Consider the following 67,086-nt stretch of genomic DNA (forward strand, 5'->3'; position numbering starts at 1 on the left):
AAAAAAAAAAAAAAAAAAAGAAGAAGGAAAATGCAAAATCTTAAGAACAAAAAATGATCAAATAACATTAAGGTATTATAACTTCTTACAATACATAACAATTTACCATAATGAAAAGAATCTGTGACAACAGGAGTGCCTTATTGATTACAAGTCAAAACTGTGCGAGTGTTTATGGCTTTCAAGCTAAAATAGATAAATTAAAATGTAATGTATTGTGAAGAGATGATGACTTCAGGTAAAGCAGAAATCACAAGAAAGTGTTAATTTTGCCTAATGTACGTGGTATTTACAAAAGCAACTACAGTCCTGCTCTGAGAACTTAGGACCTAATACTCTTTTCATGAATTCTTGTGCCACACTAAAGAAACAGTGCTACTTTCAGGTAAAGTGTTCTCAGTACTTGCTTTTGCAGATGGCAATAAGAATCACTACTGCTTAAGGTAAGCAGGTCCAAGGTCCACAAGTTTCCTTTAAGCTAAAAATATCTTTGGCAACCCTGAATTTGAACARTTTAGCTGTTAGAGCCTCATGACTAGAAAAACAGATTTAAAAGATAGCTCTTTTCTCCCCCCTCCTTTTTTTTTGTATGTACGTATTTCCTACAGTGGAGTTTCTTCTATAACTGTGTTTTATTCCAATCTATTGAGGTTATTCTGAAGAGGTTAACTGATTAGTTTAAATTATTAGTTTAAATTTTAGCCATGTCTTTAGTCACAAAGAAATGCAGTGYTATGTTACATAAATCATGACAAAATTATCTCTACAATACATTAAAAAATATATTAATACATATAACTGGATTTTTTTAGTTAACATGAATTTTACGGTTTGGCTAGTATGTATCCTATTTAATATGAAAGTAAAATTAGATAAAAACTGAGGTTTGTTGAGACACCAAATGAAACTGGCCACCAGCTGAGTTTTCATCAGGTTTAAACCTCCTAGTTTATTAATAATTACACTAGGGATGCAYCTGGCTCATTACATTGATTCTGTTGCTGCCAATACATAGTATTTTTCATTGCCATTCCTTAGGGTTATGTATGTGAACAAATGGAGGAYGAGTAAAACAGAAATAAATTAAATCAATCAAAAAGATTCATAATCATGACTGTTGCAGGAAACACTAATGTACTTTCATACTCAAAAAGCACTCATGAAATGGGACAAACACCTCATCTTTGACRTGAACTTTTTCTCCCTTAATTGATTTTCTTGATTATTTCCATATGCTCAGCAGCCAGTTGTCTCTGACACACACAATGCCTTTACCAAATGGTAAGTCCTAAGAGGAGACATGTCACAGGTGATTTAAAATCAACTACATGCTTTTGGCTTTAATCTGCTTCTTGACATGCACCCAGATCTGACATCTGGCTAGTAAACCATGATTTCTGCTCTGTAAATTTGTATTATAAATTTAAATGCAATTATAATTTTATATATCAATCCTTGGTTATTAATCTTYCCAGTTTCAACATCAGATATGGTTGGAGTTCACATCCTCCACATGCATGGGTGGCTTATACCCTGCAAGGCCAAGTTAAACATTTTCTGTACTAAAGTTATAAGGTGCCTCTTTCAGAGCAATTTTTCTCCTCTTACTTTATCTTATCTACCTTCCAAAGCTTATAGTTCTGAGGAATATGTGGAACTGGCTGCATAGGATTTAATTAGCAAACAGAAAGTTGGGGAAAGGGAAAAAAAATGCCTTTAGTAGATTATACCCTACAGACCTCTGATTTTCATGTATGATGTTGCTCAGTGGTTGATAACACCTGCAGTGTTATTAGCTTTTATTGCATTTCCCTCTGCGGTTGTCACTGCACAGCTGTGGGGAGATATAGCCAATTGTAGATACTTTCTGACAGGAGGATGCCAAATCTACCAAAGATGTCTGGGATGAGTGCCTAGCACCTGATTTTTCCAGTGACAGAAAACATTCCAATCCTCTCTCTTTCACCTAATACTCTTAGCTTACTCTTGCCCAGAAAAAAAAAAAAAAATCCACAACATATTACAAATCAAATTGAGGAGATACTTGTCAGAATTTCCTATTCCTAAGATTAATTCCACAGTTTCTTAATATAAGGCTGAGCACATGGTTAGTTTATGCTTCTATTGTTTACTACAGTATTTTTGCCAATATTACACTAGAGGTATAAATAAAACCTTTTCTTTGTTAGAAGATGACTCAGTTTGACTGAAACCAGAAGGAATATTTATAAGATCCTTTTAACTTCTAAGTGAGGCTAAAAAGTAGAAAGGATGTGAGTAAAAAATGTCATCATAACCATAAAGGAATCAGTCACCCAGTGCCAGCAGCTGAAATTGAAAAACTAAGATCGCTTTCTAGTTTGTCAAGATGACAAACTCCTCTACACTTGAGGAAAGTGGATAATGTATAGAATCAAAAAAAGTGGTGATAGTTTGCTCCTGCCTTTCCTAAGTGTAATAATTTTAAAGTTCTGAGACATTGACCAATTTTGCCAGTGAGATTTCCTGTTCAAGTTCTCCTCAAAGCCTCATTAGACACATGATGACCTAAAGATAATAACAAGTCTTTTGTGAGACATATCTTAGAAAAACTTGCCCAAATTATTTTTTCTGTGCAAAATCTTTTCTTTTTTTGTAAAAGTTTCTAGTAGAAGACTTGACTTGTTCATATATTGTCTTTTTTATTCAATATTTGTGTGTTTTATGTATTTTTTTAAATATCCATGAGTATCCATTGCCATACTGACATAACCAAGTACATGAAGAAATTAAGGTTCGCAGAAGTCAACAGAATACAACTAAGAAGGAAAATATGTGATCTAATAGGCTTAAGGTTATAACCAAGCTCACAGAATGTATTTCCTGAAGYAACAAAGTTAGAAGTTATTTTTATATCTTCCCCTCCCACCTCTACCCCAGCCTATAACAATGTTTAAGCCCAGATATTTTCATGCTTAAAAAAAAAATCTAGACTAGAGGAAATTGAAAGTTTTAAGAGAACATACAATGAAACAGTTTAAAGAGTATTTGTTATCTACATGCAAATATATTGARATCAAGAAAATCTTTGCTTAAGTAAAATCTTCTGAATACACTACAATAAAAATAATTTCCAAGTCTGCATAGCTGAACTGTAATGATTTATGAAAAACATACAGAATATTCTGAGAATATTTTTGTAAATTAAACTCTTTTCTTGTCTATACTTCTTTATTTTGTTTCTTYTGAAGGTGACCAAACAACCTCTAGGAAACACTGGTCCTTGCACCTGGAACAATAATTATATTGCAGAAGTTATCRTCTATAAGTCTAATAAACTTTAAAACTATATATTCAGATTCTGATAAAGAAATTGGCTCTAGTTACATGAGCCAAATCATGGCTTCTGCCACTGTGGCAAAAAAAAGAKGAGAGATGTTGCAAATGGAAAAATTCCTAGCTTCCAAGTAAAACTGACTTCAAATAATTTCCTCAAAAACTATTCTTAAAGGCATATGCCATTTATATTCATTTACTTTGGGGTTTTATAATTTTTATCAGCAGTAAAAATGTTCTGGGATAATTCTCAGCGTATGTGATATCATTGCAAACATACGAGAAACATCAATTCTGCCAGCTTTTTGAAGACTGGACACACAAGCATTAGTGTTTTCAGATGCTTTTTTGCTCATTTATATGTCTATATTCTGGGAGGGATTTATGTTTCTAGGCAGTTAGGAACATATTCGATGTTAACTTTGCTCCATGTGGCTTCTGGGTTGTAAAAGATTAGATCAGCTCCTATATCAGTTTTACTAAGACTTTGTATAGTTTAGATAAGAGTCTTCAACAGTAGGTTATTCTGATCAGACCTGATTACTGAAACAGTGGATACTGCAGGCACTTGTGCTTATGAATAACTTGTCTGAAATAAGGGRTACCCATGAAATACTGGTAAACAGTTAAATAACTTCATAAATTACTTATCCATAATAGTGTTGGCAAGATTTGACTTAAATTATTAACAAATAGTATTTTGCTGTTCTGTGGGACACAATGTATCTTACATATTGCAAGTCAGGCGATAGCATCCCCATTCAGCTCTACAGTATGATCATATAAGCTTTTTCTTTCGTCAGAAAAAGCTTAAAATCAAATAACACGTAGAAAATATAGCAGGAGTCTTACCTCATTAATTTCCAGAAACAAATGCTGTGGCCAGACACACAAACAGCCTTATTCACTGAATTCCACCCAGCCTGGAGCTGCCATGAGATCTGCATAATAATTTAACCTGTACTTAAAGACTCTTACAAGGTCTATTGTAAAGCACAATACTTATTGGAACAACTTTGCTAGATTTTTGGCTGAAGCTTATCATACCTACATATAAAAGCAGTTCTGAGTTCTTACATTTCCTTCTACAGATCTCACAAAGAAAAAAAAAAGAAAGTTCTATAGAGCAGATCCCTAAAAAAGCAAAAGTATCATTACTGCTATCTTTCTATAGAGAAACTGAATAGAGATTTATTTGACTATATAACACCTATCAGCATTTCAGTGGCAGAACTATGAAAAAAAAAAAGTTAAACTAAATTAAAAAACAGTGGCTCAACTCCCATCAGTAGGGAAGTGCCCCAAGTCTACATTACCTTCTTCATGGTTAATCTAGTCTTTGAATTGAGCCGTACTAACATARTTATTATGGAATTGCAACCTTTCTTTGGGACATGCTATGTCTTCAAGAAGAGCTCTACATTTCACTGTTAATACTCGCTTAACACAGTTTCTTGCCAGATGTCAGGACACCACAGGATCCAGGAGCCCGTGTGGGCAGCAGCTCCTGGTGCARTAGAGCTGGTCCCTCTGTCCCAAGTGAGTGGGACAGCTGGAGGTGGAYTGAGGCTGGGCAGGGGCAGAGCTGGAGCTGGGCTGAGCAGGGGAGGGGGGAGGCTGCAGGTGGGGCTCCCCTATCTGTGCCCCTGGGGGCCTCACACAAGGCCTAACTAACTGGTGCCTTGTGTTTTTTTCTCTTCAGTCAATATTGGATATTTAAAAACAAATCAATATAAAGCACAGATGTACAACAGAAACCAATATCTGACTGTTTCCCATATCTGATCTTGCTTTTGYTGTTTTCTTGGTTTATCTACCAATAATTTTCTCTCAGTAACTGTTCCTAAATATTTGTTTTGTAACCTTCTGCTAAGTGGTTCAGCTGTCTGTGATACAAGCCTAGTTCAGTACAGTGCCTCTGTGTGACCTTGGCTCAACTGTACCGAGAAAATTCTTAAGTGTCAGAAAACATGTGAACTGAAATCATGTAGGATAAGAAAAATAAAAACAGATGGAGACATGACTGTTGAAACAGCAACAGTAAACAGTCTTAGAATTTAAAGAAGAAAAGTACTGATAAAAAAAGATATAAAACTTTACCTTCTCACCAGCCCTGGGCAAATGGAAGACAGTAATTCAGCACCATCAAGGACCAGCCCACTTCAAGAAGCAGCAGAGGCTGGCCTTTCCACAACTTACACTTTGACTGGTGAGCAAAGATTTATCTGGCCTTGAGGGGTGGTGAACAYATTAAAACTTGGCCTAGGAGCTTGCTAGTCTGAGCTGTTCATCACAAGTATTATCTAARAAGTACTCCTTTCTGATGCTTCAGTAGTGCATACCCTGTTACAGGATCTCTGCACACAGTGAAAACTGCCTAAATGAAGTTCAATGAAGAGGAGGGTTCACAGCTTCTGAAAGAAGATGACATGTCCATGGTACAGTTAGTGAAATGTTTTCTTGTCCTAAGACAGCTTAGACTTAAAACATTAGTTACYCCAAAAGAGACTTTTAACAACCAGTAGGCTATTAAACACACAAGAACATACAGAAAAATATACAGGAAACATTTAGAAAGGAAGAAATAAATGCACTTAATATTGCTTTATGCAGTCATCTCAAAATTCAAAATTAAAGTGATTAGAAAAGCAAAGATTCTTTTTCAAAATAGTCCTTTTTAGCACTTAACTCCTCCCCACCCTTTTCTTTCCACCTACGGAATGTTAATTGAAAACAACACTTTCGCATCAACAGTTTTGTGGCAGATATTGCCAATGAAAAAAGTTTTGCTGAAAATTGCTGCYTGATTCTGTATATTTGGATTTAGTGTAGGTCTTCCATTAAAATGGAAGGAATGCATGATAACTCTAGAAAATGGAAGCTTCCAGAAACCAAGTATTCACCTAAAACATCATGGAAGAATGCAGAGAAACTAATTTTCAATTACTGGCAGGAATGCTTTCTATGTTAGCAGTCAATAAAGCTCATAGAAATCATCAAGCAYTGACAGAAACAATCCTAATGAACTCTAGTTAAGAAACTTCTGAAAACATTCTGGAAGTGTAAAGATTCTCAGAATATTTTAATCCTTGCAAATTTATGTGAACAAACTATCTTCCTCCACTGGAACAGAGAAGTTGCAATGACTGTGACTTTTCAGAAAGAAAGTTTCTGATGTAGTAGGATATTAAATTAAATATGACTGGTAATGCTGGAATGACCTGGAATGCTGTCATGGATGGCTATGTGCTTTTTAGGAAAGACAGGCCAGGAAGGTGAGGTGCTGGAGTTACTCTATGTGAGAGAGYAACTGGAATKTRTGGAGCTCTGCCTAGAGGTCGATGAAAAACAAGTCGAGAGCTGATGGGTAAGGATTAAAGGGCAGTCTAACATAGATGATGCTGTCGTGGGTGTCTACTACAGGCCACCTGATCAGGAAGAGGAAATCGATGAGGCCTTCCGCAGACAGGATCAAAAGCCCTAGTTGTCATCGGAGACTTCAGCCACTGTGATATCTGCTGGAAACAAACGCAGCTAGGCCTACTTGGAGGAATCCCACGGGTTAGGGACCTATAAGGAAGGGAGGCCCAAGAGAGCTGGTTAATATTCAAACATCACTTCCTCCAAGCTGAAGAGCGGTGCATCATTATGAGTTAGAAGTCAAGCAAAAAAGGCAGGAGACCTGCACTGATGAGCAAAGAGCTCCTGGCAAAACTCAGACAGAAGAAGAAAGTACACAGAATGTGGAAGAGGGGACAGGCCACTTGGGAGGAATATAGGAATGTTGCCAGAGTATGCAGAGATGCTACCAGGAAGGCTAAGGCCCATTTGAAATTAAATCTGGCAAGAGACATCAAGAACAACAAGAAGGGCTTCTTCGAATRCATCAGTAGCAAGASGAAGACTAGTAGCAAGAGGAAAAYGTGGCCCTGCTGCTGARCARGRTGGGTGCCCTGGTGACAAAGGATACAGAGAAAGCATTTTTACTGAATGCCTTCTTTGCTGTAGTCTTTATGCCAGCAAATGTCATGCCTCAGGAATCCCAGAATCTGGAGGCAAGAGAGAAAGTCTGGAGAAAGGAAAACTTTCCCTTGCTCAAGGAGGATTGAGTTAGAGATCATTTGGGCAAGCCTGATAGCCACAAATCCATGGGCCCTGATGGGATGCACCTATGAGTGCTGAGAGAACTGACAGATGTCATTGCCAGATCACTCCYCATCATCTTGGAAAGGTCATGGAGAACTGGAGAGRTGCCCGAGAGCTGGAAGAAAGTCAGTGTTACTCCAGGCTTCAAAAAGAGCAAGGAGGAGGACCCAGGCAACTACAGCCCAGTCTGCCTCACCTCCATCCCTGGAAAGSTGATGGAACARCTCATCCTCGATGTCATCTCTAAGCATGTGGAGGGAAAGAAGGYRATCAGGAGTAGTCMRCATGGATTCATTCACCAAGGGGAAATCATGCTTAACCAACYTGATAGCCCTCTATGATGGAATGACTGGCTGGGGAGATGAGGGGAGAGCAGTGAATGTTCTCTACCTTGACTTCAGCAAGGCTTTCAACACTGTCTCCCATAACATTCTCCTAGAGAAGCTCAGGAAGTGTGGGCTAGATGAGTGGACAGTGAGGTAGATTGAGAACTGGCTGAAAGGCAGAGCTCAGAGGGTCATCATCAGAGGCATGGAGTCTAGTTGGAGATGTCTGTAGCTAATGGTGTCTGCCCGGGGTCAGTACMGAGTCCAGTCTTGTTCAAATTTTTCATCAGTGACCTGGATGAAGGGACAGAGCATCTCCAGCAAGTTTGCTGATGATACTAAACTGAGAGGAGTGGCTGATACACCWGAGGGCTGTGCTGCCATTCAGAGAGACCTGGACTGGCTGGAGAGTTGGGCAGAGAGGAACCTCCTGAGGTTCAACAAGGGCAAGTGCAGGGTCCTGCACCTAGGGAGGAATAACTCCATGCACCAGTACAGGCTGGGGGCTGACCTGCTGSAGAGCAGCTCTGCAGAGAAGGTCCTGGGAGTGCTGGTGGATGACAAGCTGACCATGAGCCATCAGTGTGCCCTTGAGGCCAAGAAGGTCAATGGCATCCAGGGGTGCATTAGGAAGAGTGTTGCCAGCAGGTYGAGGGAGGTCATCCTGTCCCTCTTCTCAGTCCTGATGAGGCCACATCTGGAGCACTGTGTCCAGTTCTGGGCTCCCCAGTACAAGAGAGACATGGTGCTACCAGAGAGATGCCAGTGTAGGGCTACAAAGATGCTTAGGGGACTGGAGTGTCTCTCTTATGAGGAAAAACTGAGGAAGCTGGGCCTCTTTAGCCTGGAAAAGAGAAGACTGTCAGGGGATCTTATTAATGTCTATAAATACCTTACTGGAGGGTGTCAAGAGAATCGGGCCYGACTCTTTTCATTGGTGCCAGGTGACAGGACAAGAGCAAAGGGCACAAACTGAAACACAGCAAATTCCACCTGAATATGAGGAAAAACTTCCGTACTGTGAGGGTAAGAAAGCACTGGACCAGGTTGCCCAGGGAGGTTGTGGAGTCTCCTTCTCTGGAGAGATTCAAAACCTGCCTGGACATGATCCTGTGCAATATTCTCTAGGCGACCCTGCTTGAGCAGAGGGGTTAGACTAGATGATCTCCAGAGGTCACTTCCAACCTCAACCATTCTGTGATTCTGTGACTCCAGACTTTATGTGGAACATCCCTGTCATATTTTACTTTGTATTCATAGATATTTCAAATTTACCCATATTGTAATATGAAGTATAATGTTGAAACTATTTTTTATAAAGACAGATATTATTACAAATACAAAGTAATGGTGTTAAATTGTACTTTATACAATAATATCTGGAGGAATTTAATAGCTTGGATATGGGATTGACAGAAATTACTATAACCACTTCATGTAATGTATCAACTTCTTGCAGGTACCCTTTTTACTGTAGCAGAGATTAAACTCTTTAATTTTCTTTTTCTTATTGATATTAGTATAATATCAATGTCTATGAATCATACATAATATTAGCTTATTTAACTTTTATGGTAATATCTTGAACAATACAAATGTTCATTTGTGGGACTTCTGAATGAAGGGGAACATTAATTAGATCTCACAACACCCATGCGATAATGACATATATTAGGTGTCTTTTCAGACCAAGTTAAYACATACAATGCTAAGTCATTAAATTAATGTTACATAGGAATTAAATGACAGATAGCAAGATTTCAGAATGCTAGTTTCTTTCAGATTAGGATTTTTGAAAAGAATGTACAGAAATTCAATTTTTACATATAGGAGAAAAAGAAAGTGCCAAAACAAGCAAGTAATTCTGGGAATTATTTTATATGTATATTTTTAAATTTAGACAATATTGTAWGCCTGCTTACTAGAACATAACGTTTGCAAATGAATACAAGCAAAATACTTTCTCACGCGTATGACCGAGTGAAGCACACAAGAAGACTCCTCAAAAATATTTTTACTAGGTATCTCATGAAATCCCTTATTATGTTAGCTCCTACAGTTACTCCTGCTAACAATACTCACAGGATACTGACATGTCTACACTAGTTTGTGCCAACCCAAGCAAACTGTAACTTGCTGCAATTCACAGTCTCAAGATGTTGACAGACTGGTTTACAAGCCAAYAAAACACTACTTTCTTTTGCAGCTTCAGAGTCCCAAAGGAGGACACAGAGTTCTGTGAAAATCAGTGAGATGTTGGAAAGCCTGCRTTAAGCTGTTAGTTACAAAGATGCTGGCCATCATTCAGGAGGGATATCACAGACCTAACTTTAACAAAACATCTGGCAACAAGGCTGGGTTTTTACAAAGACTGAAAAAAAGCGGAGAAAGAAAGTTTTTATTAGAATTTCAGCCTCACATCCAGCTGTATGTCATTTTTGTGCAGTACTAGTTATGTGAAACAATAATATTTGGTTTGTATATATTGTATTATTTATCTAATTTYTATATTTTGTGCAGATATTTTACTGCCAAAAGGAATGTCTCCTTTTGAAATTCTGGTGCTTTGGGCAGCATTTACAACATTATTTTGTAATTATACTCCTTTAAATTATCTGAGGTTCTAATCGTAAAACAAACAAATCCTGAAGTTGCTATTAAAACCGCTGTCTGGGAAATGCTGAATGTATACATGTGCAAYTGTGTCTCATATGACAAAAAAGGTAGATATTTTGTCATTTTTAGTTGTTATTCCAGAAAAATAAATTGTATTTTTGAACCATGGGAGAACAAGCCTCTGACCGTGGGGAGACTACAAACTCAGGAAGGAGCACTGGTGCATTGTGCAGCACTCGCTGTCTACTACAGAAAAAGGCTGACTCTTAAACTCACAATAGTCTTAAGTGCACTTAGATGTTTAAAATATCAAGAAAGATCTCTGTAGATTCTGTTACATTCTTCAATTCAAACAGAACAACTACATTTGCACTCTGCCGCCTAATCTATACCAGCAAGCTGCTCCAGTTTAAGCCCTTTTTAAAAGTACCATCACTCGAAGAAAGAAAAATGCTATTATCCTTAAAATAAATATACTTACTTTTAAAAGTAAGTATTTAAAATGATAAATCATTGATCCTTGTTATTATTATAATTACTACTATTATCAATACTTTTTAAGCCTGAAGGATAACTGGAAAAAATCCAGAAATGAAAAAGAAGAAAAATCATCATGACATGACATAAACCCTTGAGTTAACCTTCCTAGCCCAGGAAATTTACCCTAAACCAAAAGAGGAAAATTTTGTGAAGGGGCAGGATAGTTTTTTGCTTGAGGCTGGCTACTTCTAGAATTCTCCCTTAACTTTTCTTCTGTCAGAAAAATTCCATAAGTAAATTCAGGAACTAACTTCACATTAAGCTTAAACTACTTTACTTCTTCCTTCCTTTAAAGTTCCTTTCCTAGCTCCCAGGTCTAGACAAGCTTTCAAATTAGTAATCTTTCATACTACTACAAAGCAAGGAAAAAACCACCAAACTCTCCAAGACAAAAGAATACAGGGTGTATAAAGCTAGCGTGTGTGTATTTTTATTTCTGCAGTACATGGGATGGTTTGTTTTTCTTCCTCTCTGCTCCCCACAAAGAAAATAATGTCGCGATGAATAGCAAAGGCTTCATAAATTTCCCCAGAATTTCACATTGTCCAGAAGCCACAGCAGAGCAGATGCTTTCGATGCAGTGGAGACACATTCCGAAGTCTTGGGCATGATCACGGCTCGATTTCCGGACACGCTTCGACTTGGTCAAAACTACTGCACATACGCGGGTGAATATTGAGTCCAAATCTTCTGGGAACTATCTAAATTTCTGTCAGYCCCTGCACACCCACCAGCCATGCCRGTTCCTGCCCCCCGGCTCCCCCCGCCCAGCCCCGGCCCCACCGCGGCCAAGCCCGGGGTTGCAGTCACTGCCCCGTGACGCCGTGGTGGTGCCGGCTTTGGCTCCAGCTCCRGCTCCGGCTCCAGGACCCCCAGCCCCACGGCGGTGCCCGATGCCCCCGGGGCTATTCTCTATGTCCTGTGTGCAAATGTAACATTGTCCGAGTCCTATATAACAGAGCATAGTAACTATCTTTCAGAAGAAGGCAACTTTTCTTATGTTGAAAGTAGACAGATATACACTATAGAAATCATAATAGTTACTAGCTAAAGATTTCTTTTTTCCCTTTTTTAATACAGTGTCTGCTTTTTATCACAGCAGGGCAGCAATTACATTAGCACCCCCACAATCTATGTGCATCCTGCAGGCTCTACAAATAGCAATTTCTGCAGATGTTTGCTATTATCCATAATTTAGAAACTATTTCACCAAAGAAAAAAAAAATCCTGGGAAATAATCATCCTCTTTGTCAAAGGGCCCTTGAAGAAGCAAGAATGTCAGCATCATTGCAACAAATTAAAATCTGCTTACATCTTCATCTAAAACAATATAAGATTGTTCTTATTAACCACAAGAAAGGCTTAAAAAAAAAAGAAAAAAAACTATGGAAGCAATTTAGAGCCCGTGCTACAATTTGATTTTAAAATCCTCTTTGGACTCTTACTTATTCAAAAGGAGGAAAAAGAAAATAGTTAAGTACCCAGTGACATGTGGATGTGTACAACTTCAAAGTAACAAACCAATCCATTCAAATTCAAGAAAGGCAGGTGGTCAGCRTTTATATAGTGATGCACAACTTGCATAAATTAAATGAGATTATTCTTGTGTGGCTAATGAGATCTACAAATATTATAATTGCAATAGTCATAATTAAGAAATTATTTTACCTTTATTTACTCTGAAACTGCAAAATAATTTTCCATCTTAAATCATAGAAAATTCTAACCTTACAGTTGCCATAGAAAGAATAAACATGTTACATAACAGCTGTAATCACAATTTAACCTAATTTCTTCTGCAGCTATTTCACAGTGATTAGTTGCAAATGTATTTTCCATATATATGAAATACATGGACTAGCAGGAGAAAAGATCAGATTTTTCACAGAATCAGGATAATAATTTATAGTAAATTATTTAAATAAATTAAGTTTAAAAACTTCTTATTTACAGTTGTTTCCAGCAAAATATTTCTGTCCATTTATCCTTTTTATTACTGGCAAATTATCTCTATGCAATTTCTAGTCTCTACATTCCATAGATTCCATATTCCATAATTAACCAGACAGTTAATTATGAATAGTAATTGACTGCTTTGCCAAGTAGGATCAAGTAATGTGAAAACTTGAGTTCTAAAATGAACACTTCTTTGTTAAATTTTAATTTTATTTTATGTCAATAGCTGTGATATGCATTTAATTTCATTTTCTGATGACTAATTTTGAAAATTAGTCAGATAAAATAATTGAAAATTGTAAATATTTTTAAGCAAATTGATTAAAAATGAAAAGCACTAATATTGCATTATTCACCCTATTATAGTCTTTAATATTCGGATAATTAAAAATACTAAAGCTAACTGCTCAATTTTAGATACATACCTAATTTTTTCAGAAATAAATTTTATAAAAGATTATTATTAACTTGACTCCTCTTATGCAATGAAAATTAAGTGATAAATAGTAAAATAGAATATTTCATGCAAACCCCCATTCATGGAGTTAGTCAAGGTAACCCTGTCCAGCTACCTGACTCATCCCTAGGCAATGACTAGACTCTTTCTGAGTACTCTGCACTGGGCCAAATTTGTTTCTATTCAGACTCACAGCACTGTGATTTGTGAGGGACACACACAAGGTACAATTAACAGAGGCAGTCGACAGATCCAGCAGTTTTGCAAACTGGGTCACTTCAAGCGTATGTACTCAAGAAAGGAAGTGCCGTGAGGACAGCATTACAGGGGAAGCTCTCATACCTTTTCTGGGAACTCAGCATGCTGGATGCCCACATGAAGTGCCCGAGCACTGACACATGCAGCATGGGGAACAGACAGGAKGAATTAGAGCTCTGAGTACAGTGGCATGGCTGAGGTGTCATTGGGATCACAGAGTCCTAGTGGGATAACTCACATGACTCATGTGCTGAAATGGATGATACAGGCTCTTCAGAAAGGACAGGCTGGGGTGGCATGGAAAGAGAGTTGCCCATCATATGAGAGAGCAGCAGGGATGCATGAAGCTCTGTCTGGGGATGGATGAGAGCTTATGGGTCAGGATTAGAGGGCAGATCAACATGGGTAATGTTGTGGTGGTGTTCTGATACTGACCACGTATCAGAAAAAAGAAGTTGTTGAGGTCTTCTTCAGACAACTGGAAGAAGCCTCATGTTTGTGAGCCCTGGTCCTCCTGGGAGACTTTAACTATACTGATATCTGTGAATGGACAACAGAGTGGGGCATAAGCAAGCCAGGAGGTTTGGAAAAGTATTTCTGAAAGAGTAACGACAGCTTTCTGAAACTGATAGTCAAGTAGCTGATGAGCATAGAGGGTCTCTCCCGGACGTCACTCTTAGAAACACAGAAGATATAGTCAGGGATATGAAGTTTGGAGGCAACCTTGGCTGCTGTGACCATGACATGGATGACGCCCCTAGCCTTGGGCCTTCAGTCCCTGCCTGAGCTTTGTCATAGGTGTACTTGTCTCTAGCTCTGCAATAGCTGTGCCTCTGCCCAGCCATGGGATCCACTGATCCAGACCCAATCCATGAGCTGACTGCCTGGCATAGCCTTGCCCCAGGCCTATCACCACAGAGGTGCCCAGTGCCTGGGAATTGCTCCCTTTCTGGGGGCGGTGGGATGGGCTCTGGCTGGTGAGGCCTGCTCTGGCACCACGGGAAGCCCCTGCCCATACAGGGCATTCCCTGACAGTTAGCTCAGGCCTTCTTAAATCCTGAGCTGAGCACCATGGAGCCTGGCCCACAGCTGRGCAGGGCCTTTCCCCTACAATCCCTGAGGGATTATCTTGGCCTTGAGCTCCAATCTCCCCACACAGCCTACCTTCTCTCCAGGCCCAGGCTCCTGATTGAAGCCCTGGTCTCCAGGGCTCTCCCAGGGTGGCTTGGACCCTTCTCTCCAAGCCTGCTTAACCTCCAGAGATGATTAGGAGGTGACTTGAACATCCCCATCTTTACCCCAAGCCCACCCAGCTTCTAGAGCTCTCCCTAGGCAAACAGAACCCCCTGACCCAAGTTCCTCCTAGACATGTCTCTTTTTAAGGTCCTTGCCTCAGCTCTCTATCCCCCAGATACAGCCCATGGACAAACCACAACGATTAAACCACTCCACCAGTCCTATTAGAGTCCAGATCTTTGCGAGGGGCGAGGAMAACACCTTGCTGCAGGGTGAGGCCTTTGGCAGGGCCTCAGAGGACTTAGAGGCCTTGACCAGCCTCATCTGGGGTGTCCTTCCACAAACCCTGTGCATGGGCCCAAATCAACAGGCTGAAGGCCCAAGGACCAACATTCAAACAGCATAGCTCAGACCAAACATGAAGGCCCAGGTCTGAGCTATGCTGTTTGAATGCTGGGCCTTGGGCCTTCAGCTTGCTGGTCCAGACCCTGATCTATGAGCCAGCTTCGCAGCTGGATCTCAGACCTGACTCATCACCACAAGTTTGTCTGGTCACCTGGATTCGTAGTTGACTCCAGCTGCCATCCCCAGGCCTGCCTTTCCTGGGTGTGGTAGGATAGGGCCCCGACTGGTGAGGTCCTTGCTCTGCTGGCTGTACTATTGTGCTTGGCTCCTGGCTACCTGTCTTAGGGAGCATATGACCCTTGCTACTCTGAGACATTCATCTCCTTTTCCAGGAAAGTGATGGAATAACTAACCTTGGAAACAATTTCCAAACATAYGAAGCACAAGAAGGTGTTTGGGAGTAATCAGCATGGATTTATGAAGGAGAAATTATCCCTGACCAACCAGATAGCCTTCATGAAGAAATGACTGGCCCAATGGACAAAGGAAGAGCAGTAGATGTTGTTTACCTTGACTTTAGTAAGGATTTTGATGCTGTCTCCTAAAGCTTCCTCATTGCCAAACTGATGAAGTATGGKCCAGATGAGCAGATGATGAGGAGGACTGAGAATGGCTAAACTACTAGGCTTGAAGAGTTGTGATCAGCAGCATAATGTCTAGCCTGGAACAAGTCAGTAGTGGTGTCCCCAGGGAGTCTATAGCAGGTCCAATACTGTTCAATCTCCTCATTAATGACCTGGGTCATGGGATAGAGAGCACCCTCAGCAAGTWTGCAGATGATWCAAAACTGGGGGAAGTGGTTAATAGACCAGGTGGCAAGTATTGCCATTCAGAGTGACTTGTACAGGAGAAATWKGCAGAGAGGAACYTCACAAAATTCAGTAAAAGGGAATGCCAGGTCTTATGCCTCAGAATAAACAACCCCATGAGCCAGTAAAGGCTGKAAAGGAGCTCTGCAGAGAAAGATGTGGTCGTCTGGTGGACAAGTTGGCCATGAGTTAAGAATGTGCTCTTGTGGCAAGGAAGGCCAATAGCATTACGAAGAGTGATGCCAGCAGATCAAGGGAGGTGGTTGGCCCTGGTGAGGCCACATCTAGAACACTAGGTCCAGTTCTGGGCTCCCCMGGACAAGGAAGGAATGGATTTGCTGGAGTAAGCCCAGAAAAAGGTCACAAATGAGGTTAAAGGACTGGAACATTTGTCATACAAGCAGAGCCTGAGAAAGCTGGGACTGTTCTGCCTCTAGCTGAAAATGCTGATGTGGGGAGGGTGAGGGGGAACTTAYCAATTTGTATAAATGCCTGATGGGAGGGAGCAAAGAAAAGAGAGCCAGACTTTTCCCAGTGGTACCAGTGACGGGACAAGAAGAAATGGGCACTATCTGAAATACAGGAAATTTAATTTAAACAGAAGAAACTCTTTGACTGTGAGGGTGACCAAACATTGGAATGGGTTGCCCAAGAGGTTGTGGAGTCTCCTTCCTTGGAGATATTCAAAACCCGCCTGGACACAGCCCYGAGCCAYCTGCTGTTCCTGCTCTTAGCAGAGGGGCTAGACTAGATGATTTCCAGAGGTCCCTTCCAACCTGAATGACTCTGTGATACTATGATCAGCAACACTMACAATTATCAGAAATAAGTTTTCCCCCAAAAAGGCTGATTGGCAAAAAGATTTTGGTGTTTTTAAGTTTGAGGAAGAAATTGAATGACGGATGTTGCCTCAAATATARCATCAAGAGGGATAATATATTCTGCATATTCTCTGAATAAAATATATATATATATATATTTGAAAACAAATGGATCAATGTTGGTGACCCTTGAAGGTCAGCTTGAAACTTTAGCAGGTGGTATTAGGATAGTATCTCTTTTTCCTGGATTAAAGGTTTAAAGACTAGAGATCCCAATATACCTATAGGCTCTGCTTTCTCTCCTGAGCTAGCAYTGTCTTTAAAAGAAACTTACCAAGAAATTTTCAGTTCAGAGAAAGTCATCTCCAACCTCATGCTACTTTGTAAGAGAAATATGCCTATTCAGTAGATGCAATTTATCCTTGAAAATACATTCATATACATAAAACTTACAGAATGCTATTCTGTTCCAGTTGTTTCAKGATCTGTCATAATTATATTTGTGTATTAAAGCTTGTAATATTGTTCTTTAACAAGTAATCACAGCTTTCATAACTCCATTATGTCAGCTACTGACATAACTGAAAATCCTGAAATGAAAGATCATACCTCAACTTACTGAAGCTAAGAACAATGACCCTTTTTGTGTGTGAGCTACAACCTAATGGGAAAGTGTATCTTAGTTTAACTCAGTTATCTGGTGTGGGTTTAGAGGGAATAGAGTTTGTAAGTCATTGATTCCATACTACTTRGAGTCATTCCTAAATGGCAATAATGTAAGCTTACTCTCTGATCATGGAACATGCACAGTTCTGTCAAGTTAAAGAAATTTCTTGCCAAATGAGTACATGTAAATTCCCAAAACATTATCTTTTTGGCTGCAGCTGCCTTAGTCTGCTAAAGAACACCAAAATCTACAAATATGCATATTCAGTTTTCTAGAGCAGTTCTAAAACTCATCAAAAAAGTATTGGGAATCTTTGTGCTAGTTACTCTGAATCAAGTCTTTAAGGTTTCACTAATAATTTGGTCTGCATATTATTTCAAGCTTTTGCCTGTCTGCTGCCCCAAACTACAAGGTTTCTATTTGGCAGGCAGCATCTGCTGCACTCTTAAGAATAGCTCTAAATTCTTCTGACCACACTATTATTAGTATGTTTTTACTTAAATTACACCATCAACTGTGTGAATTACCATTAATTCAGAGCATATTTTCTTTTGTTTTCTTGTTCTTTCCTCTTATTTTTGCTAAAAAATGTGGCTAAGTTGGGGAAAAATAGTGTTGAATAATTCTTCCCATTTGCTGTATATCCCTCAAAATACCATGAGTTTGTTCTTGCTCCTAAGTCAGTGACTGACAAGTTTCCTGGATGCCAGAAGAAGAGTGAAAATTAACTTTAAACACAAATCTTGCATGAAATAGCTCCCTGGAGTTTCAGAAGTGCAAACCGTATACATTTCTTTTGCATGAAATATTCCCTTGGAGTTTCAAACTGTATCAAATTAATGTTGCAACACTCAGAAAAATCACTGCATTAAGCAAAACAACTTCAGATGTGATAACCACTCTTCAGCTGAAGCATAGCAATTGTTAGTATTGCATGAGTCATTTCAGAGCATCTGTAAACTTTTTTTTTTTTTAAATGCATCAATTAACTCTTAAAGACTGTAAAATGACACCATGGACATGGGTCTGAAAGTTGCCAAATTTAAAAAAATCAGAAACATACTTAAAAAAAAAAACCCTGCAATGCAAATTTTGCTTTGTTAAGCTAAAACTGTAAAACATTTTAAAATTAAATTTGAACAATTCTATTTTTTCCTATTTTTTGAAGAGAAAAATGCTAATTTTAGCTGAGAAAAATCACTCTGGAGTAAAGTATAAATAGCATTTAAAACGGAAGCATTTTAAGTATCCRTCCATATTATAAGAGTTGGTAAGAATTTTCTGCCTTTTACCTAAAAAAATGAAGATGATTGTGGTTGGGCGATACTGCCAGTCCATCCGTGAGTAGTTGCTGGCCGCTCTGTCCACTTGCATTGTGAGGAGGTCATGAACCTGCTGGAGCTGCACAAATATGTCCCTAGCTGGGGGTTCGTGTCAAGCAGCAAGTGTGGCAGGGTTACTATCGAACAGAAACTATAGGCAGTGAAGAAAGGAATCCGCAGTCTTGTTTTTGTAGGCAAACTCTGCCGCTAGAGGAGGGTGACCCAGTGATCCTGGAAGAAGCTGCTGTAATGCCAGAGACACTGCTATAGGATCTGATTCATGCTTTCTTTCTGCCTGTAGATCTGGGTGTGGTGTGAAAAGGTATCCAACATTAGTATGCTGTGTAATTACAGTGTGATTACCTAATATTTATAATAATCTTGTATGTATATATATATATATATATATATATACACACATTTCTATATAGAGAGAAGTTCTTCTATGGTAGCAGAACTTTTTGTTCTGTAGTGATTTTTTCTGTCTTTCTAGTGTAAAAATCATTTCCTCTTTTTTTTTACTTATGTACTCCTGTGTAGCTATAGACTAAACTGGTTTTAGTGTAACTTTCTGGTCATGATTTTAGACTCTTAGAATAGAGAAGATGGAAACAAAATATGAAAACAGAATACTAATTATTTAGCATGAAATTTTGCAGCAAATATATTTTTACTTCATTAGCCTTTAATGTGTCCAAATCTCTCCTTCATATATATATGGAAGGGATAGAGAAGACTCAAGAGAAATATCAACGAGAATCAATATCCAGTATATAYTGGTTATTATACTGGATAAAACAGTAGCAGAGTCTAGGAGGGACTTAATATAAGCTATATATTATAAATGATAAAGTAAACTTTAAGGTAAACCCAGACAAAAAATAAAAATGCTATTTCTGTAAATATACTCAAATACCACCAGATGTCTCTCGAATAAAAGGAATATAAAAACGTTTTTTAATTCCCTTCACTCCCACAAAAAATGCCCTCAGACACAATTCAAACTGTTRCAAAAACTAAAGTTACGTATAAAGGTGGTATGTTAATACAAAATCAGCCAAATTCTGCTGCCTGTGTCAATAGCATTAATGCTAYCAAAATCAAGATTTTAAGTTAGATTCTACTTCATGTTGTACTGCACAAAATTTGCACAATGTTCTCATGGAAAGCAGGCCAAAAACACAACGTTCAAAAGATGTGTAACTGTCTATTCTTCCTTATTCAACAGGAAACATTTGATAACAAGGTTATCACTACAAATTAAACTCAGATTAGTAACAATCAGATTAGTGAATTAGTTTATTTTATGAAACACACCCATAGGTATATGGGAAAGTATTGATACAGTTAGAGTGGTACAAGCCATAACAGATGTAATTAAAAAAAAAAAAGATATTTTGTATCTGTACAGCTGATTCCTGTAATAGAATAGAAATATACAATGGTAATATAAACTTTTTATAGCACCATAATTTTGCATATTATTTATGATAAAATTCAATACTGAATTATAAAATTATTGCAATCGTTTTGTTATAGTAGTACTTTCATTACACATGAAGACAAACACTTTCTGTAGCTATGAGAACATACTTAGGGGAACATATGTGTTTTCTAAATTGTGAAAWTAYGAAGCATGAACGTAATATCCTCCTKTTTGTTCATACATCTGCACTTATCACTTCCAAATTACAGTACATAGCCTACCTTCTGCTTTGTTGCTATGGYCAATTAGGTTTATGTCAAAAGACACCTGAGCAGTATTTAGATTTTTGTTTTACATACCATGTCTTTTTGACAGCAGTTCTTAACTGTGAGGAATGTAATCTTAACTATTTGATAAAAAGTAAATAACAACTAGGTGAATATTCTCAAAATACAAAACATCTGTACATTACTGAGGAAAAAAATGATTTTTTTAATACTTTCATGAAGAGTAACTTTTTGCTTTAAAACTAATTATGGGACTATTCCTATTAAAATTAAAATATTTATTTTTCTAAACATTTTGATTTAATGTAACTGTTGTGAAAACATGAATAGCTGGAAAATATTTTGTTTAAAAGCTTTGTATAAATGCTCAGAAATGGCATACAGTAAACTGATTTTACACAAATTTCATGTGCAAGTATAATTGTAATACATACATACTAATAATAGTAATATAATGCTATTATAATTGTAATATAGTAAATATATTTAGTAAACAAAGTCAAAATACAGTAAAATGTATATAAGTAACAAAAATATACACAAATATATTATCTAAAGACTCTAATGGTAGCAATAGAAGAAACATGAACTTCTTGATTTGCCTTCTAATATCTAATGTAGCTCAAAAACTTAACCATCTCAAAATGCTTTGATATTTTATGCCTCTTTTCTTGTTTAAACTCTCTTCATTTTGCTCTCTTTTTCCATCTCTATACACTTCTAGTCTGATCCTCTGCTATGACCTTTCATGACTAGCTGAGCAGATCTAGAAAGCCTTCTTTAGCATTATRCCACTGCTCTACCGTTATCTCAAAATGTGCGTTCATAGTATACTAATAAGGATGTGCCGAAAGAACTTTAGTATCCTAAGTACTTTACTTATGCCTGGATGTATTCAAAGAAATGCTGATATTCTGTTTACAACTTTAACGAAATCCACACATGCCAGTAAAAATAAGTTCATGCTGCACTATTTAATTAAATACTTAATGTCCAAGATAGTTACCGACAAGTCCCTTTACCTGCACATGACACACGGCAACTAGAGCAGACAACCTGCACAGATTGAAACAATCTGCAGCAAAAGAGTACTGTAAAGCAGCCTTCAGCAGGCTAAAAGGCAAAGGTTGCCTTTGATGATCCTTCCTATCCACCAGATTCAAAAAAGAAACATCTAGGGCAGCAGGATCATTGAATCTTACACTTCCATATTTCAGGGAGCCTTTTCCCATGACACTTTGTTGCTTGTCTTCAGGATAAGGACTGTCTTCCTTTTATTTGTATATCACATTTTGGGCAGTAAACCTGAACTATAAATTGTGTAGAAAATATATATAGTGTAGTGTTTTGTATGTGTGTGTACATAACTATTTATATAACTGTTTACACAGAAACAAATCTACGATTCCTTTAATTTCAAAATAATCTAGTTCAATAGYGTACATACTTCCAGAAGAATTTGGCTCTCAAAATGCAAGTTAGAAAAATCATATTCCACCATTTGCAGTCAGAACAAAAAAAGGTGACAAACAGGAGTTAAAGGATGTTCAAGTATCTTTCATCAAATCTATAGTAAAACACCACCATGTTCATCTTAAAAATTACTTAMAGCAAACTGCATTATCTGTATAAAAGACCAGGATTACATTAATTTATCAGTTATTTCACTATTCGCATTTTCTTCTGCATGGATTTTGCACTAAAWGATTGATGGGGTAAATTCTTTCCATTGTCTCAGTCTAGACAGCAGCTAGATTAGGATCAAAACAAATGCCAGTTTTCATTTGGCCAGGCATGCACTAACATTGCTTAGCTAACAATGATATACAGAAAATGAAATATAATGGCACAGGAATTCTACATATTCAGAGAGTAATTTTCATAGTTTATTCAATACAGATGCTTGTGATTTTTTTTTTCATGAGTGTCTTATTAAAATGTATGATGCAGCATAGTGCTTCAAACAAACTTGTTAAGATATGTCTGACATAGGTCAGCCAGAAACTTTGGAATTCTAATGTGAGCTATGATGTGCCCTCTCAGGTCAAGACCTACTTCTCAGGCAGTAAACCCATTATTACATGGTAATTGGCCTTTCAAAAGGGCTGGACAATCCTGTGGATGGTTCAGTAAGTCCTTACTGAAGCCAATGTAAACATCTACTGCTCTCTCCTCATCTACTCACACTGTCATCTCATCAAAGGCTATCAGGCTGGTTAAGTAAAATCTTCCTTTTATAAATCCATGCTTACTACTYCCAATCACCTTCCTGTCCTTCAMGTGTCTGGAAATGCTTTCCAGAATTAGTTGCTCTACCAGGTTCCCAGCAATCGAGCTGATGCTGACCAGCCTGCAATTCCCTTGAGCTTCCTTYTTGCCCTTCTTGAAGACAGGGGTGACGTTTGCTCTCTTCCAGTCCTCTGGAACCTCTCCTGATYGCCCTGAGCTTTCAAAGATAATCAGCAGTGGCCCTGCAATGACACTGGCTGGCTCCCTCAGCACTGATGGGTGCCTCCCATCACRGCCTATGGACTTGTGCATGTCCAGTTTGTTTAAGCGCTTCCTAACCTGATCCCTCTCCACCAAGGGTAAGTCTTCATTGCTCTAGRCTTCCCCTCTGCTCTCAGGGGCTTGGGATTCCTGCGGGCTCATCTTCAGTAAAGACCCACACTGTGAAGTAGTTCAGTACCTCTGTCTTTTATATATCTTCTGTCACAAAGACCTGAAAGATTTGCATATACAGCTCAGAAAAGTAACTCCTGCATGGGAGAGAATGCCACATGTAAGAARTTACACAGAACAAGGCAAAACTGTGAAGAAACAGATGAAAAATTAGCTCTAATGCCTGCTCAAAAGATTTTCTTAGCAGAATTACTCACTCTTCCAGAATACGTAAATCTCTACTGAAAGAAAGACAAGCTAGTTGAAGATAGGAAAAACTAAGACACGAAAAGTTTCACAGAAAGAGAAAATAAGCAAGAATGTTACTGGCACTGAGGAGAAAGTGAACTTGTGTTTTTTCCATGAATGTGCGTGAACATTTGCTGACCCCAAAATAAGCCGTAGGTGATGAGACTGTACCGATCACAGACAGCTGGCAACAAGCTATATGGCACAGATTTTTCAGTTGAGACGGCATCAAATGACCCACTTATCAAGGGATCAGAAAATTAATGTTAGTTAGGCTTCCAGCTCTGGAAACTCCAGGGCCAACCGCACGAGGAGACTGCAGTCCCGCATTTCTTCAGACGGCTCTGCGGAGAYGCACCCTGCGGACCAGGCAGAGGCCTCTCTCCTACTCTGCACCCTACTGCTACTGAAGTCAGAAACCCGGGAGAGTCTTGAAATACTTGAAAGCCAGCACTCAGGCGCCCCAGRCCTTTGCACTCCCCCAAATGCACCTGCTCCAGGCTCAGAGGCTCCCTTCGGAGAGGCAGGAACCGACCGCCCTCCCTAGGCAGCGGGCCAGCGCGCGCCTGCGGGCTCACGCCACGTCCAGGCGCTCCCGCCGCCTTCTTCCGCCTCCCGCCAGCCCCGGTCGGCGCACGCACCCGCCGGCGAGGAAACCGGCCCTGGCGCTGCGCCTCGAGGCCGGACGCCAAGGGCGCGGGAGCCCGCGGGACCCGCCGCGCCTGCGCAGTGCGGAGTGGCCGGCGCCGCGGCGCCGCTTCGCCTTCCCCTTCCGGCCGCGCCGCGCTCCTGTCAACATGGCAGCGGCGGGCGGGCAGCGGCAGCAGATGCTCCTCGGGGTGGCAGGTAGCGGCTGCGCGGCGGCCGCGGGAGCCGTGCGGAGCGCCGGGGAGGGGGAAGCGCTGTGTGGGGCGGGGGGAGGCGGCGCGGCGCGGCGGCCCCCGGGGCGGGAGCGCAGCGAGCCTGTGAGGGGAAAGCGGGGGCGGCTGAGAGCGGCGGGGCGGGCGCGGTTGCCCGCAGGCGGGCAGCTCGTTTGGGGGAGCACCCGGCCTCACTGCGGCCTTTTCCTCCGCTTAGCAGTGGTTGCGCTGGTTCTGGCGTCGGATGCGGTTTTTGTGGAGGATCTAGATGAATCGTAAGTACTGGAGGGTGCCCTCCTTTGCTACTTTCGTACTGTTTTTCTTTAGGGGAGGGGGAAAGCTGAAACCCAAAGCTTTGTGCAGTGTCTAGAAAACCAGGCTGAAAAAGTTTTTTTTTTTTTTTTTTTTTTTTTTTTTTTTTTTTTTTTTTTTTTTTTTCTTTTGTCTTAGCAGAAGTTGTGGAAAGATTGTGGTGTGTTAAGTAGCTGTCTTTTTTTTTTTTTTTTCTTAGCAGAAGTTGTGGAAAGATTGTGGTGTGTTAAGTAGCTGTCATGAATTAAGCTAAGAAACAGCTTAATTTTGCAGTTGTTTAAAGCTATTGTCACTGACTGTTACCAAAATTTTGTTGTACTTTAAATATATTTGTGGGTTGATCCTGATCCAAAATAAAGGTGACTGTGTTTAACCCAGATCTTTATTTGTGTTTGCTGTGAAGCTGCTGCAGGGCTGTAGGGTAGAAGTCTATTCACATGTGGCCAGGAACAGAAGAGAAAAGAAGTGACTTTCTGTTTTCAGTGGCAGGACTAGTGCATGGCTGCTTGGAGCCATAAACATGCATGACTGCATAGAAAAAAAATCTGACAAATTTAAGCTTAAAACTATTGAGCTGTTGAAATTGGTAGTTCTGCCCTGAACCTGATTGTGCTCTGTACTTGTTGTAGCAATTGCATGGAGATGTACTTGCTGTTCTCACAAAATGTAACTTTCCAAAAATGAAAATAACTTTTTCAGGCAAAGCAACAAGCTGATCTAAAGCAAACTGCCTCCACAAAGCAGCATGATTATTAGAATTGAAGTGGAARTGTAGAAAATATTTGCATGAGAGGTGACCAGAAGGCATTCAATTGCTATTTCATGATAAATTTAAGCCAGTTTAAGTCTGTGTTTTTATAAGGATTCAGTCCATGATAAAATGCTTCATAGAGCTGAACAGTCAGAAAGCAKTTGTTTTTTCTTTAACATTCTACTTACTCAGCAAGAGCAGATAATTCTAGGATCAATTTGAGGGGCAGTGAAAGTACAAGGGAGGGAACATATTATCAGGTATATTGAAAGGAGAAACCTCAGCATCTCTAATTTGTGTTGGCTTTGCAAAGGTTGTTTTTGATCCATGCCCAATATTTTCCAAGACTGAAGATGAAAAGACCAAGTGAATAAAATAAAACACATTTGTGCTCCTACATCATTTTTCCACAGTTGTAAGTCTAAATGTAATTATTGCTTGGAATGAAAAAAATTAATTCTGTAGTCATGGAACTTCTGCTAGAAGGAAATTCTGTTGTAGAATGCTTTACTCTTTAAACTACCAGACTATACAGKTGTCTTCATTTGCATTTGGGAATATAAAGTAAGTAGTGAATTGTTCCTAATAATCTTTAGTTTTATCTAATTGGCAGRTACCATAATTTTATGGATTTTTTACTGTTACACGAAGCTTTGAGTYTTATTTGAATTAGGTTAGTTGCAAACTATCCTACTAGGACAAATTGAAGGTTCCTCTACCAAGTTTACAGAATACGAGAAAACAAGTAGCTGAGAAGAAGTAACAAAGATGAGGGTTACCCAACATCGCCCAGTTCAGCCACAGAAGAGAGGCAAAACGAGAGCTGTGGTTTTTGTTGGCGTAGGTTGATATAACTGCTTGCTGCCTGAAATCTATATTTGTACTGCCGTCTTTACTGAGCTGTGGCAATTTGCTAAGCAAACATAAGAGTAATCTGAAAAAAAAATGTAAATATTTCTCTGTCTGGTGAAGTAGTGGCTCAACACAGGGTCAGAGAAGCATCGTAGCTGGTGGAAAGGGGATGAGCAGAGGGATTGGAAGCAGTGCTTGGGTTGGCTTCGGTTTCCTTGGAATTGTGACTAAGGTCTTTTGTTCTGCTTCATGCTGGTTTCTTTTAACAGTTAAGTGGAGTGCATRGATTAAATGGAGGTTGGGTCAACATTTGATCACATAATGCTGCRTGTTGAGAGGTGTATGTTTTTGACACAAATGGTTTTGATTCAAGGATATATAACTACAGATAAACAACTGCAGATGTTGGAGTTGTGGAAGTGCTGATAGAAATCAGTAAGGCTTTCAKGAGAAATTTAATTGACAGATTGTAACTTCATAATAGCTATATAGTACTCTGTTTTCTAGATTGAGCTGAGATAGTTATGCTTTTGTCAAACTTCATATTTTAGTCTCTGTGGAAGTTGATCTTTTAGCAAAATAGGTGCTCTTAAGTCTGTTATACAGCTTATGTGGTATCTTTATGAAAATATTTGGTCCAATGAATGTGTTGACAAAGTTACTGAATTCCATTAGAATGCATTGTCTTCAAACATTTCCTTTCCTTCCCTGTTTTTTCTTGCTGTCTGCTAGTTCTCTAAACAAGACTTTAGTCTGCCCTTCAGTGCTTTAATGTTCTTTACAATCTTCTAGTAATACTGGGGCAGGTGTGATAGAGCATTTCCTTGTAAATCCTTATTGTATGAACCAAATAYGATATTCTAAATTCAAATACAGCCAAGATCTGATGATTCAATAGCTGTTTTTACTTCTTGCATCATAATCAATTATTTGTCTTTATAATTGGAAATGAGCTAGAGCTTTATTAGAATTCACAAGAGAYGATGGACTAACTAGTTCTTTCGTTAGCTCTGTAATGCTAGAGTGGTAAATCTATTTTTAGTGAGGTTGTAGAACAAGAAGTTGTTTGCCTTAAAAATACTAMTTTTTAGTAGCTGTTTTGTATTAGTCATTGCATTTTTTTTTTTTTTTTACAAGTATTACAACTTCAGTGTGGTATCAAAAAGACAAAGGTAAGGGAAGAAGGGAGTTGAATTTACAAGTGAAATGCAGCAATTTTAAGTTTCAAACACTCATCTTTGTGATTAGATTATTAGTGATTTTTTTCTTCTAGGCAGATATATAAATAAAATATAACGTTCTGTGATTCTGCTGTCTATGAGCCACTTGTAGTCATGCTACATCTTGGGAAATGTTGAGTCAGGTTATCCCTTCTATTATTTTGATCTTAGCTCTATAATGTAGGCCACATACTTACTTAATTACATGTAAGCCTCTCTTTCCATTAAAGACTTGGCAAACTCTCTGCAGAAGTATTGCAATAACAACTTTGTACAATGTATTATATAGTATTTGACATTGCTTCAAGTTCTAGCCATTTTTATTAYGGTTTATCTTTTTCGGAAAGAAATGAACCTTGCATGAAAATTCTGATTTATTTAATTCACAACTTAGGACTAGTTAAGTAATGAAATAATATGTATAATCTTGTGGTACTTAATTGAATGTGTAACCAACATTCCAAGAGGTACCAAGGAACTTTCATATTTCACTCTGTTTTTATTTTAGAATATAGCAGTTTTAGCATCTACTGACAGACTTGCAGTTCGTAAAGCTAGCCATTTTTTAAGTTGCCATTGCTGTAGTATTAAGAGTAGTCAATAGTACTAGTGTATTTGTTCAACATTTACTTTCCAGTAGTATTCTGTGTTATTTTTATAAAAAGCATAAACTAAAACACCTATAGTAGTCGAATCTGAAGTAAATTGAACTAAAATTAATTTTAACATTAAAAATAATTCACACTTAGCGTACATTCACTRAAGTGCTAAGCTTAACAGTGGTATAAATCCGTGCTCTAGGAGAACGTATTAGTTGGTCTATAAAAATGCTAGGTTTTCTGAATGGTCCTCAGCATACAGTATTAATGTAACTAAAATAACTAAAAATAAATACTTTTCCCCTTAGATTATTTATCTTGATCAAACAGTTCTATGAATTTGTAGTGGGTCATTTRTATTGGTAGCTGGCTGTAGAAACCTAATATGGTACAACTGCACATGTAGTATGATGAGCAGGTTCAATCTTAGTAACTAAAATTAGTATCTTTTCTTCTCTCTTCTCCTTCCCCACTCCTCCAAAAAACAAAACAGAGAAATCTAATAGCTATAGTTTTATACCAACTTAATTGAARAAACACTTTTACTTTTTCACAATCAAAATTCATGTATGTATTTTCAGATATATCATGTATATTTTTTTTCCCCTTCTTAGGTTTAAAGAAAACCGTAAAGATGATATTTGGCTTGTAGATGTGAGTATGTGAGAAAAATGTGAAGATTTTCAGCTGATTTCAAACCAAGCTAGTAGAAATCAAAACACAAAATGTACTATATGCTGCACTGTAGTAAGGCTGCTTAATCATTTGGAAAATCGTTTGTGCATAGTGCAAAAAAATGACATGATGTTAGTTTTGTTGACAATATGGATAAACAATCTGTTTGTATTGTTCATGATGAAACAGGAATCAGGTTTAGTACTGAGTGTAAGATTCACCTTAWGTTTTAAAGAGAAGCAGATTATCTCTAACAATTAAGTTGAGGGGGTGGTAGCTTTCATTCATTTTTTTTTTAATTCTCTAGTTATATCTACTGACTTGTGTGCATAKAAAAACATATAAAAATATGTTATTTGATTTTGAAGTGCTAAATATCTAGGCCTCTTTTACTTTTCTAACACAATTGGAGAGATTCAGTGCTCTTTAGTTCAGAGGCAAAGCATTACTAAAATAATTGAACTTGTTTAGAAATGAAAAAATTCTCAGCTCACCCAAATCTGAACCATAGCTCCAAAGTAGTATAATTAAGATTTGTGGTTATTCAGTAGAGAAATTGACATATACTGTTTTAGAATTAATCAGTAGTGTATAGGAAGACAGAATCCAATTTTGCCAGGTTATGACCTGATCTTGATATACCAAAATACTGATACCTTCCTTATTAATGTCACTGATGTGTTGCAACAAGACCATTGATAGGCAGAAAGATGGAGAGGATTGGAGGCTCCCACCTGTTTAGTTTCTGAGAAAATGGGATTGGTGAGATTTCACAGTATGCCTGTAGAAGAATAATGTTTGAAAAACTGAATTCTAGAGGGCATCTTGGAGAAAAAAATATATATATTTCACTTACTTTCAAATAATAGTGTTCTCCTAATAGGAAAAAAATCCATATTCAGGAATATGAACTTCTTTGCTAAGACTGATTGTCATCTCTTCTCATAATAAAGGGAAGTGTTCTGTATTTTTTTTTATGTTGATACACAACTATTTAAATAAGAAATGGCGTATTAGTACAGCAATTGATTGAATTAATTTTAGACTTCTGTTTTCATTATTAAAAATAGCATCAAATCATAAAAGCTCAGTTTGCCACTCCAGCTTTCTAAGTAATTTGGATTTTTATTAAGTCTTGTGAATAAAGAAAAGCACACTTGGAAAATAACTCTTGTTTACATGTTTGAGAGTTCAAATTAACATTTGTCTTTCCCTCTCTTTTTCTTTATTTAAATCCAATCTACCTACTGATCAGTTTTATGCTCCTTGGTGTGGCCACTGCAAAAAATTGGAACCTGTGTGGAATGAAGTTGGTATAGAAATGAAAAACATGGGCTCTCCAGTAAAAGTTGGGAAGATGGATGCAACTTCCTTTTCTAGTAAGTGTGGTTTGATTGGGGAAAATTTCATGTCCTGAGCTTTAAAACTTGTTTTATAGTTACTCTTCTGTTCTTTATCATATAAACAAATATATTAAAGTAGTCACTAGGGAAGCATCTCTTCAGGGTTATGTTCCCTTTAAAARTAATAGCAGGCTATAGTGTGAATTTTTTTTCTTGCTTGTTCCTGCTTTCATGTTGGGGATTCTTTCTGACAAATGGAAGATAAATGCTTTTCAAAGATACGACTTTTGATAGGCTTTTTTGAATAGTTTTGTACAAGTATCTTTACATAGCACTTCTATTGACAGCATCTAATCTAACAACTCAATTTTTTTACTCCATTGTATTACTGTTGGACAAGTATTTGTGTTTTTACTGTTACTCTTTTCAGGTAATTAGTCCTTAAGATACTACATCAAAAGCTTGCTGAAATCAGTGAAGTCATTACATCAGTGTTAAGGCAGCTTCTTGCAATTTTCTCTATATGTCTTCTYGAAGAACCAATCTCAGATGTTTAAACACTTTGAGGTTCATTTTTGATGATACCTTTTTCATATTTGTTAAYTCTCAAGGATATTTTAAGAAAAAAAGCTTCATGTATTCAAAGAAGTAGTTGAGTAGATGTAAGATAGTTGTATGCGTAATACTATTGTAGTATTAATGTACTGGTTTATTGTCATTTCACTTTAATTTGTCTTGAACCAGGAGGATATTTAAAAGGGCAAGGCTTAGGGAGATAATGTAACGTCATTAATCAATACTTATTAAAGCTGGGTATAAAGGTTTATTACTTTTGCGTAAGATATGCAGAATATTTTTCTGTGATGTTCCGCTTTCTCCTTGTTTACATGTAACAACAGAAGTTTGGTCTTTCAAGATCAAACTGCTGTTGTCTCAACTGTCAATTTAGTGTATGTAACTTATTCTTTAAAAACACMTAAATTTCACCTTGTGTGGTTCATGTTGAAGGTGCTTGCTAAAGTTGTGATACCAGTTGAATTTTCATGTGGGTTTGTCTTAAATTCACTGACCGTGATCGGAACAGGAATGCATTACTCTTGGGGCTATTGTAATTGCTGTTTTGTTTCTTTATTGTGTTCTTCATATCAACAAGCTAAAGCTGTAATGTAAATAMGTCCACTTCCATGATATCGAGAGGATTTTAGTAAGTAGATGGGATGTAAAATATTGATATCTTCATAGTCTGCAGCTGTCAAGGCATTCCTCACTGTGCTTAAAGGCTGTACAAGGAGAAATAAACTGCCTATCAACAGCTCTCGTGATTGAGTGTTCTAATACATGTTTTAGTACATTCTAGTTTTTCTAAATACAGATAWGAGAGGACAGGATCAGAATCAAATTAAGCCTAGTTTGTATTTCTTAGATCAGTATCATTTGAATAAGATACTGGTAGGTGGATTTGATTTGTGTATGTAGCTTTGTGCAATTAAATTTTTGACTTGGCAGAGCCTTGCATACAAATCCTCTCACATCTGCTACTCTAGAAAGTGGTTGATAGCTTCAAAATGTTTGTCTTAAAAGTACTGAATCCTGGTGGATTATGAGAGTGGGAATCTGTTTTCTTTTTATTTATTAACCAGTGAACTGCACAGGCGTTGTCTGAATTTAAAATTGGAAAGTTTTAGCTTAAAAAAAAGATCAATTGTTTTAACTTCTGTAAAACAATTAACAGTTTAAGGTGGAGATTGCTGCGCTGACAATGAGAAGGAAGATTGCAAATCTTACTCCTTCAAATGAGAGGAGTAAGACGTAAACTCTTAAACATCCAGTGTGCTATAGAGCTGTGGATAAATTGGTGGGCATATGTGAAGGGAGAGTGGGAAGTTCTATAATTGTCTCACTCTCTACTGCTTTAGTAAGCAGCAGRTAAGTAACTGATTGCCTAGAAAAAGTGGCCCTCTACAGAGTACAATTGACAGATTGACTTTTCTGTAACTGCTGTGGCATAATATTGCATTTCTGTGTCCTTAKCCATTACTGTAGCTTAGGTGTTTATTAAATTGTCTCTTGTTGATAGATCTCTTAAGCATTAATATTACAAATTCTACATCCATTGTGCTTTTCTTGCATCAGCTGTTTCCAGACAGTAGTTTGTACTGTACCTATTAAATGCATAATACCTTTTGGTGGAAACTGACCTAACGTGTCAATTTAGTGGACACTTATGCTGTTTAACTTTTTCCATTCAATTTGAGAGCCTGCTGTATGCAGAGAGAAGCCCAAGGTTTAGAGGTATATCTTAATAATAGTAACTTCTGAAAAGAAGTGAAATAATTCATACCGAGCTAAGTAGTAGGTTTTTCATTAGTTTGTGACTTGAATAGTAAACTGTCTTTAAACCTTAGGCTARAAGAGCAAGAGAGACTTGGTTCGCTTTAGCATTAATAAATGTCTTCCAGGTATTGCATCTGAGTTTGGAGTGCGAGGTTATCCAACAATTAAGCTGTAAGTTGATACTTGTTAAATTATTTGCTTTCCTACCAGTGATCTCATGTGGTTAAAAAGGAGAGGAAAAAAAAAAGTATAGATGATGTCAAAATAAATAAATGAATAAAAATAATAATAAAAAATTTACAGACAATGTCTTTGATTTCTGCTGGACTGTCTTTTTGCTTTGGAATCCTTTGTTTCTAATTAAGACACTTGCTAATACTGAAATTTTAAACAAAGGCAGGTTAGCAAGTTTAGAATTAAACTTTTGATTTTTTTTTCTAATGCAACTTTGTTAAATATATGTATATATATTTATTGTTAAAAGGAATTTCATGTACAAATTGATGCCTTGAGAGCAGTTCAGGCACTAAATGCATACCTGAGTCTTTGAGCTAAGTTTCGGGAGTTGCTGAGTACATGTTATTATTTTTAATTRCCTCTCTTTTCTCTTTGCTGTTCCTGAAAATCTTGTGTAAATGAGACTAATGATTGCTGTATAGGGTAAATTGTAAGAGCAATTGTTTGTCAAGGAATTTATGTCTTTTTTTTATTTCACTAAGTTAGAAAAATCAGTGAAGGATAAAATTTCTAGGAAAACAGAAGTAGGTAGCAGTTTTGTATGGACTTGCTCATAATATTTGTGCATAGTTCAATTTAAGCTCATGTTAAATAAAATACTAGTAATTTTGACCACTACTTACTGTGAATGTACTGTTTTGCCAGAAGATTATTATTTTAGCAAAAAGTATTCATAATATATAATAGACTTTCTCTACAGATGTATGTTTAGTTTGTTGCACTTCTTAAATATATATGTCGTCTTAATATTTTTTTTTCTTTCTGTTTTTTTTGCTTATCCCCTCTGTTCAGCTTAAAAGGTGATTTGGCGTACAACTATAGAGGACCTAGAACCAAAGATGATATAATTGAATTTGCTAATAGAGTAGCAGGGTAAGTATGCACTTCCATTAGACTRTTTCTGGTGACTTAAAACTTTTGTAGGATTTTTTTTTTTAAGCTGAACTGAAAGTAAAAGAAAGATAGGCTTGAAATAGATTCCAAGATATTGACATTAGATTAAAGAAGACAAACTAGTTTCATGCGAATGTGATGCTTAATTGGCAGGCAGAAGGCATACAGAGAGTAATTGGTCAGAAATCCTTGTTTCCAGTGCAAGAACCAGGGATTTTYGAATGACGTTAGAAACTCACTGGAGCCAGAAGAAAAGAACACCGACTCAAATATTGCATAATATAAAACAGTGCTAAGCAGAATTTATTTAATAATCCAAGTTTTCTTAAAAATTCGTTTAACATACCCTTGAAACTTGAAAGATATGGCAGTTTGACAGAATTGTTCGCAGCAATTTCCATTTACTTTATCTTCCTTCCCAACAGTGGCCCATGGCCTCAAAACTTATAGATTGATAATTGGTAATCTTTGAGGAGGAAAAAAGTTCAGATCTCTTTTTTTCATCCTTAAGAAGCATTCATAAAGATGCGTAAAAATTAATTATTGTTCCGAACTCTTGTAGTCTAGGAATAGCATTGATCTCTAATAACTTACAAAAAATTTATAAGAATATTTATTTCTAAGACCACATTGCCCAAGGGCTGTGCCTGCATTCAGAAACTCCTTTCTCAGATGATTTTACAGTGGGTAAATGGCTTGCATATTTAGTAGTACCATAACAGTATTTTGTACTAAGATATGAATTTTATTAAAGGGTGCTACTTGAGGAGAAATTCTTGAGTTTATTTTGGGTAAGAAGTTTTTTTTTTTTTTTTTTAATTGTAACTTAAATAATAAATTGCAAATTCAAATTAATATACTTTGGGGAATTGTAACAAACCTGTWTGGTTTGTTCCTGAAGATCTTTATTTGGATTTTTGCAGCTTGTAGAAGAAACTGAGACTTTTTTCTTTTTCTTTTTTTTCTTTCCTACCCTCCCAGACCTCTAATCAGACCACTTCCTAGCCAGCATATGTTCGAGCATGTGCAAAAGAGACATCCTGTACTTTTCGTGTATGTTGGTGGGGAATCTCCTTTAAAGGTTTGAAACTTGATTAAATAAAGTTATTTCTTTTGACTCTTCACAGATAGAGTTTAAAATACATCTTTTAAAACAGGTGAGAAAGTAATAGTTGAAAGACTGAAGAAAGTACACATATTGTAATAAATTCTTATCTTTATAATTACTGAATTGTTTTTACAGTCTTTTGTTATAACATAAGGTTTCCATTGACTTGTACTAAAAGTTGAGATGTTTAAAAAAATGTTTATATTTTTGCAGGAAAAATACATTGAAGTTGCTTCAGAACTAATTGTTTATACATACTTTTTTTCTGCCTCAGAAGATGTACTATCTGAGGTAAGATGTTTCAGCTCCTACTGTTTCTACTGATGTGGCATAATCCACATTTATATCTCTGTAGATAGAGATCTATCTGTTTTTGGAAAGAACATTGACAAATCCCAAACTAATTACATTGAAATGTTTGATATTCACGTCTGTAATGGGTAAAGAGTACAAACTGAATTTAGGTTATGGTATAGTCTTTTACTATCTAATTTGATGAAACTTTTCATAACTGGTAGTATATTAGCCTCTAGTCMTCTTAGAAGTGGAACAAATAACTTGTCTGCACTGCGCATTTGCTGTGGATTTAAACTGTTATTACTGTTACTACTTCGGCCAAATGTTTTGTTCAGTCAAATTAATAAAATGGTAGAAACTTAAATAGAAGATATGCAGGACTTACCTACTAGTTAGGGAAATCAGTGGAAAGGTTAACTCTTTGTACCTTGTGTAATGCAGCTGATCAAAACACCAGTCTGCCCTGGGATCAAGTAATCCAGTTTACTAGCTGCAGAATCCCACACTTGCTCTTTGGGGTGTCCTGTAATAAGGAAATCATTYGCAGTAAATCACAAGGGTGGAAAAAGTTGCCAATGCTATTTTTAAGCCATTATTGCCTAAGTGCTGAAGTAAAATAGGCTTTCTAATTTCTTTTCTCCAAGTGGGACCTGAGTCTGCTGACACATGACTTTGAAAATGTTCTTTTGGAGTTGGTGGAGTGAGAGCTAGCGTAACTTTTTTTGTGATGCGCTTGCATTTTTTGGATGCAGCCAGACTTTTCCCAGTGGTGCCAAATGATAGAATGAGAGGCAATAGGCACAAATGTACATACGGGAAGTTCCATCTGAACATAAGGAAAAATTTCTTTACTGTGAAGGTAACAGAGCACTGGAATATGTTCCCCAGAGAGGTTGTGGAGTCTCCATCCTTGTAGATGCTCAAAAGCCATCTGGACAGGGTCCTAGGCAATGTGCTGTAGGTGACCCTGCTTGAGCAGGGAGGTTGGACTAGATGATCTCCAGAGGTCCCTTCCAACCTCCGTTCTGTTTCTGTGATTTTTTTTTTCTACATCTTGACAAGTAGAACTGACCTCACTATAAATAGTGTATTATTAGATTTCCAAAAGCTTTGTGTTTAAAAACTTCCTTGATTTAAATACTCCTGTTGAAGTATGTGGAGGCTACCCCAGCTGACTGAGAAAAGTAACATTCACTTGCACGCTGGAAAGTATAAAGCCTGGAGCTGTTTGAGATTTTGTGATCATGGTGATACAAGCAGTAGCTGTTTATATCTTGTGGGGGAAAAAAACTTATGTTGCTATGACTCAGATAGTGATCATTTGCAGTATTCTGTGGAGAGCAGCGAGAAGATACTATGAAAACATTGGTTATAATGAAGTTTCATGTGACAAGGTGTAGAGTATCAGATCTGTTTTGCCATCTTAGATAATCTTGTCCCAGGTTTCAGGCATCTTTTGCAAACTATGCTCTGCATAGACTGGTCTGCCCTTCAAAAGATGCTAAACTGCTTGCTGAGGAAATAGAAGAATTAAAACATCATCCAGAATTACCTACTTCTTTCTCATTAATATGAACTGTTACATTATGAACCTGTTGCTTTCACATTTTTTTTCTGAGAAAGATAATGCAGAATGATTACAGAAAGCATGTCAATTGGAAAAATGTTCACAATACTGTTCTTATTTTTCCCCAACACATCAATAAATTAGAGAATTCAGCCAATAGTGTCAACAAAACTAAACTTCCCACACGTTTCTTTTCTTAACTATATATTCTTTTAAATTCTAACCAAGAGCGTTAGCAAGCAGAAAGGAGATGACAGAAGTTATGCATAGCAGGACTGTTTTTTTCAGTGGCTTTCTGAAACCATGAGATGACGGAAATTATACATGGCAGGATTGTATTTTTTTTCCAGTGGCTTTCTGAAACCATGAGATGACTTAGTATTTTTTTTTAATTTTTTTAAGTTGCAAAGCGAAGGTTTCTACATCTTGTACTTTCTATAAAAGTATGCTGATGACCAATTAAATCCTAATATTATGTTTAGGATGATAATACGTACATTTGCTCTGTTTACCTAAATCAGGGCTGTCTGCAGCCTTGTGCTGAATGAGAGTGTCAGTATATTTTCATCAGCCTGAAGCACAGGAAATAGCACAGATTTACAGTGGTGCACATTATCAATATTACTCTTTTACTCCACAATATTATTGAGTGTTCATTTAGTAGAAATAACTGCAGATGTATTACAAGTACGTTGACAGCAGCACAAATTAGGAGTAGAGAATAATATAAGACTGAAGAAACCTTCAAATTCTTTCTTCTGTATAGACAGAAGAAAGTTTGATAAGCCAATCTTCATGTTAGTGCAGATAAGAGTAAAAATACTGCATGATACAGTCTGTGATACTTACCTATCAAAAGATAGGTTTTCCATTGTGTTAATTCTTGATATTGCAGAGGCAAATAAATTTATTTTTATAAAAGGAGACCAATAATGTTTAAATGTACTTCAAGATATTTCACTGTGAACTAGCTATACACATTTTAAGATTTCTTTCTTTGTCAAAAAATTTTCTAATCATGCATGGTTTAACTGAAAAACTCCTCTCTTTCAGTATGTGACATTGCCTGAATTGCCTGCTGTTGTGGTCTTCAAAGATGGAACTTACTTTGTATATGATGGTATGTAAAAGTGTACATCACCTTCAGACAAGATACTGAAAGCATATAAGAGAAGCCAAAACCAGAACATGTGGGATTCTTTGACAGTCAAGTTGGGTGTGGTGGGATAGTAAGTAACAGTCTCTTAAGGAATAGAGAAGAATTGAATAGACCTTAGGTATTTAATGCCGTTCTGCATTTTCTTATGGAACAAAAAAATGCATTTGAAAGAGAATCATTTCTTAGCGATAATGAAATAGAAGCGATAATTTGTTATTTTTTAACAGCTTTTCACATTACTGCTTCACTGACATTAATGTACCTATAAAAGTTTTCTTTCACCCCTTACCCAAATCCAATCCTTAATACAAAAAATAGATGAAAACCATTACTGAAGTGGAGTTGCACATCAAAATCAGCTCTGCAGAAATCCAGATACAGTGAACAACTTTCCTCTCTGATAGATGAGTTTACAGTTCCAAACAGTTAAATCAGATTTTTTTCTAACAGTTTTTCTACCTAAACATGACATAGCTCTCTTGAAGTTATCTGGACTCTTCAGATGTGTCCAGTTTGAGGTATTTGTGCTTTGGAATGATTCCTTAGTACAGCAAATCTTCCTTCAGAAACGTGAAGGAAAAAGAAACTGATCATCTTCTATTCCCAGTATTAAAAATTAGAGGGACATAATTGTCAGAATTGAGCATGTGCAACTTTCTCACTTGTTACGTGTATTTCGGTAGTGGGAAAGGATCAGACAACGTGACATCTCCATAGGTAACTGATGGTGCATACTATGCATACATAGAACAGTTGATCTTTCAGTCTGTTTCTTTTCCTTCCAGAAAAATATCTCTCTCAAAAAAAGGTAAASGGGATAAAGACTATAGACACTGGAACAGTCCATATGCAGTTGAAGCTGGATAAACTATTTTGAGTGGTGGTGTTTAGCTTGCAAACTATAGAATGGCCACCTGAGAGCAGTAGCATTTCTTAATATTGCTGTAAAGCAGTACATTTACCTTTTATAAAAAGCATATGAGTGGAATAAAGTACTTGTATGTTCTGTATACTATATTATATGCATACATGCACATACTTAAATCTATATGTGTACATACCATGAGTTAGTTTATAGATACAGCACTTATTTACAAATATATCTAGTTTTGATTTAATCTTTACAGATACATCCAGTCTGACCTACATGTATTAAATAAAGGTTTTCGTTTCTGATTTGAAACTTGAATTTGAAAATGCATTGCTCAGAAAACTATTCTGCTTTTTTCATTGCACAAGCGTGCACACAGACACACGTTTTTCCTATTTACTTGTGATTAAGATTTAATGATATGGGTTAGAATTAGATCTTTTCAGGTTGCAACAATTAGCAGTTGAAATCATAGCATTCAGTATTACTGATTCGGAATGATATATGCAAGTACTTATTTATATTCACACTGACATTGATGCATCTACTTTTCTTGATCTTTTGTTTTGTTTAAGAACTTTCACCAGTATTGCTTTCTGTGTTTTTGCATCTCCTTTTTTTTTAAACTTGAACGCCCTTAAACATAGGGATTAAAACTGTTTTTTTTCTGCAGTGGGTCACAGATGTCTCTTAGAACAGTGTTATGTTTACCCTTGATTTGAGCGGAACAAAAAGTATTAAACCAGCTTTTCCTACCCAGCTGCTATAATATACGTGCCTTTAGTTAACAATATAAAGTGCTGTCAAAAATTCTGAAGCTGAAGATAAATGTGTTCATGCGATCTCACATTTTCATCTAAAGTACTGGAAATATTTACGAAAAGGAAGGGAGGTAGTTCTGTTCACTTGCTTGTTTTTAAAGAGAAGATGTGTGTTTAATCTTCAGCATTATTTAATTTTTTAGAGTATGAAGATGGTGATCTGTCATCCTGGATAAACAGAGAAAGGTTTCAAGGTTATCTTAATGTAGATGGCTTTACGTTGTACGAACTTGGAGATACGGGTGAGAAGCTGCTGCCATTGAATTCTTTTGCATTTTTTAAACACTAACCAAAATGAAAGATTATTGAAAACATATTTTTAAACCTCAAAGTTAGTTAATCTGATAAGGTTGATGGTGTCTTTTGTTGTTTGAAGTTTGTGGGACTTTTTTATTGATTTGTGACATCATCCAAAGCTACAGTAATCCTTTCTTTGCAACATGCAACCTTGTCCTGTAAGAGTCACAAAAAATGAGTGAAGCTTTTAACATATTATTTTTACTACCTTAATTAAAGTCCTCAAATGTCTACAAGGAAAAGGAATTTTTCGGCTGATTTTAGGAGTTTAAATATGGTGCTTAGATATGTTTAATGGTTTCAGATGTCTTTAGAAAGGATATGATGAAGAAAGAAGAATGTGTGACAAAGTCACATGCTTTAGTTTTTTCTAATAAAATTTTACAGTCAAATTAAAACTTCACAGCCAAGTGAATTCTGGCAAATGACTTATCTACTTCTGAGGTGCACATGTAAAAAAAAAAAAAAAAAAAAACGGCAAAAAAGTGTTGAGTTTTGTGGAGCGAAGCACGTTACAATCTACTTTCCATTTAAAAAGATAGGAGCTGAAATATTTTAGTCAGTGCAACGTTGACTTCTTTCAGGTATTCAGGATGAAATGTGTAGTCTTACATTTTTGTGAAGGTAATACTATTATACATGTCCTTTAAAATATATTTACAGAACTGCTGTTAAAAATTGTTTAAATGTAGCTGATCTCTTACTGTTCCATTTTTGTCTCCCAGTTCCTTGAATTACCAAAAAAAACTTACTTCAGTAATGTGACAGAGATGCTACCATTTCTTTTCAATATCTTTATATGTAATTATATGTAATTACGCAGTCTCTGGAATTCATCAACTTTTTCCTTCTCAATCTAAAAAGTAGTTGGAAAAAGTCGTGTTGTCTCCTGGTGTATTTACTATGTAGTGTTTTAGAACCTGGAAGAAAACAAAAAGTGAGGCTTGACGTACGGAAGGAGACGAAAACTGTTGCTCTCATGCTTAAAGAAGGTTGAGTGAATTAGTGTTCTTACCCTCAAAACTTTTAAGTTTTACTCAAACAAGGCAATGTTGATGCAGTCAACATCATGTCATTTGTGAGCTTCCAAGCTCCATTCCATTCTCAAGTGGAATGCTCCCTCTGGCATGGTGATAGGGAGGCACCGAGCAATGGATTGGCTTGGTGGGAAGTGAGTCATGGAGTCTAAGGAGACTTAACAAAATGCTTTTCTGAACTGTAGAGGCATTACTTAATGTAGCTGCCCATTACACTGTGGAAAGATCTGCTTATTTAACTAAAGCTGAATGACTTGGAAAGTATTTGGTCAGCATTTGTAACATATTTTGATCTGGTTCACTTTAGAAGGCATTTATTTTCTTCATGACCTAAACTTCATGAACTGAATCCTGAAAAGATCAGTATATTCCAATGTTTGCTCTTCGTTACGTTCTTTGAGATTGCTTGATAAATCTGTGTGCAGGATCTTAAAAAAGCTAAGCTTCTCTGAAGGAGGACTGAACTAAGAAGTTGTCTTTCTGATTTARTGAATTCTTGTCTCTGCCACTAAATTCTTACCTTTTCTTCCTGTAAGAACACTACTCCAAATTTTTAAGAATATTGAACAAAAATAGAGGGTGATGAATCAACACAGTTGTGGTTTGATCACTTTGGACTAGTTTGTAATTGCCATTATATAATAGTTTTTCATTCCATCATATTTATGTATGTGTAAATACACAGCTTAAATAGAGAACTGTGTATTTGTCTTTTTTCTTCCATGCTTCTCATAGAATACTAAAGATGTTGCATTAAGCCACGTATTAATTTCAGTATTTTAAGAAAATAGGAACTTAATTAAGAAAAGGAGGTTATTTTCCATCCAGGTTGCTTAATACTTGAAATTAATTCCTGTTTGATCTTCCAGATTAGAAGTATTTTCCATAAGAGAATGTGTGTATATTTTTTTTAAATGATTTTAAAGTATTTTATTTGTTATTTTAGGAAAACTCGTGGCTATTGCAGTCATTGATGATAAAAACTCTTCAGTGGAACATACTAGGTACAGAAATGAGTATTGGTGGCACTATGAGAAAAATATGTTGGTATGGCAGAAGACTTTATTGGCTTATAGAATTTTGGAAATTTCATGAAACTTTTTAACTATTCAGAAATTGGTAGATTAAATGGAAGGTTTTAACTTGTGAATGATCTCCAAATTAGAACTTCAACCTGACTTCAACCTATTGACTTTACTCAGTATGTGGCTGTATAGTCCATGTGAGTTTTCAGTGAGAGTTTGATTGCAGTTTCTCTATCACTTTTCTCGCTCTTGTCATTTATGAGACACAGGAGGAAATAAGCGTCTTTGATCTTTGTGACAGTAATTGAATCGCTTATTTTAAAGCTATTTTGCTACCTTTTAATACAGAAAAGAGTGCTTGAGCTCAGACAACTGAGATAAACTTAATAGGCTTATACAAAAGATTATTATTCAGTTCAGTTGTGTTAAAATTAATTTGATGCTTACCTGTTTTAGTTATTTGTGGAACTTGTATTCAAAGCAGTTATTTTCAACTGGGTCAGAAATTGCTGAAGAGATTGGAAAAACACTTCTCTGACTCCCTTTCTGACTGCATATGTGCATCAGCTAAGAACATATTGTTCAAGTTCCATGTATATTATTTTTGTATTTCTGTGTCTTTTTTATTCAAGAGCACAATGCTGTATTTTCAGAAAAAAATAGATGGACTGAGGCAGCCTGTCTGTCTTTCTCTCTGATTGAGGCTAAATAGTTAGATAGCCTTTCAACGTCAAGAAACCAAGCAAGGTAACAGGGTGTTTTGTTTTAGGGGAACTAGGAAATTGCTGATGAGATGCTAGTTCCTGCTTATTACAGAAATCTAAATGTCTTTTGGATTTTGGTGGAATATACCCTGCATATCAATGTTACTTTTTTTTCTTCTCCTTCAGATTAAAATCTATTATTCAGGAAGTTGCTAGAGATTATCAGGACCATTTTCACAGGTATGTATATGGTGGTGCTACAGCATCTTAAACTGGACAACTTTCTAAGACAGACTTTTGACATAAAAATAATGTTATGGTATTTGCTTTGTAGTTAATATGCTAATGTTAATGATACCATTTCATTCATTCATAAAACAATTTCGTCAGTCATGTTTTCGAAGACTACCTGTTCTCTGAGCTGGTCAGTTTTTCAAAATATACTGTGTATTCAGCGAATGCTGTCATCTTCACTTGTAAGAAAAATATTTAAGGAAAAACTTTTGATACTGAAACTTATTTTGTTTTTTGATTCATGGTTGTGCTTTTCACTGTATCTCTGCCAGGGATTTCCAGTTTGGCCATATGGATGGAAATGATTACATTAATAGCTTACTAATGGAGTAAGTAAATTTATTTGAGTATTATTTATCTATCTTCCTGTACTTGTCACTAATTGTATTTAATTAAAGCAAACCTTCTGAAGAATTCCTGTATAAATTACTTCAGTTTGTAACAGAAAATATTAATAATACTTATGTATTATCTATGTTTGTATTCATTTCTGGAGAGACATGTTTTATTCTTATTGGCAGATATCTAAGGCTACTCATTGCAAGTGGCTGTTACTTCATTAGCCATGTTTTCTCAGGAAAGTTTAGTGATTACCTGAGGTCTGATAAGAGAACTTTGTAAGAACAGAGGTAGATATCAATCAGTATTTTAAAGAGTGATTTTGGAGAGGAGAGGATAAGTTAATTAATAGATGCCTTAAACTCCTGATTTCACCATGAATTTGAATGTTAAAATGCACAGAAATATGCTTCTGTGTAGAACTATAAAATACATAGATGTCATCTGCACTTGATGCAAAAAAGTAATACTTTCTAAAAAATTTTAAGTTGTTTAACAAAATGCCTAACGTCTGCCCTTATTGTGATCCTTATTAAAAAAATACATAATTAAATATTTAGTTGCTTGGCATTTGCAGTTGACTACTTGTTCTCTTCTGTCCTCAAGGAAGGGAGAAATGGGAATAAGTATGCCAGCCCTGTAAGGGCTGATCAAATCCCTCTCCTGGGGATCCTGAGGCTCTGCACTAGTATGCACTACCTGTGTTAGACATTATCTGTGTTGCACAGTATCTGTTCCCTCATATTTGGCCTTGCAGCTGTCATCCTTACTAAATCTAAGACTGCAGGAAAACTTCAAGGTCAGCCTAACTAATTCAGATAGATTTGCAAATGCACTCTAAAACTGTGCAAGTGTTTGTGCTGCTAAAAGTCCTGGGAACTTCATCATGGCACTGGAGGTACTGTCTGTGTTCCTGTGGATATACATGTAGATTAATATCTGAATACAAGTAGTTTGAAAATGACTATGTTGCAATTGAAGTTAAACAGTGTGATTGAGCTCATGATTGAGCTAATGAGGAACCTCCTGAGGTTCAACAAGGGCAAGTGCAGAGTCCTGCACCTAGGGAAAAATAACCCTAGGCACCAGTACAAGCTGGGGGCTGATCTACTGGAGAGCAGCTCTGCAGAGAAGGACCTGGGAGTGCTGGTGGATGACAGATTGACCATGAGCCAGCAATGTGCCCTTGTGGCCAGGAAGGCCAATGGCAGCCTGGGGTGCATTAGGAAGAGTGTTGCCAGCAGGTGGAGGGAGGTGATCCTGCCCCTCTACTCAGCCCTGGGGAGGCCTCGTTTCGAGTCCTGTGTCCAGTTCTGGGCTCCCCAGGACAAGAGAGACAGGGAGCTACTGAGGAGAGTGCAGCATAGGGCTACAAAGATGATCAGGAGGGCTGGAGCATCTGCCCTATGAGGAACGGCTGTGAGAGCTGGGGCTGTTCAGCCTGAGGAAGAGAAGGCTGAGGGGGGATCTTATCGATGTGTCTGAGTACCTGAAGGGAAGGTGTCAAGGGGACGGGGACAAACTCTTTTCAGTTGTCCCGTGTGACAGAACAAGAGGCAATGGGCAGCAATTGAAGCACAGGAAGTTCCGCCTGACCGTGAGGGGGAATTTCTTCCCTGTGAGAGTGACGGAGCACTGGAGCAGGTTGCCCAGAGAGGTTGTRGAGTCTCCTTCTCTGGAGATACTCAAAACCCTCCTGGACATGACCCTGTCTACCATGCTCTAGGTGACCCTGCTGAGCCAGGAGGTTGGACTAGATGATCTCCAGAGGTCCCTTCCAACCTTACCGATTCTACGATTCTATGATTTTTATAGCTGCCAAAAGTGGGACGCTCCTTCCTTAATTATTGCCTGTTTTGTGTAGCCTCTTATAATTGTCTGATTGTATACGGAGCTGTTTGAGCCTGTTTACCTGGCAGAATTTGGCTAGGAAAGTAGGGAAGTTACTTTGCTAATTTATCAGAAAACTAAATGTCTTCCTATGTATTCTACTGAATACAGGAACTGATGTATAAAGAAGGGAGACAGGAGGATGAGATCCCTAGAAGGGAGGAAAAGGAGGAGAAGACAAAACTGGCATTTACAGCAGTAGTGATCTTGTAGCAATTACCACATCTGCTTTGTTTAACGTCACTCTCCAAAATGCTTGATTTTATAATTTATAATATATAGCAATTTCTGTTAAGCTAGTCACAGGCTTTAGCTTTATTTTATAAACAAAAATTATATGTTTCCAGGATGAGTAGAAATCAGCAAAATATATTCAGTAATACAGGTAGGAGTTCTTCTGGTTACTTGAGTAATTTGAGTAAAACTGTATTGTCAGTGCTTCGGCTTTCCACTAGGTGGCAGCAGCTGGAAACGAGCAAAACAGCCTCTTGCAAAGTGAGAAGTCTATTGCAGTGTGTATATGTGTGCATATTTTTATATATATTTTATATATATATGTTTTAAATGTAGTAAATACACATGAGAACAAATTCTACTTCTCACACAATAAAATAGTGTATAATTCATGGAGACGGTTATGTTAGTTCTTGACAGAAGTACACTTACGGACTTGGCTATAACTAAAACAGGTTATCATTTAACTGGCTTCAGCAGTGGAGGAACATGCTTTTGTTAGTTTAAAAATGATATTACCTAAAGCTGTGTGTAAAAAGCAAAAAAAATGTATATTACTGAAAGAAAGGATATATTTTTGTGGAAGCTAGGGTATTTAACATCATTAGCAGCATTGGAAATTGAAGTCTTGGTCTCTCTGAACTGTTACTTCTTCAGCTCTTAGATGAAACAAATATTTTCATGAATCTTTGTATAGCATATAAATTTTTTAAGTGAAGTTCATCTTTTGGTAGCTCTGCAGAAAGTTGAGAAGACCTCAGTTGCCATACTGCTAAATGCAATTCAAACCCTATTTGGTGTACGTGGGGAGTTAAACTGCTGAACATTAATTTCCTTTCCATATTCTTGTTTAATTGCAAGTAATACAACTTGTTCTGTTTTGGCTAGGATGAGAGATTTTGGCCAAATGTTGATAAGTTGTTAGTAGGCACTTGCACAAACACCTGACTTGATCTGACTCCTGCCTTGTCTTGTTTCTTCCTAACAAGTAGAGAATATAAATGTCTAGAGAAAAGTTGTATTTGAAAAAAAAAATATATCTTGCAGGCTTTCATTGTTGAAGAAAAAATCCAATTGAAAGGATTAAATTATTTTGTTATTTCTCTAGTTTCTCTATTTTTTGAGATGCATCATGCTTTCAACTTAAGAATTTGGTCTGCACAGCAGATCCACAGAAAGATTTTCTAAACTCCAAAGAAGCTGAATACTTCAGTATTACAGTGAAGTATTAAAATTTTATATTTACAGTTTTGAATTGAAATTTTAAATACCAGAAAATTTTGAATCATTTTTATTGCTTTAAGAAATATAGCCTTGAATGATTACTTTTATTATAAGTATTTTAATGAAATAATTGATTATGGGCTGATTGCCACAGTTAAGGTTGACATCATAAATATTAGATATGTGCAGTGTGCATGAATGTGTCACTATTGGACAAGAGTGAAAATTAGAAAAATGAAGTTTTCAGTGCTTTTACTGTGAAGGAAAGACACCTAATGTCTGAATACATTATTAATAGTTCTGTAGAAAATTGGCAAAGGGTGCAGAAGACTTTTTAATGTATTTTAGATCTTGTTTGTGGATCAATGTACTTGTGCAGTAATAAATTTTTCTAAACCAGCTCTGTGGAGTTGGTGCAGCTTTGAGCTGTAAATTGGATTATCTCAAGAGTCATTTCCAACCTAAATTTTCTTGTTTCTGTGACCCTAAACAATGCTTATGCATGTAAAGTTCAGCTAATGAATGACAGTTTAAAAACTTACCTGTAGTCATGTACTGCTTCTAAAAGGGATGTAGTAAAACTTCTATTGGTATCTTATCTTTTTGCCTGAATAGGTAGAGTTTAATTGATAAAGCTGATCAGTTGGACCTTGGCTGTATAGAATTGCATTTTTGGATTATAGTTTGCCTTTGTGCAGTAAAGCACTTCATGTGTGTACTGATACTGTATTTCAAATAGACAGCTACTATCTGAGATGTTTTACTAATTGTCAAATCACAAGGTACCTGATTTGCACAGTATAGGTATGTAAAGTGCACTAAGCTTCAGAAATTTAACTGACACAGACATGAAGGAAAAAATGTTAATGAAAAATATTCTTGCACCATTAAGATGATTCTTTTCTCCTTCTCTTCTGCCACAACTGCTTTTTTAGGAGCACATATGAAGATTACCGGATACACTTTTAAACAATGTAGGAGACATTTGAATTGCAATGTTTTATGAAGTATTTCTCTAAATATCTAACACTTGTTTTATATTTTCAGTGACTTGACAATCCCCACTATTGTAGTATTGAATACCTCCAATCAGCAGTATTTTTTACCAGATAAGCACATCGAGAACACAGAAGACATGGTTCAATTTATTAACAATATCTTGGATGGTACAGCTGAAGTAAGTCTTCAGTGTGACTTGGAATATATTGGTTGGTGTTTATTTTCTTAGATACTAAAGATATTAATTTGATTAGCCTAAATTGCTATCCAGTGTGCATTATCTTTCTGTCTCTCATGATGTGTTGTCAGTGAATGCTGTGATTCTTGAGGCATGCCTTTGCTCACAGCTCTGATTTCAGAAACTATGACAAAGTAACTCTTTTTCTGCATGTAGCTTAATGTTAGCTAGTAAATTTTTTTAGTTAATTTTATTCTTTTCCTGGTTTGCTTTAAATGCAGTTATTTAAAATTGCAATTTAATCTCTTGCTTAGAGTAACTCCACTCTTTCTTTAACGGTACTCTTTCTTTTCAGCAGTGAACTAATAAATCTGGTGGCTTGATGAATGATAGGTTCAGATTCAAAAAACCAATCATATATTTACATTGCATGTTTCAGACAGATATGAGGCTACCTCTCTTTCTGCTCTAAACCTAAAAATGAGCTGTCTTTTGTTACAACGCAACAAACTTGATAAATCTATCTGGAATTGATGGGTTGGACACCTTTACCCTTGACAAAACAAATACGTGTTTGTTTATGCCCTCCCTCAGTGTACTGTAAGATGGGCAGAGAGCTGTGTTGTGTGGATGAGGAACAACACCGTGGATCAGAGCTTTCCTTTGTACTTAGAGGGCAAGAGGGCTTTACAAAAAAAGGAGGCAATGCTAGCCATCACTCCAGCGGCCTTTGAGAGAAGCATGGGTTGGAATGTTTGGTTTGAGCCGCGAAGTACTTTATACTGAATGTTTACAACGGTAGCTGAATCACAGATTATATTCCAGCAGCGATTTTAGGTGGTCAAGTAGCAATAAGAAAGACTAGATTATTTCAGTCATATGGGATAATTTATTTAATCTGACAAATTTATGTAGCATAACACGATAGTGATCTGTTTAACACGATAGTGATCTGTTTAACACGATAGTGATCTGTTTATTATTTATGACTTACTGGTTTTGCTTCCAGTTGAAAGACAAAAGGTGTTCCTGTAACTTGGTGATTCTTTGTTCTACAGTTCTCACTTCTTCAATGCTCATTTCTTTTTATTGTGTTTTAAAATTCTAAATTGTTATTAATATCTATTAATCTGTATTTAGATATCTTCATTGAAACACCAAGTTAAATTGATTTCTATCTGCTTTTTAACTTTAAGAAATTCTGTTTTTGTGATGCTTTGCATTTTTTTGCAGTATCACTCATCCAGTTGTACTTTTTGTTTACAGAATTTCAATTAGAATGACTAATGGGCTGTCTGGATGCACATTTCTGTCTATCTCAGCTCTCTCATAAATACAAAATATAATATGTGATGCCATTTAAGCTAAATAGAGCCTATGTATATATAAAATGACATTATTTTTTTAAAAAATGACATTACATTTAGGCCCAAGAAATTGTGTAGCTGTTAAGGAATGGCAGTCTTTTAAATAACTAGGTAAAGAAGGAAGGGAGTATAGACTTTGTGAATTGTAGTGAAATTTCTGGGGTGTTTAATGTTTTTTCCCCACCACCATCACCACTTCCGCCTCTTCCTTGATAGATTTTTGGATTATTCACCTTGACTTTCTTGTTTCCTTTGTGATTCAAGGTAGTTTTCTTCAAGTCTATAATCTTTATAGACTTCTTGGGTAGTTTGGGGGATTTTGGTCAGGTTCAAGTGTTGATAAGTTGACTTCCTCCAAAGAGTAGCTTTTCAGTTCGTTTATTCCTCTGGCAACTCGAACCAGTGAAGACTGCGCCTGTTCAACAGACAAATTGCCTTTGGATTCCCATAATATTTCAAAGGCTTTTCTAAATCAGGTGATGACCTGATTTAGGCTATAGGCTGTAGCTGTTCAGCACAAGCTTTGTTTATTACAACTACATATCCTCTTGTTATTCAGTTCTTAAATTTTCCTAACAGCTGCAGTCATTGTWTTTAAATAGATGTCCATCAGCTGAAGGAAAATTTAGGAGACCTCTTCACAATTTTTGAATTTTTACAACTGGACATGTGGCAGTTTCTGTTAGTGTTTCTCTATGGTAAAAGATGGTAAAGATTGCCAATTCACTGTTAAAGTTGGCATTAATTGCTTTAAAAAGTTTGAGAGGAATTTTTTGGCAACTAATTAAATGCTTGTCTGTGTTTGAGAAGTTGGAGTCTCTGAGCATCATGAGATGTAAGAATAATTACTTTTAATTTCCTTCTAAAGGGACTTAAGATTGCAAGGTCTGAAGAATGAACTTTTGGCATCATAACTGAAAACTGTCAACAGTTTTGACATGGTTCCATTTGAAATTTCAGGCACAGGGTGGTGATGGAGTTCTGCAACGAATCAAGAGAATAATCTATGACGCCAAGTCCACTGTAGTTGTAAGTTTCCTTTTTCTTTTTTTTTTCTTAAATAAGATAGTAACCTTGCCAGTCAAAACGCAAACCTGTTCAGAGGATTTAGAAGCACTTTTATAGAAGGTTTTGACTTCTGTTTTCTTTAGATTAGTAGATATGGTAGATTTAAGCCTAATGAACCTGTCTTGATTAAAGCTTTAAATAATATATTCGAGTATATGTATAGTCAAAATCACAGTCAGTCTCCTCTTCATTTTTACTCCTTTCCTGTTTTAAAATTGACATATATTTTGATAGAACAGGGAAAATTCAAAATCTTTTCCTTAACACTTTAACTTATCTTTAACTGAAACTGATAACACTTCTCAGAATGCAAAAGTGCTATGGTTTCAGTCTAGTGAGGGCATAAGCAAATTATTTAGTGCAATTTTAAAAAGATTTAACTATGCTTAACAGAATTTTATTTGGAAGACTTAAACCAATTTCTTCACTTGTTCTAGACAAACAAAGAATTTCCACAATGAGTTTAAGTTGAAACTTGAATGTTTCTGTATATATGGCTTACAGACTTGTATGAATATGCTACATTCAGCCTTCAGATTCTAAAAACCAAAAGTCTGTCTTTATCTACTGTAAAACCTATAGCATACAGTTTAATAGAAAGCTCTAATAGAGTAGTTTTATGCCTTATGATGACTCAAATTAATAACATTTCAGTTCTCGTTTGTGTAGATCAAAATTATTATTACTTTAATGCTGTTAGAGCAATTATTTTTCAAACTTAATGGCACATTATCATTCGCCATTCCAGTGGAGCACTTTAATATTTGAAGTTATGAGACTTTTTATAAACTTAACATGGGGATAATATGATGATTCCTACTCCCTGTGTCTGAACAGGAGTCATGAGAAATTGTGTGGCAACTTTGTGTATTTACTAGAAGAGTTTTTGACTTCAGTTTTTTTACTTCAACAGTCCGTGTTCAAGAGTTCACCGCTTCTGGGATGCTTTCTTTTTGGGTTGCCTTTGGGAGTCATCAGCATTATGTGCTATGGAATCTGCACAGCTGATACAGATGGAGGGATAGATGACAGTGAGGCAACTAAAAAGGAAAATGGTGATCAGGAGCTCACAGATGAAGGCAGCGAGGAAGAACAAGAAGGGGAAAAGAATGAAAAATGTACAGAACTTTCAGATGGAGAGCTTAAACAGAAAAACATACTAGAAAAGAAAAAAGACTAAATTGTTTAGCAAAAGAATTCTCTAGAATTTTCAAATAGACTTGTTTATTGAAGGTAGTCATTTATTGATGATCTTCATGAAAGAGGACCTTTCTGTCTGCATTATGGTAGCTTTGATTTGCATGTATTCAACTGTTTTCAGGTATTGTCAAGGGAAAAAAAAGAAATTGGAAGTTCTCTCAGTTGTCTTTAATAGATCATCAAAAAGCAGTGTAAAGAGCGGGTATGACTATGCTATTTTTTGAAAAGTTTTGTGAATTGTACATTAGAACAGTGAAATAAAGATGATATTATTTGACTTTAGTGTATATGATGAACATAATAATACCTTGCTAAACACTCTGCAAAATTAAGGCTGGAAACCAAGAAAGATTGAGATCTATAAAGTCTTTCAGAAGCTGATAGCTAAGACAGCTTAGAGTTTTCCAAAAAGTCACTTATTTTACTGGTTGCACATTATTTTGGAAGAAATACTTTTTTTTTCTTTTTTAATTTTATATAAAGTTAAAAGTAAATTGTTATGAATTAGAAGACTTGTATTGCTTAATATATTTACTGGCAGTTAATGTCTACTTGATAGAGAGAATATGGGAGTTATATGTAAAAATACCTTTACTAGAGCTTTATGCAGTTAGAAATTACTGGAGAGCTATGTTACAAACTTCTCTTTAGAACAGGACTATCTGTTAAATTTTTTTGTGTGAGTAAGTACACACATTTCTAATGCAAATTATATTAACATTTTCTGAATCCACAGTGCAATTTGATGAACGAAGACTTAAAAATAAGCACCTGTTAAGTGTTTTGCATAAATCTAATGACAAACTATTTTGAATGGTGAAAACTTGTTTACAATGTTAGAGTCAGATTGTTACATATCTTTGAGGTTGTTGATATTGATATTTTTGAGACTGTTACCTACAGAGTTAGTGGAGCATAACCTTAACATTCATAGGAAGAAGGGTGTTTTGTCTGTGTAATGCATTTTCACTATAGTCATAAAAGTCATTTTTAGTACAACTCTGTGACTGTGAAAAGGGCTGACTTGTCTCCAGGATTAAAATCTTCAAGGAAAAGCTGTAAGGGACCTTTTGGTGTTGATGCCATGGAGAGTGCCATAGGAAGGTAGAAAAGAAAAAAGCTTGTGTTGCTTCTCTGTATCCATGGACCTTTTTTTGTTGTTTTTAATATACAGGTTTTTCATGTCATCTGTATATTGCAGTTTGATCACATAAGAAATTACACAGTGTAGCACAAAATTAAATAATGTTAAATATGACTGTAGGTAAGCTTAAATATCTTTTAAGTTAGTGTAAAACTTTTGATGATATAAATCCTAAATGGGAAAGATGTACCTTTTCTTTTTAGGAAAAATTACAAAATTTTATTCTGTTTAAGTAGTTTGGTAAGAGTTGGCTTCATGTTGCAGTGCATAGTACAGTAAGTAGATGCCTCACTTCAGAGATACTTGATAACAAGTAGTGTAAACTTAAGTTTGAGGAGATCAGGAAATTTTTTCAGAAAAACTCCTGTCTGAATTAGTCCAACTTTTTTCCTTTGAGGAGGAGAGGAGAGAATGAGGCTACAAAATATTGAATAGCAGGTATCTGATGTGGCTTTTCTTCCTTTTTGTTTTCTTTTTTTTCCCTTTGTGATTTACCTTTTTTCATTTTTTGCCATAGTAAATTTGCTTAGTTGGTTGTAAATAGGTACTTGAGTTTTCTTGCTTATTATTATTATTTTAGATCTGCAGAATACTTTAAGATGTAGTTTTAGCGTATCTTTGAAGAGTGAGAAGCTTAAATGTGCTTAGAAACTTCTTTTAACATTACATAGATGCACTTAAGTTACGTGGTAAAAAAAAAAAAAATCAATGAGAAGCCTGTAAATTTCTTTGGACTTCAGTGCAATTCTGTGTGAATATTCAACATGCAGAACTATTAAGGAGGTAAGATGTTACTTTATCTGTAATTTGCCTCTTTTAGTAAGGTCTCAAGGACAAATCAGTTTCTTATTTAATTTTGGGTCGGTCTGAACCTGCAGCTTTTGACTTTCTGTAAAACTGAAGTGGTCTCTGGAATGCTGCCCTTCATTATATTGTATTTTATTAAAAAAAAAAAAAAAAAAAAATTTTGCTGCACTACAAAGAACTGTTTCAACTGCAAGCCTCCGTTTTTTTGTGGTTATTTATGTTTGTATTTTGACTGTAAAGTCAAAAGAGCCAAGTACCTTGCTGAGAAATCTTCTGAGGTATGGACCTGAAAATGGTAAATACTGAGACACAGATCACACTGGGATCTGCTACAACTGTAATATTTAACTACAACTGTAATATTTAACTGATAGACTTATGAAAAAGTATGTCATGTCACTTCTGAATTTTAGTATCAAAATGGTTGAAAATCAAACTTGAAATGTACTGCCATTTTCAACAAATCTGTCTCCCAGCTATGTTTATCGAAGAATAGGGAAGAAGAAAATCCTAAGTAATATACTGGATCAGAAAAGTGGTAAGAACTTAAGGGATTTACTTTGATTTTTGGAAATAATTTAGAATGCTATCTGAGCAGAATGTGGCATTTTATTTTTTCTTGGATTTCTAAAGGTTTCTTAAAGCAACTTCACTGTAATAAATTGAGTTCACAAAATAATGCTGCTTTTTGGAGTCAAGTGTAAGCCTTTTTTTCTGTAATAAAAACATTGAAAAGAGCTTCTTTCCATTGTTCAGCTTATTCTGTGCTGAGTTTAGATACAACGTATTTTGTAGAAGGCAGTATTTCCTGGTACTTTTGTTATAAACATACTTTAGACCCCGAATCACTCACTACAGAAATGTAGCTTGTAACCTTTCAAAAGAGTTTATCCCATCTGATACTTGTCTTCAATATATTGAAAATATGCTCTAGATGTTAGAGTTAATTATTAAGTTATTTAGCAAATGTTCTAACAGTGTTGAAATGAATTGCAGCATTTCTGAAAAAGAAAATTAAAATACTTGTTCTTTCCCTTAACAATTCCTCAGATTCCTACAGGGATTTCTATATCTAACAGAACCTGAGGGTTACTTTTCTTTTTCTCTTTGAGTATCTTCATTTTGAAAGAACTTTTAATTTTGGGTAGTCTTGACTATTGCACATATATATTTTCTTACTGCTTCAGTATTTGTCTAGGATGTTTTAACAGATACTGTCCACACAGTGGTGCTCACTGCTTAAAGTATGGAATGCTTGCTTTATGGTGGATCTGATGTATTGAAGACCTTGCAGAAGCGCTCAATTTTCATGAAATGTTTAAGTAAAATGTTTTGCTTGCTCTCTTTTGGTCCAAAATTAATTTAATTGTTTCCTCTTTTGCCAGCATGTTTGAAGAAAAAAGGTTACTTGAAGGAGTTGGAAAGTGCGGAGTTCTTCCAATGAAAATGAAAAGCTCAAGTCAGTGAGCAGAGTACAAAACTAGAACATACTTCCCCAAAACTGTTAAAATCTCATGAGACTACAGACATTTTAGGCTGTCTGAATCTGCAGCAGACCGGCTTGATCTCTTAAATCTTTTCAAAGAGCATAGCGGCTTTCTGCTGTTCTGTTCTAATCACTGAATACATTACCAGCAGATTGCGACATACCAACCTGTCACATTTTATTGGTGTAACCAACGGAGACATTTCTGATGATCTTTTGTTGCAATGCTTTGTTGAACTCTTATTTTTGTAGTCTGCCTATTCAGTGTAGGCATTCCCAAAACAAGTTTCATTATCTGCTTTCTGAAATTTTAACCCTTTCTTGCTTTATTGCTGCTTTCCTATATTTCAATTTACTGAGATACAGCACCACTCTTGCAGGGGATGTGAACGGTCCTGTTACTAGCAAATTTCATTCTGCATATACACCAACGAATGCAGGAATATTTCCAGTTTTTTAGCAAGGATAAATTGTTGAAAACTATTTTACAAATGAGGGACATTTTTAAATGGAATATTGTTGCTTTTAATAGTAAAACCTTGAAAAAAAAAATCTGAACTTCTGACAAGTAGCAAAGAAACCTTTAAGAAGATTACTAATGACAACATTCAGCCTTCTGGCTGAATTCTCTTCAAGTTTAGATTGGAGGAAAGAGAAAATTACTTTCATCGCTGACTTAAATGTGTTATTTTACAGCTCATTTGTGATGAAAATGGAGTATTACTTCTCTGATGTGTCGTGTCGCTTTGTTTTTCTTGCATCAGTTCAGGTACTTGGCAGCCACTGTTGCTAGGTTGGCATGACCCTTGGCTGCATTAATGACTGACAAGACCTGGATGATGGGTAGTTTTCTGCTGTCTTGAGTTAAGAGTTCATTGAAAGCTCTGCAAGTAAGGCTGACACATGAAGGGAACAAAAATTCCCTTCCTGCCTCCTTTAGGCAGGAGAAATGAGAAGGAAGGGAATGGAGTACAGTTGCCTGTTCTCGTCCTTGTGTTATGCTTTGATACAACCGAGTTGTGCTTAAGAGACTGGTTATCTTCAAAGCTAGTGGGAAAGAAATCCTCTATCTCCGTTACTTGACAGAAAGCCTTTGGCTGGATAAGGTCACCTGACATAGGAGGGGTAACATTACTACCCAATCTCATACTTAAGAGATTATACCTTTTTTAAAAAAATATATATATAAGAAGTTTCTCAGCAAAAACGGTTACCACGGATCACTCACAAGAACATACCTTAATGTTCTTCACTTGGCTGAGGGGGGACCCCAAATTCTGTTTCATCATTTCTTCCTGCACCATTACTATAAGGGAATGATGAGTATGTTTAAATATCACGTCTGGCAAAGGTGGCAACTTGAAGTCCTAATGCTTTTCAGGAATTAAGATTTATCAATAGTGTGGAGTTTTTATTTGCATCTTGAATAATTCTTAAAAAAAAAAAAATGCAGTAGTCACTCTGATTTTATTCTTGTTACCTGAGCAGTAAATGTTGACTGTCAGTCCAAAGCAGAAAATACACTCTTGATAGAACGTAATAACTTTAAGTGACTTGATTTTAAATGAAACAAATACTTTGCAAGTGGATTAAAAGCTTAGATACTAAAGTCAAATTTGTGTAATCCACTTCCATTTTTTTTCACCTCTTTTAGCAATTAGTCATTTTTGGCCTGGAACCAACTTTATTTATTTATTTATTTTAACATTACACTTCTCTAACAGGATTTTTCTGAATATGCTGACAGTACAGAATAGGAAAAAATTGAAATGCAAATTAGTGTTTTACATGACCACTGGCTAATTAAGTTTCTTTTTCCCCATTGCTTTCTTAAAATATCTGTCTCTTGTCTTGCTTTTACACATCCAAACACTTCAGCCTTTGCCTGCCAATTCTTGTAGGATCACTGACTTAGCTCCCTTATACGCTGTTGTTCTTAGGTCAGTGCTAAAAATTATTAGACAAGATTTTCTAAAAACAGACTCTGCACTAAATGTAAGCTTTTATTTAGAATCTGTCAAAATATCAATGTTTGTATGAGACATTTTTGAAGATACTTTTTGTCAGCAACATTTATCTTATAGTCTGAGTGCCTTGTACCTACCCTCAGAGTACCAAACATTGTTGCAAAATAGATCATTTGGTAGAGGTGATTCTGTGGCAGACTCCTCCTCAAGCAGAGGAAGATATCTAGATAATCTGTATAGAAACCTATGTCTTTTGGGAAAAGAAATCCCTGCTGAAGTAAGAGATTTCCTTTTATCTATGGTGGGAGAAAGCTAGAGCTTCCTTGTCTTCACTCACTACAAAATTTATGTTTTTGGATACTTTACAGAGATAATGGGAGAAATATTTATTGGCCTAGACGTTCCCTCGCAATGCATTAGTTGTTCCTGAGTTGGAGAAAGACTTCAACAGATGATCACTAAATAGCTACATCTGAGTTTCAATGGAGAAAATGGTTATAAGTTATGCTGTATCTTCATGCAAAATTATGCTTCATACAAAGAAAAACACTTGCATTACATTTTGAGATAGCAATACTATGGTACATATCTTCCCACTCTTTTATTCTTTAAAAATACATATTTTAAAAAGCTTGTGCAGAAGGAATACATACTTTTATTTTTCATAGCTTACTTACGAAATTCCAAAATACTTCAGTTACATCTCAAATGGCACGAGTTACAATAGATAATGAAGGATATCACAGTGTTAACTACTTGAACTTTTCTCCAATACTGGGAGATGTTCTGTGAAGTAGGAAGTATCAAGAGGCTTTCAAAGTGGATTGAAGGAGAAGTATTTTCTACAGGGTAAACACAAGCTTTGTTCTGTGCCTCTGACAGATAGCTGTACCACAATTTGAAAAACAAACAGTGATATGGCTCTTTGTTAGGCTGAGAGCTTCTCATACAGTATTGTTATGATTTAAAATAAGAGGATTTCTGAGAGAGTGGGAGCAAGTAATACTTGATTTTTTTAGAAAAGATTTTAAACATAGGTGTGAATCTTGACCCCAGCATAGTATATTTATATTTTTACATTTTCCATCATATTTTTTTGCTATAATTTAAGTGGTTGTCAAGAGAAAAGCTGTCAGTGCATTCAAGTGAAATCATTTGCTGTTTCAGTTTTCTCTGAGCACCTGGAATTCAAGTCTAAGCAGGAGCACAGTATTCCCTCAATGGGCCATAACTGTCTGTCAGCTTGTCAGTGGAGAGCTTGGTGGCACAACGCTTGTCAGAAATGTAGATGCTAAGCTGTGCCAGACCTCCAGCTGCTCACCTAGCTTTGCAAAGTCTCTGACAACATATTGAAAGCTAGTCAAATGTGTTATCTGTTAGCTAATGGAGAATTATTAGGCATAGTTTAATCCTAAGAAACAAGCTGCAGGCCTTCTTTCAATACTGTATATAGTGATTGAGGCAGTAGGAAATTTTTCTTAGTGACATCCATAGCTGTCACATGCAGAAGGTGTAATCTTGGCTAGAAATATGTAGCAAGTCTCAGAGACATGAAGTTCACAATGAGGGATAAAGGCATGACGATCTAAGCAACAWTATTCCTTGTATTAAATCACAGTTTGTCTAGAAAGAGTTATAATGGAAGTATGTAATAAAATAATGAAGCCTGTAACATTCACACTCAAATAATACACTAATCTACTGTRCCAGTCTTCTTAAAAGAGCTTATAAATATGAAGTTATGTTGGGAGATTATGCACAATGTTAGTAATAAAAAGTGAAAAGTTTCCATAACTTTCCGTAACTTCCCTGTCAGTTCTATTCTAAAATCTTCTTTTTAGAAGAATTGTCACAGTGCAGATCCTTGTTGTGAGCTACTATGGYCAGACTCTACCATCAGTCTCTTCCTCCATGTCATTTGCCAGAACCAAAGAGTGRGTAGCCACAGTTGTTTTAGAAAATACTGAAAATTTGACAGAACGAAAAGGAGCATGAAAAGTTGCAGTAGCAGAGATTTCAGGAGCCTCAGCTTTGGCACTGTGTTACTCGGGGTAGTTTAAATGAGACTGCCAGGCTGAGGACACAGGAAAAAAGATCCTTTTTAAACCCTGCAGGCGTGATGACATATCATGAGGAGAGGAATACGTGAGCCATGGAGGTGAGCAGGCGTACGAGCCTCCGGGGTGCGTCTGCGCAGGCCCAGGCAAGCCGACCTGAAGCTGGGATAAGGGTGCTCCATCTTAGGGACAGTGAGTTCAGGGTTATAGATGTAGGTTGAACTGTCTTTGGGCAGACAACTTGCTCCATCATGTTTAAATTAGTAGTGTACACATACCACGGAGTATTAAGTTCAGTTTCTGGCCGTCTTCCTTTGACGTGAAGTGCAGTTTTAGGCAAATTACTTAGACCATAGTTTCATTATGCTCCACTTTAATGACAGTGCTGGCTTGAGGAGTTTCCCTGCTAAGGGCTTTGTACACTGCCCTTCAAGTGGTAACCACATAGGCTGTTGGTAAAGCAGTACCATAAATGAGTAAACAAACTGATCCAGGTGAAAATAACTTTGAACAGAACAGCATGCTTGACTATGAGACACGAACAAGGATTGGAAGCAGCAGAAGAGTGGGAAACATTCAGGGAGAGTTTTACGATATGCTGGCTGTGTTCACTTAAGTATTTGATTCTTYGCTTACTTCCTTCATAAAGCAAAGGTGACTTGGCTGAAACTCAAGAGTAAAGAAACTGCATTGCTATTCCATGCTTTCTTTTTCAGAAATGTAGTAATACGTTGTAATGCATCGTAACCTCTGCTTGCTAAGAGACAGTTAAAATGGAAGTTGGAAAATCTGAGTCTTGATGTGTTAGGCAAGACGCACCTTGCACAGAATGTAGCTAGATGAGAGTGGGAGGCATGCACGTCTCAAAAATGTAACTGTGGGCAATCGCTGTCAGAGTGATAGGATGAGTCACTGGGTTATACACTTGCAGATAAGTTCTGCTTTGCAGTTCTGCAAGTACATTTAAAACCTCAGTATGCTTCATGTCCAAGTCTAAACTCAGCAATCCTTTGCATTTGCCTGACTGCCTATGCAAATGACTGAGAAACAAGAGCTGCATTACAGAAAGGAACATAGTTTCAGACTTGAGTTTTAGGAGAGAAATCAATGTCTCATACATAGAGAGAGGTAACCACATAAAATTTAGRCTAATTACCCTGGTGTATAGCAATTGCAAAATTTTGGTGGAAATTTCTATATCAGAATCAGAGCTTTGTAAGGTGGATAGATATAAGAACTGCTACAAGAGAAGGTCAAAGAAAAATCCCCAAATCTTCTACAGTGCATTATTTTGGAAGCACTTTTCCCAAGTTAGATGAGAACATTGTGGTTATGACCTTGAAGAAACACTTCTTCAGATACAGTACTTAATACTATATATATATCATGTCCCTAGAGAGAAAAGCAAGCAGCACCTTTGACCAGCAGTGGCCAGAATGTATGCTGACTCAAGTGACAGCCTTGACCGCTCCTCTTGGCTGAAAAAACTGCTTGCCTCAACCAGTTATTCACTTGCCTACTATGACGATTTATTAATTTTGTTTCATTTCTCTCTTTTCCCCTTTCTTTAATTTTCATTTTCTCTTTTCCTTTTATCTTGTCTTACTCTTTCGTTGTCATCTCAGATTTTTCTTCCCTCTTCCAAGCTTTTTTGATTTCCCTTTCTTTCCCTCCTTTTTTCTCACTTTTTATTTCCTCATCTATGTTGGCATTCAGAAATGTACAGAAAATATCAGACGATAACGAAACAGTCTGTAATTTAAAAGTCTTTATTCAGGCCTCTCAGGCTGCGTTTGATAATGATGATGTTTCCTTAGTGATCCAATGTGCTGAATACGTAGTTTTTATTTATTTATTTTTATTATTAGTTTGGACWACCTGAAAAGAAATTAATAGGATATTTTCTTACTAAGACATGAGTAAAGATTATTCCAGGTAATTTGCACTTTATGGATTCAGAATTTATCATATTTATATGCAGTACGTGAAATGGCTTGTCTTTCTACCTTGCTCTGGAATGCTATTACATTTCACTCCCAGACTTAGAAGATCATAATATACAAAAGAATTATCGATTTGCCTTTTTAGAATATTTTCTATAGCTAGTGAAGAACTTAAGACATTCTTTGAATACAAGCCATGCAGATGAGCAGTTACTGATTAACTTTGTCTTGACATCAGATCATAAACACAGTGTAGCGAATTATTTCTTTCCCTCTAACCGATTATTAATTTCTGTGATTAAAATACTATAGATACAAACTTATCTACTACTCATATTGATCATATAGACAATCCTGGGATCAGCCATTGCTTTCTAAGTTAATTAGAACATGGRTGCAAAGCGTATATTTCTCAAATTGAAAAAACATTCCTTTTTTTTTTCCTTCTTCCAGAGGGCTTTTCTTCCTTCCTTCATTCTGTTTTTATAGTTTTGAGTGAAATCTGGAGATGGYAGATGTTAATATGATCTAGAAGTGGGTCATCTTAATGTAATGGCACAAAGTCTGTGGAAAACAAAATGGTTACTGGCAAAAAACAGCTTATCTTTGTACTCTTGGCAAAACAGTTTTAACTGAGTATAATTAATATTACTTTTTTCAGAATGTCATTATGCTTTCTGATTCTTGTCCAGCCAAGGTTATTCAGCTGAAAYATTTTACTCCTTCCCTTTCTTTATTAATGTATCAACATAGAAACAAACCAGTGGGATCTGTACAACAGATAATCCATGTGGGTAACACCCTTAATGAAAATATTTAAATRTGCTTGTTTAAGACATCTACAGTGTTTCTGTAACATTCACAAAAATAATTTAAGATTAATGTAAATATTATTCTGCTCAAGCATGAGCTAGCATCTCTACGGTTTCTTCAAAGCTTTCTACCACCCTAGTGTGTTACCTTTTTGCAGATTTTTTTTTTTTTGTGAATTGTTTGTTTGTCAATGGTATTATGTTAGCACACTGCTAGTTGTGCAAGTTCTAAATTTCTGTGTTGCCTACAGAAATGGAACAGCAATAATGATGATTCTGCAAACTACCTCTATTATACAATGTAACTCRAAAATAATAAGAATTAAAAGTTAATTTGCACGTATTTATTAAAGCTTTGGTATTAACACTGCTAGTTAGTGCCATTTCTGGCTAAATAGATATCCATGTCTGCTACAGTCAGCTGAAACAGTCGATTGTATGGGGCCAAAATAATGTGTGCTTAGATCTCCCATAAAAAATGTGTTAGCCTGGGTTAGCAGCACTATAGTGGATTTGAACGCCGATTTATTTGCATGGTCTCTGGAGGTGAAAGACTAAAGTAAAACTTACTTTAAAAGATGCAGAGATTGTTCAAAGCAGTATAACCTCTCACTGCCAACTCTCTGAAACATAGCTTATGAGGTTTAAGAAAGAGAATTTTAAGGTAATTACATATGGTATAGTGCTTTTGGGTTCCACTGATTAACAGGTTGTTCAGCACTTTTATGCTGTTCTATAGTAATTTTCTGGAATGATAAATGATGCGCATTTATAATTTTATAGACACTRTGTATCTGCACAGTCACCATCAAACTTCTTTATAAAGACTGTGTAAATATATAAACCAAATTGTTCTTACAACTAAGAATCCCAGTGAGAGAAAAGATCTAAAACTTCTATATAAATTTTTTATCATTAATAATATGACCATTAATAATTGGTCACATGTTGTTATTATTAGACATCGATACTAAGTATGCTTGTTTGAATTAACACTTATCTTTTCAGTTCCGTGTATTCACACATAAAGAAGGATTAAAAGGATTGTTTAATTATCCTTTCTTTACTTTGTCTGAGATAAGAAAAAAACACTGATGTATAAGAAGGGAAAAAGATTATGACTGTCAATTGTCAGCTGTTTGCATAATTAATTTTTTAACAACGTGCAATTCAATTACTAGGGAGGTTAATAGGGAAAATGTACATTGTCTTTCCTGACAAATAGAATTAAAGTACTGTGGGTGGCCTATTGTTTCCATAAAATGAAGTTCTTTGTTAAAATATAAAACTCTGCAGTTTCACAGAAAAATAAAAAAAGTATCTCTAAAGTAACTGTATGCATTATAAATAAAATTGAGATAATTTTGGACAGTTCCTTGTGGAAACAGGCTATGGAATTTAATTGAGATTTCAAGTCTTAATCTTCCAGCAGTACCTCTTCTTTAATATGGTAATATTAGTAAATGCCAGATCTCTGAATCAAACTCAATGTGTTAAATGTGGAATGTTAATTAACAGCCTAATCCAGTCCTTTTAGAGCAATACCGCTGAAAATGTCTGAAATACAATTACGTATTTAGAAATACTTCAATGGAAAAAAAATGCATAGTTTTTTTTTTCAAAGATTTTTTCAAATGCATAATCATTTTTACGTTTATTCCTTTAATATATTCTTTCTATAAATGTTCTGACATGTGTCCCTCATGGTCCCAGCCAGTGACTGAATGGTAAGTGCTTTGTAACTCGTCAATTACAACTGACTAATAAAACCCCAAAGTAGATTTGAATGCTTTATATTTGAAAATAATTGGTCTGTGCAATTTTAAATTCTAACATATACATTTGAAAAAAAGATATTTGACAGTAAAAATCTAGTAATCAAAAGAGAGAATACATTTCTACAATGAATCATGAGTCTAGTTTGCCTCTAAGATAGTTTGATGCATGATGTGTTTAACTGCCAGAGGTTTAAGTTAAAGTTGTAATACTAGTTGTAGGTCTAAGTTATATACTGYGAATCATTTCATTTTTTTTTATATAGACAAATTTTAAAAAATGCTCTGATTATCCTCTTGCTTTTGAGTAATCCAAAGTAATACCTAACAGTAGACAAGTAATGATTGCGTATATTGAAAATGTACCTAAAATGGTGATTTTGCAGGAAAATTACTCTGCTGCGATGTTCTGGGTGGGCTTACAAGATGCTGATGATGCTAGAATTTCAAAATCAACTCTCTCCCAAAAAACTAAAAAAGCAGACCAATCCTAATCTTTTAAGTGGATATGACTACTGTAAATGAATGCGTTTGTCTTTACTCTTATTTAATTCCTWCATATGTTATTTTTCTCCAATCTAGTATACACTTTAATTGTTTTTCTTTAGGTTAGACACAAATGAGGCAGGAAAATGGAGGATTATCTTTAGATATGTATTAGTTTCAATATCTTTCTTCTTATAGCTCTCAATTCAGCTGTAGTCTGTGAATATGTACATTTCTAATAAAAAGATGTGTGTGCTGAAGCATTAGAGCATTTCTAATGTGATCCATCATGTAATTGTCACATAACTGAATTTCTGGGGCCCTTAAGTTATATCACAACTAAAATGCAACAATGTTAGATCTRCCTACTAGCAGCACTTTTATTCTTCAAGAAAATGGAGTGCTGCTTATTTTGTATGCATTTTTCCAACAGTACTTTTTATTTCCTTTTCTGGGAACTCAGTTCAGCAATATAGAAGAGTTTTGAGCTAAGGTTCTTTACAAGAAAGAGGAAGGCCACGTGTAAAGGACGCTAATACTCTCAGTGGCTAAGGTGAGTGAATGCTATTCATATATCATGCTTTACCACTTATCTTTTATTTGTCTGTATCATGCTTATAATACATAAGGGTTAGATATTTTAGTAGTCTGACCATGAGGTGTTTATGATTTTCCTCTAAGAATTGCTGGAAATGTAATAAAAACATATTTACAGTAGTTCTTTTGTTTTAATTAAACTTTCTATTCTTGATGCTAATTCTCTGTGCATGATTTCACTAATGAAAAAACTCAAAGGTTTGATGATGCACTTACTATTGTTATCATTACTCCACGTTTTCAGCTACTGTTTTGAAATTAATAGTAATGATTTAACATATAAAACATAATATATGATATATGGTTATCCACAGGAAGAGAAATGGTTAAATATATATATATATACTGTCATGAAGACACACCAGTTTTCAGATCCAGATTTGCTCTAATATTTTTCTAGATTTGAAGCTCTTTGATGTCTTAATGAAGGCAATGGCATTTCAGTATAAATGTGTAACCTGTTCTGCAAGAATAATTTGTTGGCCATGGCAAATGGCAACTGTTAGATAGAAATGCTCCTGAGGTGCTGCTAGTCTTGCTCTTCCTGTGCATGAGGCTTTTAGTGTTCACTATTACTTACAGCTAAACAGGAATATCCATATAATTACAATTTTGTATGTCAAACATCAAACATATTAAATATATATTTATATGTGTGTATGTGTGTGTYTCTGCTTATTGTGTTGGGATTAAACCATGCTCTGTGTGTTATTAGCTTGCTTCTCGCATTTGATGCTGGTTGTAACTAAGGTATTTGTAAATCTTGCATAATGCCTTGATATGTTATAACTCTAATTGTGTCATATCTTTTGTAACTTTTTTGTCACAAAACTGTTTTTTGTTTAAATTATATTACTGTGGAGTGTTATCAGTTTTTGTATCATGAGTCTGATATCATAATGTTGGAATTTCTTCAAAGTGAGAAATAACATGCTTCAGAAATATGTACTAACCTGCTTCATCACTGCGGGTGATGAAATATAATGTGTTACTTTGTGTCCTGACATGTCCATGGTTTGTATGTAGTAAGCTGGTTAACAAATRCAAAATTTGAAGTATGTAATTGCTTGCAGGATAGAAAACAGATGCTTGGAAGGGGAATCATTTGGAATAGATTTAATATCAAGTATTTGTTTTAAAAAAAAACCACAGTATTTGGAAAAGAAGGGAGTTTAATTAAACAGTGTTATCTCAGTCCTGCTCTCCTTTCTCCTTACAATTTTTATCRATCTTTCTTTCTATGTCCAGGTGTCCTATATTCTAAAAAAAATATTTTCTAAGCAAGTTCTAAATTAGCTGTAGAAGAAGACAATTTTTTTYGTTGGACTCTGCTGATTCATTAAAATAAAACTGTTCACAGAAGTACAGTGTATTTGATTTTAAAAAGATAGAGAGATGTTTATTTAATTAATGTTATGATTTTCATTGAAATGGTGGAATGGAGGCAACTTTGCTGTAAGGTTCTAAGACCTTGCATACCTAAGACCTCACATACCTAGGATTAGGAAGATAAGAATTAAAGTTACACAAACACTACTTGGTCTGAAGAGCCTTTTCCTATACCCCTGGAAGCTGGCTATCATAAGTCCCAGTCTTAATTAAAARAATAATTAAAAATAATATAAAGAACTCTGAAACTATGTAGATATATGGCTACTTTTTSTATAAACTATCTTTCACTTTATTTGTAAAAAGAACATCTTTCTTCACTATCCCACATAAGGATAGTCTAGCATAAAGATGTTTTCCCAGATAAAAAGGGGAGAGTAGAAATGAAAGATTTGTCTTTAGTTATTACCAATGATAAAGAACAAGATGTCTTAGCTGTRCTTACTTTCTTCTCTAAAGAAGTACAAAAAATTTTGAAGTTTGCCTCCTCATGCTTTTTCTTCCAAAGAAAGTTGAAAGAATTTATAACTAGTGTGCAATGCTGATGGCAGTTCTACCCACACCAGTTGCAGTTTTCCTTTTATTCCTTTACTATTTGTATGATCACTAGCTGGAAAGAAAAAAATGTTTCCATAAGCATACAAGACATCCAGGCTCATATCCCTAATTACTATGCTTTGGAAAGATGACAGTGCATTTCACAGTGTAATTATTGCTCAGCTAGATATGTGCTTATAAAAAAAGAGCTTATTTCAGATTATGTAGGATGTTAGGATGGCATTCTCTAATGTATGGTGTTTGAAACCAGCAAAGAATAGACTTGATACATTTATTGGTTTCYAAGCATAGCAAAATTTTTGCAATAAGTCCTTTGAATATTTACTTTCTATGCAGGGACAATGAGAAGCTTGATATTTGAAAAGAAACAAAGCTTTGTTTTAAAATATARCTGAAAGCAGGATTAGACAAAGACATTACTGAAGACAACTAGATTATCTTAAAGGATAGGAGCCCAAGGTTATGGCTACTGTAACTTCAACCATACTTGTGTGTAGAAAATTAGCTCAGAGCACTTTGTCCTTAAAATTTAGTCCTAGCTGACTAGATAAACTGGAAAGTCCGCTTGAAATATGTGATCCCTGGGTGTGTTGATGTCTCCATGCTTATTTTCGTGATGTGATTAAGTTGTTGTTCCACTTTTTTCCTGAGTTAATAAAGAATTCCCACTGTTCTGATACTGAAGTGCCAGGAAGGATGTGAGCTGGATGGTCTTTTTATCTGCATGTCCACTGAAATTTGGGAAGTTTGTGCACTTCAAAATTTATTAAAATCAATATAAAAAGAGTAACTCAAAGCCAAATCTTAATATG

At 36.1% G+C, this 67,086-nt stretch overlaps 1 protein-coding gene across 2 annotated transcripts; it reads left to right on the forward strand.

The window, feature by feature from the left end:
* Nucleotides 1-24,254: 24,254 nt before the first annotated feature.
* TMX3 (thioredoxin related transmembrane protein 3) lies at nucleotides 24,255-53,941 on the forward strand. Of its 2 annotated transcripts, none has more exons than XM_085307759.1 (16): nucleotides 24,255-24,343; nucleotides 24,575-24,632; nucleotides 28,706-28,745; nucleotides 30,022-30,145; nucleotides 32,569-32,614; nucleotides 33,473-33,553; nucleotides 34,556-34,655; nucleotides 34,896-34,973; nucleotides 37,600-37,666; nucleotides 39,541-39,639; nucleotides 41,678-41,735; nucleotides 42,647-42,700; nucleotides 43,027-43,083; nucleotides 47,489-47,618; nucleotides 49,946-50,014; nucleotides 50,967-53,941. In XM_085307759.1, the coding sequence occupies exons 1-16, from the start codon at nucleotides 24,295-24,297 to the stop codon at nucleotides 51,231-51,233; spliced, it is 1,377 nt and encodes a 458-aa protein (XP_085163885.1). In that variant the 5' UTR covers nucleotides 24,255-24,294; the 3' UTR covers nucleotides 51,234-53,941. The 2 variants fall into 2 exon arrangements, with proteins under 2 accessions (XP_085163885.1, XP_085163886.1); XM_085307760.1 differs by having other exon boundaries at nucleotides 24,578-24,632.
* Nucleotides 53,942-67,086: the final 13,145 nt, after the last annotated feature.

Source organism: Rhea americana, unplaced genomic scaffold, assembly GCF_003343005.1.
Source record: "Rhea americana isolate MKP2758 unplaced genomic scaffold, rheAme1 scaffold_263, whole genome shotgun sequence".
Lineage (NCBI taxonomy): Eukaryota > Metazoa > Chordata > Aves > Rheiformes > Rheidae > Rhea > Rhea americana.

Excerpts from the sequence above, each read along its gene's own strand:
- TMX3 (XM_085307759.1), top strand. The coding sequence starts at position 24,295 with ATGGCAGCGGCGGGCGGGCAGCGGCAGCAGATGCTCCTCGGGGTGGCA. Across the intron at positions 30,146-32,568 it reads GGATGCAACTTCCTTTTCTA|GTATTGCATCTGAGTTTGGA; the intron begins GTAAGTGTGGTT and ends AATGTCTTCCAG. Across the intron at positions 33,554-34,555 it reads TTTGCTAATAGAGTAGCAGG|ACCTCTAATCAGACCACTTC; the intron begins GTAAGTATGCAC and ends CTACCCTCCCAG.